This window comes from Gopherus flavomarginatus, chromosome 8 (assembly GCF_025201925.1).
Source record: "Gopherus flavomarginatus isolate rGopFla2 chromosome 8, rGopFla2.mat.asm, whole genome shotgun sequence".
NCBI classification, from domain to species: domain Eukaryota; kingdom Metazoa; phylum Chordata; order Testudines; family Testudinidae; genus Gopherus; species Gopherus flavomarginatus.
This window is the reverse complement of record NC_066624.1, coordinates 41,193,701-41,265,789: the sequence shown is the minus strand read 5'-3', so window position 1 is coordinate 41,265,789 and position 72,089 is coordinate 41,193,701. Positions and strand designations below refer to the sequence as shown.

Genomic DNA, 72,089 nt, shown 5'->3' with positions numbered 1-72,089 from the left:
CTGTGAAGAGAACAGAGAACGGCAGACAGAGAGCACATGTACTGAGATAAGAAACAACATCCCACTTCCCACTCCCCTAACAGAACCGGTGTACCATTCATAGGCCATGCCCTTCCAAACATAATCTCGAAGGGACTAAGCCCTAATCTACTCTTTGGGAGAGCACGGACATGGAGTAAAACAAGGGGCAGAGCATCAAGCCACCGAAGAGAGGCCTCCTGGCAGACCTTTGAGAGATGTTGCTTGAGTGTCTGATTGGTGCGTTCCACTATTCCACTGGCCTGAGGTCGTCATGGAGTGTGGAGCTTCCAGGTGAGCTGTAGGACATCCGAGATATTCTAAACGATCTTTGATGTGAAGTGTGGTCCATTGTCAGATTCCATCCACTGGGGAAGTCCGAATCGAGGAATGATCTCCTTGACAAACTTCAAAGCCACTGTTCTGACAGTATTATTTCAGCATGGGAAGGCTTCGGGCCATCTGCTGAATCGGTCCACTAAGACAAGGAGGTATCTGTACCCTTGAGTTCGAGGGAACTCAGTAAAATCTATTTGCCAGACCAGTCCTGGGCCCGGGGTGGGTTCCAGAGTAGCAGGTGGCACTGAAAGTCCTGGTCTGGGATTGTTCTTTTGGCAGATTAAGCATTCGGCCTGTACCTGGGAGATCAGAGGTCTGAGTCCAGAGGTCAGGAAATATTTATTCACAAGCTGGGTTAGAGACACTGCCAGCGTGAGTGGTTTGATGTAGTCTCTGTAGCACTGGCCACATTAGGCTCTTTGGTAGGAGGATTTTTCCTTCTGTGGAGTGAAGCCATCCCTCCTTTTCCTGGAGTCCAAGTGTGTTGGCCAGGTTTCTTTTTTCATGAGAGTACTGAGGGACTGGGAGCTCCCCTACCGATGGGATGAGGGCATGCATCTGGGCATCCTCAGTTTCCAGTGGTTCCAGGGTAGCAGCTCCCTATCCGCTCTGGCGTTGCCCCTGTTTACATCATGCTCTTCTTTTTGATGAGCCTTGCAGTGTATCACTGCTACCACTGAGGGGAGCTGTACTGCTTCTAGAAGCCGGAGAATCTGGGGTCCATGCTCGACTGGAGAGCCCTGGGCTGTCAGCATTCCCCTCTGCTCCCACAGACCTGCATGAGCGTGTAGCACTCCAGAGGCATATCTGGAATCAGTGACAATGTTAACTCTTTTCCCTTTTGGCAGTTCAAGCGCACGGGTTAAGGCTACTAGTTCAGCCAGCTGGGCTGATGTCCCGGCAGGCAAACTCTCTGCTTCCACTGTCTCGTGGAGAGTTACAACAGCATAGCCCGCCCTCCTCTGTCCGTTTGTAACAGTACTGCTGCCATCGGTGTACCACTCATAGGGCTGGTCCACACTAGGGGGGGGAAATCGATCTTAGATACGCAACTTCAGTTATGTTGCGAATATCTAAGATCGAATTACTCACCCGTCCAGACGGCGCGGGATCGATGTCCGCGGCTCTCCGTGTCGATTCCGGAACTCCGTTGTGGTTGATGGAGTTCCGGAATCGATATAAGTGCGCTCGGGGATCGATATATCGCGTCTAGATTAGACGCGATATATCGATCCCTGAGCAATCGATTTTAACCCGCCGATACGGCGGGTAGTCTGGACGTACCCATAATCTGCATTTGGGAGTGGTTGATCTTTTAAGTGCAGGCGGCTGGAGTACTGGGCTTCTATGACATCTAAACAGTCATGTTCCTGCTCCTCTGTTTCTGGCAGCAGGGTGGCTGGGTTAAGGGAGGGGCAAGCCTGCAGGGTGACTTCGAGGTTTTTCAAAAGTTTAGCCTGATACCGAGCCACTCGAGCCTGTGTGAGCCAGAGACCACCTTTGGCATCCAGCAGGGCTTGAATCATGTGGGGGGTATAGACCTGCACAGTCCCTCCCAAAGTTAGCTTTTCAGCTTCCTCAAGTACTAGGGCAGTTGCAGCGACTGCTCGTAGACACGCCGGCCACCCCTTGGCAACCTGATCCAGTTGTTTGAAAAAGTAAGCCACGGGACGTTTCCAGGTGCCTAACAACTGAGTAAGCACTCCCAGAGCCACTCCTTTCCTTTCATGCACATACAGCTGAAACGATGTAGAGAGATCCGGCAGACCCAGGGCTGGGGCTTCCATCAGTTTTCTCTTTAGAATTTTAAATGCCCTGTCAGCTTCTGGGGACCAGTGAAAGGGGTCGTGATCTGCTCCGTTAACACACTCGTACAATGGTTTTGCCCACAGTCCGAATTCAGGGATCCATATCCTGCAGAAGCCTGCCATTCCCAGAAACGGCCTGAGCTGTTTACATTGTTTGGGACAGGCACTTGACAGATAGCTTCCTTCCTTTCATTTGAAAGCTGACCCTCCCCTTGCCTTAGGTGAAATCCTAAGTACTGCACTTCTGTGAGAGAAATTTGAGCCTTGCTTTTTGCTACCGGATATCCCCGGAGTCCAACAAAGTTCAAAAGGCTCACAGTTGCTTTAAGGCACAGGGTGAGACCCACAGCAGCAATTAACAGGTCATCTACATATTGCAGGAGGAGAATTTCATCCACATTGTTCCACTCCTCCAAGTCTCTTGACTTGCCTGGGTAGTGGCCCTTGCAATTAAGCCTTCAGCTATGCAAGCCCCAGAGTGGAGCCAGTGGAAGGGCCAGGTGTACCCCTTGGTATGGGCATCAGGGGTCCCAGGAAAGGCTACCCATCAAACCCCCGTTAATGTTCAGCTCCTGCCAGGGAAAGGTCCGGTGCGAATCAAGCAGTATCCAATCAAGAGGGAAGCTAGAGAGGGTCTGCAGGGAACTATAGACCACTTTCTACAGTGTGGTGTGCTTCGAGAATGTCAGTCAGCTTGGAACACCCCCATCCTGCCTGTGCAGAAGCCCGATGGCACGTACCGGCTAGCGCAGGACCTAAGGGCAGTTAATGAACAAGTTAAGACTCTGCACCCCCTGGTCCCAAACCCCTATACACTGTTGGCCTCTGTAGGGGGACAGTACACCCATTTAAACATGGAGGGACTTTTGCTCATCTGAGGCCTAAACAGGGAGATTCCATCTCCTTATTGCCTTTTACCTTTTTAAGTTACTTAGGGTTATGCTTTGTGACACCAACAGGAGTAGGGGCAAGGCAGCCTGGCTCTCTGCCCAATACACTCCCTGCTCACCAAAAGGGGGCAACCACACCAGGGCAGCAGCAGAAGCTCCATTAAGTCTCTCCTGCCCTCCTCTGTGCTCGTGGCTGTGCGCTCGGCCGGGCCCTTGGCACAGGCTGTCCTAGGAGCCAGGCTGCAGCCCCACTATGGCGCTGGGCGAGCTGACCTGGGACTGGGCTCCCCCCAGCTCCAGGCGGGGGGACTCCCAGCAGCAGGTGGCACAAAGGCTGGGACTGACGGCGTTGGGGGCAGCGAGGGGGTCAATGGGAGCGGCTGGTGGCGGGGGGGTCCTGCCGGTGCTGGGAGCAGAGTGTTGCAGCCCCCAGGACCCCCCCGCAAGAGGGAGTGACCCGCGGGCACTGTGCGAGCCAGATGTCGCTTCACTACCTGCTGCCCCACCCTGCGGTTTCGAAGTAGGGCTGCCCTGCATGGGGGACTGGGCTGATGCTACGAATAGCCCGTTTGAGAGGCAGGGTGTGGCCTGGAAATATTAGTTCGCGGCTGCCTCGCTCTGTTTGAAAGGCTTAAAAGCGGATCGCAGGGTGCGATTTATTATCCTCCAACTTCTGCTGCTGTTTGGGGTGTTCTGAGCATCCCAGCCCTTGGGCGTCCGGGGAGAAATCAGCACAGCGATTGGAATAGTCAGGCCAATCATGCTCAACCTCCACAGCTTTCCGAAGTTGAAAGCTTAAGCAAGAGATTGCAGGCATCACCCAGAACCCTCTCCCCCCATTCTTTCACTTACTAGCAAACATGCCCTGGGCCTGACCCACAGGGGAGCCGCAGAATTTGGGACAGGTCGGGGTGCAGCTGGTTAGCCCCACCCCCAACATTCCTCCGCAAATGTCGAGCTGTTGTCTGCCAACTTCTCAAGAGGCATCTGTTGGATGGGTAGAATCCTACATCCATTAAGGAACTGTTACTAGAGGTATGTCCAGACTACCACGCTGTATCGGCGGGTTAAAATCGATTGCTCGGGGATTGATATATCGCGTCTAATCTAGATGTGATATATCGATCCCCGAGCATGCTTATATCGATTCCGGAACTCCATCAACCCCAAACTAACCTGAGATTAAGAGTCCAGTTAGGCTAGCTGGGAAGAACCAATCTTCCCCAGCAGTAAAAGTTCTGCAGCTGGCACGTCATTAATAAATTTGCTGCTTATGCAGGAGCCAGCATAGACTTCCTCTCCCTCTCTCTGAGTGTGTTGGGTCTGCAGAGCAAACAAGTTAAAATAGTTTACATCTGTCATTGAAGTCAGCAGATCTGCATCTGAAGGGGGAAGTAGATCTTTTGAGTGTGAAGGCATTATTTTTACATCATAGCTTTTCTGTGGAAAATAATACCACCTGCAACTGGAGGTGCACAAATGTATTTGTTATGTTGTATTTATATTTGAATGATATAAACACATTTTAACATTAACGGTTTCTTTTAAAAGATATACAGTCATGCTAAAGTCTTACTGGTGGTGAGCTGATGCTGTTTAAATCAAATGACTCATGGCAACTTTCAGTCCTTTGAAACTCAATTGGGTGGAGTGGAAGTAATGTATGTCAAATGGGAAAAGATACACGTGCCAGGACTACACAGATCTAGTGGATAAGATATTGGACTGGAGTGCAGGTGTGTTGCGTTCTATTCCGGGATCTGCTTCTGACCTTCCGTGTGAACTTTGGCAAGTCACTTCACTGCTCTGTGCCTCGGTTTCCCCAGCTATAAAATGTGGATAACAATACTAATCAAATTCTCCCATAGCATGAGGATGAAAAATTCTTTAAGAGGTAAGTATTATTATTATTAGGGCTGTAAATCACAGTTAACTCACGCAATTAATGCAAAAAAATTAATCACAATTGCAATGTTAAACAATAGAATACCAATTAAAATATTAAATATTTTGAATGTTTTTCTATATTTTCATATATATTGTATTGTGTTGTAATTGAAATCAAAGTGTATATTATTTATTACAAACATTTGCGCTGTAAAAATAATAAAAGAAAGTATTTTTCAGTTCACCTCATACAAGTACTGTAGTACAATCTCTTTGCCATGAAAATGCAACTTACAAATGTTGGGGGGTTGGTTGGTTTTGTTTTGTTTTGTTACATAACTGCACTCAAAAACAAAACTTCAGAGCCTACAAGTCCATTTGGTCCCACATCTTGTTCAGCCAATCTCTAAAACAAACAAGTTTGTTTACATTTACAGGAGATAATGCTGCCCTCTTCTTATTTACAATGTCACCTGAAAGTGAGAACAGGTATTTGAATGGCACTTTTGTAGCCCGCATTGCAAGGTATTTACGTGCCAGATATGCTAAACATTCGTATGCCCCTTCATACTTCAGCCACCATTCCAGTAGACATGCTTCCATGCTGATGAATCTCGTTAAAAAAATAATGCGTTAATTGAATTTGTGACTGAACTCCTTGGGGGAGAATTGTATGTCCCCTGCTCTGATTTACCTATATTCTGCCATATATTGCATGTTATAGCAGTCTTGGATGATGACCCAGCACATGTTGTTTGTATTAAGAATATTTTTACTGCAGATTTCACAAAACACAAAGAAGGTACCAATGTGAGATTTCTAAAGATAGCTACAGCACCCGACCCAAGTTTTCCAAAAATCTGAGAGGAACGGGGTGCAGAGCATACTTTCAGAAGTCTTAAAAGAGCAACACTCCAATGCGGAAACTACAGAACCCAAACCACCAAAAAAGAAAATCAAGCTTCTGCTGGTGGCAGACTCTGATGATTTAAATGAACATGTGTCGGTCTGCACTGCTTTGGATTGTTATTGAGCAGAACCTGTCATCAGCATGGACACGTCCCTGGAATGGTGGTTGAAGCATGACTGGACATATGAATCTTTAGCACATCTGGAACGTAAATAACTTGTGATGCCTACTACAACAGTGCCATGTGAATGCTTATTCTCACTTTCAGGTCAGACATTATCTTCTGCAAATGTAAACAAACTTGTTTGTCTGAGCAATTGGCTGAACAAAAAGTAGGACTGAGTCAACTTGCAGGCTATAAAATTTTACATTGTTTTATTTTTGAATGCAGGTTTTTTGTACTTAATTCTACATTTGTAAGATGAACTTTCATGCACTACAGTACTTGTATTGGGTGAATTGAAAAATACTATTTTGTTTTTTACAGTGCACATTTGTAATCAAATATAAATGTAAAGTGATCACTGTACACGTATTCTGTGTTGTAATTGAAATCAATATATCAATAAAAATGTAGAAAACATCCAAAATATTTAAATAAATGGTCTTCTATTATTGTTTATCTGTGTTTCAGTAGCATCTATGCTTAGTGAGGCACAGCTGATTTTACATCCTTGTTCTGGTGTATCTGGGAGGATAGGTGACAGAGTTTGATGTTCTGCCAGAGAGGAGCGTAGGGTAACATCTTGGGAATGTGAGCAAATCTTGCCGAGAGAGACTGTGCCAGAGCCACACCAGTTGTCAAAGCAATCTTTGATTATATCACATGGGAATAAAGCTGGAAATAACAAGGAGGTCATCTCGCTGTCCCTCTGCCAGTGTAAGAGTGGTCCTACAGCGCACTCATTATTACATGGTCCAGCCTTATTTTAAGTGTGCCAAGCAGTGGGACTTCTGACTTTTCTCTTCATTGGGCTGTGGAACAGATAACTATCAGCTGAAAACCTTTCCTGCTGGTTAAGTCTCTATTATCCATTTTTAGTTTAATCCTGTTGCTTCTAGTTAATTCCTTGCAGCACCCCATGGAGAATGCCAGAGTGCTGGGTATTATTTTTTATAAATATCAGCTATCACTCAGTTTACCTGTTTGATATTATCCTGCCTGAATGCATAGAGTTAAATCAAATGAGGCTGTTAAGGAGAAACTGGAAGGGAATGAAATTATGGTAAAAATCCACTCAAATGCCTGAGTGTCTTGTGTGGGAGGAGAATGAGCAGGCAGTGAAATGAGTGAATGGCACTGAACACTCTGGAAAACTCTGTCCGAACTCTGTGTGATTACTCAAAGGTAGGGCAGGAAATGGGCAGGAAATAGCAGAAACTCAACAAGAACATTCCTTAGCTAATCTGTGGGGAAAGTCCAGTGAGAACTAATGCAGATTGTAACATACTGGCCCCTTAAGACGGAGAGGGGAAGTCCCTAGGGCCATGCCACCCCATTCCAGGGGTTGTACCGACAAGTCAGATCCATCAGAAAAAGAAAACAAACATCTAGAGCAGGGGACGGCAACCTTTCAGAAGTGCTGTGCCGAGCCTTCATTTACACACTCTAATTTAAGCCTTCGCATGCCAGTAATACATTTTAACGTTTTTTAGAAGGTCTCTCTATAAGTCTATATAACCAACCTACTGTTATATGTAAAGTAAACAAGGTTTTCAAAATTTTTCAGAAGCTTTATTTAAAATTAAATTAAAATGCAGATCTTATCAGTTTAGTGTGATCTTTGTTCTTGCTTTTCCTTGCTGAGTTTTCCAATGTCTGTCACGTATTTGGATAGCTTAAGCTGTACACAGGCTTCTGAGTGATCAGTTGTTAACTAGTTCCGAGAGGGATAGAGGACAGATTTCATGTGTGAAAATACCTGTTCACACAGGTATGTGGATCCAAATGCTGAAAGCATTGCAAACGCAAGTTTCTCCAAACAGTTAAATTTCACTGACAGAGATGTCCAGCAGGTCAGAACAGAGGCCCCATGATCTCTCTCGGTAGCTTTCAGTGCACTCCACAGATCCACAAACTCTGATGCCCACAATTCTGAGCTTTTTAAATGAATGAGCTGCATTTCAAAATCTTCAACCCATCCACTGAAATACATACAAATCCAAGTTGCTTTTGTTGAACTTTTCAGGTTTAATTAGAAAAGAAAGCATTGGATCAAATCGCTGGAAATCTTGAAATCTGTCAGAAAATTCTGATTCCAGTTCTTGCATGTACTTTCCAATCTCATCAACACTGACATTGCAACGTGTTGATAGCTCTTTTATGTGTTGGAAGTAGTGGGAAGTAGAAGATTGAATATCCCTGGAAAAAACTGCTTGTTTCACAACAAATGCTTTTTAGGCTTCATAAAGATCCAGAACTGTTTGTCCTGCACCCTGGAGACAGAGGTTGAGTTCGTTTAGGTGAGCGGTGATGTCAGTTAGAAACATGAGTTTACACAGCCATTTGTCATCATCCAGTTCGGGGTAGTTTTGTTCTTTTTCCGACAAAAAGGCCTTGATTGCCTCAAAACAGGTTACAAAGCACACCAAAACCTTGTCACAACTTAGCCACCGAATGTTGCTGTAAAGTGGGATGTCGTTATAAGCACTGTCCATCTCTTCTAGCAGTGCTTGAAATTGTCTGTGAGTCAAAACAAATTGAGCAACAAGGAAATTCACAGTTCACACCACTGTATTCATCACATTATTAAGTTCTGAATTAGCTTAGCTTTAGCACACAGGTTTTCTTGATGGATGATACAGTGAAATTTGACTGTCGTACGGCCAATTTAATCTTCAAGCAACTTTTCAAATCCCTTCTGTTTTCCGACCATGGCAGGAGCACCATCTGTTGTCACACAAAATATTTTTCTGATGTCAACTCCTCATTCTTCAAAATGGTTTACAAAACTTTCCATTATATCTTCCCCCTTTGTTGTGCCATGCTGGAGTTTTAGGCAACAAAGTTCCTCTTGGATTTCATCGGAAGCACAATATCTTGCAACAATTGCCAAACGTGGAATGTCATTTATATCCACGCTCTCATCAACTGCAACACTAAACACTTCTGTGTCTTTCAATGCAGTCGTCTGCTTTTCCTTAATGTTTTTTGCCATTTCACTTATGCGTCTCTCAACTGTTCTGGCAGAGATGGGCAGTTCTTTTATTCTAGATATGTTTGTATCTTTATTTGGCAAATCATTGAACAAAATCTCCAAACTGCTGAGAAAAACTTCTTTTATATATTCCCCATCTGTAAGTGGCTTTCCATTTTTTGCAATGCACTGTGCAATCTTGTAACTTCCTTCTGTAGCTTGATTTTTACTTACACTTAAGCTTTTAAAAACACTGCTTTACTTCTCATAGGCTGCTGCTGCCTTTTTGATCGATTCAGTCTTGTCTGCTTCGTCAAGAAAAGTTTTCTCATGCTTCATTTCAAAATGTCGCCGAACACTTGATGTGCGACAAACACCACTTTCATAACAGAAAGCACAAATAGCACGGTCCTTCTCTTCAATATACCCAAATATGTCTGTCCAAGCAGGCTGAAATGATTGGACATCTAGCTTCGCTTTCTTAGGAGCTGCCATATTGTCAAATGTTCCCTTCAACTCTCAGTGGGAAAAAAAAGGCGATAGAAGGCAGGCACAAGGTCAAATGCAGAGTGGTCTGAGATCAGCAATTTTAAAATGGGGGTGCTAAGCTGCACCCCCTCTTTCCTGGTGTGCAACCTTCACGGTCCCAGGCTGGGGACAGTGGGCCACAGCAGGGAGGCTGCAGAGCGCTGATCCAAGGCCAGGAGCAGAGCCCAGAGGGTCTGCTGGGTCTCCAGACCAGAAAGCAGGCTGAGCAAGGCTGGAGATCCAGACCTCGGCTGCAGGAGGTCAGCAGCTGGAACCCAAGATTGGCAGCTGAGGTGAGTGGAGCTGGCGGCTTGTAGGCCTGACCAGGGCTGGAGGTCTGGACCCTGTCTGCAGGGGGGCCTCCAACCAGAAGCAAGGTGAGTAGAGCTGCACAGTGGGGACCCCTGCTGGCGAAGGACCAGCAGAGTAACCCCAGAGCAGCAACTGAGTGGCTCAGCCCGCTGCCACTCTGGGGTTTCTGCCCCCAGCTCCTGCCAGCCTGGGGTTCCTTCCCCCAGGCCAGCAGCGGGTGCTGAGTGGGACCAGCGGCGGGACCCCGGCTGGCAAGGGGCCAGCAGTGGGAACCCCAGAGCAGCGGTAGGCTGAGCGGCTCAGCCCACCCCGCATGCCATCAAAAATCGGCTCAGATGCCACCTTTGGCACATGTGCTGTAGGTTACCGATCCCTGATCTAGAGCAAGAAAGTAATTTGGGACTAGTAATTTGTGGTTTGTGAAGAAATCCAGGCTGACGACTATCTAGGACCAGGAACTGGAGCCTTGAAGAGTGGGTGGGTGAAAGTTCCCCTATTTGTTCAGCCACAAGGAACCCTTGGAAAGTGGGGTCACAGGGCTGTAAGAGTGTATAGTCCTCCACAGCAGCAGGATGTAAGCACCCTCCTCCTTCAAAATAGGGAGAGATGATGGTGGGAACTGGGGCTGCTGACAGATTCTCTCAGACCCAAGGCAATTCTGTTTATATTTTGGACACTGATGGCCAGATCTCGGGTCAGGCTGGAACACCCGCATGAACTGGCTTGTGGGAGAGGTTGTTTTTTTTTAACTTTAAATCAGGCTGTAATTTATTTGCTTTGAACTTTGACTGTCGTGCCTCAGAATATCTCAGCAGGCATGTCTGGGAGAAAGGAAAACATAGGAATAGTTTGACTTCTCTATTGGCAGAGGGAGGGGCAGGATGTAGCTTGACTTCTCTATTGGGGGTTGCACCGCTCCCAATACCTGCCCCCTTGGGTTTTCAGGGTGCGATGGTCTCTGGGGGCAGAGCCAGCACGGGCTCCGAGGCTTCTGGGAATGGAAATTGGCATGGCCATGGCAGATGTTGACACTGACCCACAGGCTGCGTGGCATGAGTCAGGGTGGACATGACGCCTTGCCATTCCTTTGTACCCTACTAGGGGTCACACCCCACAAGTTGAAAACCTCTAGTATACAGTTTTTGGGGGGATGCCCCTACATGCCCCCCCCATCTCTGCCCATGAAGAAAAACTCTTGGTTTCTTTTTTTTCTTTGAAAGAACTCCCTAGGCACAGCCCTCTGCGAATGCTAGTCTGCCACACTGATCCTCTGAGCATTAACACCCATCTTATTCCACTTTGTATGGTCAAACTTCCTTAGGGAATGGCAGGGGCTGGCACAGGGTGAGAGGCATTGGTGCTGATAGAGGGTTTGGTCCTCACAGATAATGCCCCAGACCTCCACTGATGTGTAAGCAGATGAGTCCCATGGATTTCAGAAGAGTCCTGCATCCAGCCATATCAATGTACTGCCTAAATCAAGTCCTCCCTCTCCACTGCAATCACAGAACTGGAAGGGACTTTGAGAGGTCATCTAGTCCAGCTCCTGCACTCATGGCAGGACATTAACTAAAACATCCCTGACAGGTGTCTGTCCAGTCTGCTCTTAAAAACCTCTGATGATGGAGATTTCACAACCTCCCTAGGCAATTTATTCCAGTGCTTAACTACCCTGACAGAAAGATTTTCCTAATGTCCGGCCTAAACAGCCCTTGCTGCAATTTAAGCCCATTGCTTTTTGTCCTATCCTCAGAGGTTAATGAGGACAGTTTTTCTCCCTCCTCCTTGTAACAACTTTTTATGTATTTGAAAACTGTCATCATGTCTGCCCCCCGACCCCAAAGTCTTCTCTTCTCCAGACTAAACAAACCCAATTTTTTCAATCTTCCCGCTTAGGTCATGTTTTCTAGAACTTTCATCGTTTTTGTTGTTCTCCTCTGGACTTTTTCCAGTCTGTTCACATCTTTCCTGAAATGTGGCAGCTGGAACTGGACACACTACTCCAGCGGAGGCCTGAGTAGAGCAGAAGAATTACTTCTCGTGTCTTGCTTACTACACTCCTGCTGTTGTGGGAAATTATGAAGGGGTGTCAGACAATTATTTAATGAGTGTAGATATTGAGATTCAAAGAGTTAAAGCTTTATAACCATTAAAACACAAATTGTCCATATCACATGAAAATATGCAAAGTAAACATCCTTCAGTTAGATACTACTATGTTCTTAAGCAGCATTTTTCTTACTTTGCCTACCTGTAAATTTCAATGATTTGTGATAGAAATATTTTGGGTCAGTTTGTGGGTGTACAGTGAAATTACCATTTCAGAGGGCAAAATCTGATCTCTTCCATTGTTGTATGCATTATTGTTGTGGCTGTGGTGGTCCCAGGGTATCAGAGAGACAAGGTGGATGAGGTCATTATATTTATATTGGACCAACTTCTGTTGGTGAGAAAGATATTGCCTCACCCACCTTGTGTCGCTTACAGTGAAACTGACATTTACCAATAACAATATAATCCTTCCAAGTCTAGTCACAGTTTCACAATGTTTTCCATGCCAGGACTTCCCCTACTCAGGTTCCAGCTAACTGGGAGGAGGTTCTTAGCTCCCATTTAGCAACATGGGCCTGCACAGAGCCTGTGCACCACGTGCATTCTTCACGAGCTCTATTTTGAAGATTTAAGTAGCCTTTCTGCACAGAGGTGACCTTCACCTTCTTTGAATATTGTCTTGAATATTGAATTTGTTTTGGTTGTGTTCATGTGCTCCCTCCCCTCTCCTTTTTTTTTCCTTTTGCTTAAATATTCCAATGTACTGTCAGGAATGTTCATGTGAACAGTTTTAAACCCATATTAAAAGAATACTTCTGGGAAAGTGTAGAAAGGAGGCATGCTGTCCTTCAGAGACGGATCAGGAGGGACCACAACCCACCCCCTGGGTTGTAGAGCCAGGAAAGCCCTACCTGCCCTGCTGGAAGCTAAGGCATGGGACAGGAAGCGGAAGTATAAAAGGTAAGCTCTGCAGCTCAGTTGGGCTGAAGCTGCCGAGGGAGACAGATGCTTCTCCCCTGCTGCCAGATCAGGATGCTGAGGAGGACCCCTGCTGTCCTGAGGACTTGCCTGAGCTTCCAGAGCACCGTGCCACTACAGACACCGAAGAGCTTCTGGGACTACCATTGGCAGTGTATCCCGGGGAGAAGGAGGGCAGCCCCTGTATGCAGGTACACCCTAGGGGGAGGGTAGGAAGTAGTCCAGGAACAGATGACTGTAGTCTGGCTATGGTGCTGCCTACTGATAGGTCAGGATGTTGCAGCTGGACTTCCCGCTGACCCCAGTAGTGGAACACTGCCACTGTTAGGGCCCTGGGCTGGGACTAGGTGGAGTTAGGTGGGCCCAGCTCCCCCTACCGCTTGCTGGGGTGGCAGCCTCCCCACTAGAGGCCAGGAGGTCTGTGCTAGTCTACCATCCACCAGAGCTATAGCATGCTAGATGCTTTATTGCTCTGACCTATCTGAGGCCTGTTTGCTGCCCTGCCATGACTGAGGACCTGGGCTCAGAGATCCTTTGCTGCTCTCCTCTGACTGCAGGCCAGAGCCCCTGATGGTTGATGCCCCACCTTGCCTAAGGGCCAGGGTGTGATGGTGCCATCCATCAGGTTTTATGGAAATATGCTTATGTAAGTATATATATATAACATAACTATAGTGTGGTTTATGCTACATATGCCATGTAACATATCTCTGTAAAGGTTATGATCTACTGAATCTATTAATCCTATTTGTATGCATGTATCATTTTTGTATTTGAAGTTATAAATATTGGCTGCATACTTGTTTGATTCTAAGTAGGCTGTAGTGAAGCAGTTGGTCAGGTTCCTGAGAAAAGACTATTCTCAGTAAGTGCCCAGTCAAGAAACACTGAAGCCAACAATGAACTTTGAGACACCAATTCATATCTAGGCTTTCCTAGGAATGTGGCTTGGCTGGCAAGGAACTCAGTGACTTGTGACTTGCCCAGGTGACTCCAAAACTCCATTTTGTAGCTGGACTTTGCATAGGAGAGAGGAGGGGGTCTCCACCCACAAAATAAAGTCTATTTAAGCTCAGGGGAGACCCCTCCATTTTGTCTTTAGCTGGCTAAAGAGAGAGCCTCTCCAATCCCAAAGATTCTCGAATGAAACTGGAACAAAGGACAGTGACTGCAAGGGGTGTGAGTGATTGCTGGACCCAGATTAAAAGGAAATTAGTCTGTAAAAGGAAGCATTCTGGAACTGGTGAGGATCTTATCTGTATTCAGTTTCTTACTGTATTAGACATAGACTGGCGTGTTTTATTTTATTTTGCTTGGTAATTCACTTTGTCCTGTCTGTTACTAATTGGAACCACTTAAATCCTACTTTCTGTATTTAATAAAATCACTTTTTACTTATTAATTAACTCAGAGTAAGTGTTAATACCTGAGTGGGCAAACAGCTGTGCATATCTCTCTATCAGTGTTACAGAGGGTGAACAATTTATGAGTTAGCCCTGTATAAGCTTTATACAGGGTAAAATGGATTTATTTGGGTTTAGACCCCATTGGGAGTTGGGCATCTCAGTGTTAAAGACAAGAACACTTCTCTTAGCTGCTTTCAGGTAAGCCTACAGCTGTTAGGGGATGGGAATCAGACCTGGGTCTGGGTTTGCAGCAGGCTAGCAAGTGTAGCTCAAACCAGGCAGGGCACTGAAGTCCTAAGCTGACTACGCAGGAAGGCAGGGGCAGAGGTAGTCTTGGCACATCAGGTGGCAGCTCCCAAGGGGGGTTCTGGTGATCTAACCTGTCACACAGGGTTCAGAGATTAGGCTGCGAGTTTGTCATGGAGGTCACAGAAGTCATGGATTTGGTGACTTTCTGGGATCTCTGTGACTTCTGCAGTAACCGGTGCAGCTGGCCCTCCATCAGCTCCTAGTTTACTGTCCTTATTCCTCCGTAGAGAAGTAAAGCGTGCATTGTAAATGGCTTGTATCGTTTTTGTAAAGTCCAGCCACGTGGAAGTTTGTGTGGAAGGTTGGTTTTGTATGAGAGTCTCCAGTTTTGAGAGCTCATTCTTGATCTTCTCCTATTTGCTATACAAGATACTGATCAGGTTGTTCCTCAGTTTCTTTGAGAGTGTGTGGCACAGTCTCTCACCATAGTCAATGTAGTATGTCGATTGCAATTGATTTTTTACCTTCAGTCCATTTGGTATTATGTCCATCTGTTTGTACTTGGAGAGGAAGATGATGTCTGTCTGTATCTGTGAGTTTTTTCATGAAGTTGATGGATTTTCCCTAACACCCCTCCTCTACTTGTGCTACATTGATGACATCTTCATCATATGGACCCACAGAAAGGAGGCCCTTGAAGAATTTCACCTGGATTTCAATAATTACCACCCCACCATCAACCTCAGCCTGGAGCAGTCCACACAAGAGATCCACTTCCTGGACACTATAGTGCAAATAAGTGATGGTCACATACACACTACCCTATATCAGAAACCTACTGACCACTATACTTACCTACATTCTTCCAGCTTCCATCCAGGACACATCACACAATCTGTTGTCTACAGCCAAGCCCTCAGATACAACTGCATTTGTTCCAATCCCTCAGACAGAGACGAACACATACAAGGTGTTTATCAAGAACTCTTATAACTACAATACCCACCTGGGGAAGTGAGGAAACAGACTGACAGAGCGAGATGGGTACCCAGAAGTCACCTACTAGAGGGCAGACCCAACAAGGAAAATAATAGAACACCACTGGCCATCACGTACAGCCCCCAGCTAAAACCTCTCCAGTGCATCATCAACGATCTACAACCTATCCTGGAAAATGATCCCTCACTCTCACAGACCTTGGGAGACAGGCCAGTCCTCGCTGACAGACAGCCGCTCAACCTGAAGCAAATACTCACCAGCAAATACACACCACACCACAGAAACACTAACCCAGGAACCAATCCCTGTAACAAACTGTTGCCTACTCTGTCCCCATATCTACTTTAGCAACACCATCATAGGACCCAACCACATCAGCCACGTCATCAAGGGCTCATTCACCTGCACGTCTACTAATGTGATATGTGCCAGCAATGCCCCTCTGCCATGTACATTGGCCAAACCTGACAGTCTCTACGTAAAAGAATAAATGGACACAAATCAGACATCAGGAATGGTAACATACAAAAGCCAGTAGGAGAACACTGCAATCTCCCTGGACATTCAATAACAGATTTAAAAGTAGCCATCCTTCAACAAAAAAACTTCAAAAACAGATTTCAAAGAAAAACTGCAGAGCTACAAATCACTTGCAAATTTAACACCATTAATTTGGGCTTGAATAGGGACTGGGAGTGGCTGGCTCACTACAAAAGCAATTTTCCCTCTCTTAGTATTGACACCTCCTCCTTAGTTATTGAGAGTGGACCACATCCACCCTGACTGAATTGGCCTTGTCAACAGTGGTTCTCCTCTTGTAAGGTAACTCCCTTCTGTTCATGTGCCAGTATGTGACTGTAATTTTCCTCCATGGATCTGAAGAAGTGAGGTGTTTTACCCATGAAAGCTTATGCCCAAATATATCTGTTAGCCTTTAAGGTGCCACCGGACTCCTCATTGTTTTAGTGGATCAAGTGTCCTTAGATTTTCAGAAGCCTTTGACAAGGTCCCTCATGAAAAGTTCTTAAGCAAAGTAAGTTGTCATGGGATAAGAGGGAAGGTCTTCTCATGGATTAAGCTGGGAATTGGCCACAGGGGATGGATCACTTGATGGTTACCTGTTCTGTTCATTCCCTCTGGAGTATTTGGCCACTGGCAGAAGACAGGACACTGGGCTAGATGAACCTTTGGTCTGATGCAGTATGGCTATTTTTATGTAGAGACTGAATCCTATGTGATTCCCACAGCAGATATCCTGACCAGAAACTGCTCTCCAGGCTGCGGGGGTGTGCTCTCAGGTTTTAAAATCTAAGTGCAATCCTTCCGGTTGGTTGTAATGAGTGGGAGAGAGCTTAGTCCTGCTGAGTCTGTGTTTGTTAATTTGCATGTCTGACGAAATTTGTATGAACTCATTCAAGGCAATTAGGAGCGTTAATAATGCATACTGCACAGTGTGCATGGAAAGGTTCTCTGTCCACTTGCTCAGACAATTACACAATACACTAGGGCAGTTGTTTGCTTGTAGTTACGAATGTATGGGGCCGTAGCTATGTTGGCAGAGAGTCCCAGCAGCAAAGCGGACAGCATCCTCATCAAATTCAATTGTTACACTTCTGCATGTATCAGTGCAGCAGGACTGGATCGAATTTTTCAGTGGTCAGATAGAAACAGCTAACCATACAGCACGTGGCTGCATTTGACTATGTTGAGCAAATAAATCTAACTTCACTGTTTCTGTTAATCTGCTCAATTGCTATGATTTTCAGAGCAAAAGAACCGCAAGGACACTAATCTTTGGCCTTGTGACAGGTGCACTGGCTCTGGGAAAGAAGGTGTGTGTGTGAAGTAGTTAACGCAATGTAACCGTGCAGCAAGAGTAGGCAACCTATGGCATGTGACTCAAAGGCAGCACGTGAGCTGATTTTCAGTGGCATTCACACTGCCCAGGTCCTGGCCACAGGTCCGGGGGGGCTCTGCATTTTAATTTAATTTTAAATGAAGCTTCTTAAACATTTTAAAACCTTATTTACCTTACACATAACAATAGTTTAGTTATATATTATAGACTTATAGAAAGAGACCTAAAAACATTAACATGTATTACTGGCATGCAAAACCTTAAATCAGAGTGAATAAATGAAGACTCGGCACACCACTGCTGAAAGGTTGCTGACCCCTGCCGTACAGGGTTCTCTCCCTACTTTCCTGGGCAGGAATTTCAATGCTTCTTTTCCCAGCTGCCAGGGAAGTCAATCGGATTCTTTCCATTGACTCGAGGGAGCTGAACTCAGTCAGATCAGTCACTTCTCCTTGTCTGTTATCATTTGACACTTTCAAGGTGCTAACCACTACAGAAGGTCTACACACAGCCTGGGTGCAAAGAGTAACGCACAGCAGTTCCATTAATGTCAGCTATTTAGGCAGTGACTTGGTAGGTGAGTGCTGAGGGACTGGGGTCCTAGTACGAGGAACAGTGGCATCCCAAAATGACAGGGATTAAAAAAATTCTACAACAAATACTGTCCAGCTATTCAAACTGTGCTCCCTCAGTTGACCCGCATGAAAGTTGCTTATTAATCCTGTTGGACTCATGTGAAGCAGCTCGTGTTCGAACCTACTCCCAATGAAACCTGCAAAAAGCAGAATCAGCATCCCCCTTTGTCTTTTTACCCTCAAGAAATTCCTGCTGCTATGTTGCCTCTCTGAATATAGTGTGACTTGAGAGAATCTTTCCATGGAGGCATAAACTAGTGCCTTTTGGTTGTTTTAATCCTGGGCTCCGAAATTTTGCCCAGCTGACAAATGTGTGAATTTCGAGCAAGGAATTCAGACTGGGAAATGCACCTTTATTTCTCCTCAAAGGGAGTAGCTGTTGTGGGTTAAATATGAACGCCATTCCTGCTAGAAATCCGGAACAACCAGAAGCAGTTATACAAAACAGGGGGGAGAGCCAGGGTGATTCTATAGTTTACACAAACACTGAGGGGGTAAAGTACAGCAATGTAGGTCTAAAGATTAAAACCCTGGCTGTGGATGTAATTGACTAACTTCTAATAAAATGGAGGTACAATTTCCTAATCATCTCCAAAATCTGGCAGATTAATAATCTCTTGGAGGTATTTTGTTAATGACCCATTTAAAAAAAGAATATTTGAGGACAATGACATAAAATATATTTTTGTCACATGTTGTGATTTTTGTAAATAATGTAAATAATAAATGACTTGGATTATTACAATTTCTAAATCTCCCCTTGTAAATCTGACCCTGTTTTGAGTCTGACCAATAGATGTATACCGCTTTTCAATGTTAAATTGTTCTTTGAAACAGAATTAATTGATCTGTTTAATTTGTATGTCGATAAGAGATTATTTTCAAAACTGAAACAATGCAATTATTGAACTGTAGGTTAATATTATTCTCCCTGTGTGTGTTGGGGGATGAGGCTGCATTACTGTATTTCTAATACAAAGTTTTTTTCATGAAATAGAAATGTATAGTGATTCATCGTGTGGACTGGCAAATGTCTGTACTGTACTGCATAGTCTTATGTTTGCATAAGTCCCCAAATCTGACACAGTTAGATCTGGTTTATTCTTGATCATCACGTAACGCTACCATAATAGATCAATTCAGTAGCTAATGTTAAGAGGGGCTGCTGTTCTGATGAGTATTTGTTACCATTGGAATTTGCTGCTCACATCTGGTTTCCTCAATTAGTTTACCAGATCTGGCTGAATGGTGTCTTTTCAGTGAAGGACCGGACCTAGGAAACGTTTGACAAATGCCAGTTGTGAAAGTTTTTGCCACATGTTTAGTTTCTTTGTGCGGACAGAGGAAGCAGACAGATTTCTATTTAATGTTTAAAAATTTGTGCCATGGTAAAACAAGCCCAACCACAGCATATAGAACCCTGTTCCTCTGCTCCTGTTTCCAGCACCTAGTGGATTTCTGTCAGTTCCCTGCCTTTAATACCTATACTACCAGCCACCTGAAGTCTGGGCCCTTTTTGCAGATAAGGAACAGAGACAGAGAGGATAAGTGACCTGCCGCAGGTCGTGCAAAGTCTGTGGCAGAGAGAGGACTAGAACTCAGCTCAGTGCCCAGCCCCTGGGCCATCCTTTCTCTCCGATAACCCTATTGCCGGGCCTGGGTATACACTAGATCTATTTAATAATGGACTTTCCCTTATGAGAGAATAAGATTAACCTCTGCCCCTGTTGGAGACTTTCCTTGTTCCTTTTTAGGAATTAATACAGTTCTTAGGGCCTCACGTACAGCAAACGCTTTTAATCTGCAAGGCTGGCTTCCGACTTTTGTAAATTTCTTTGTCATTTGGCATATTTTGTTGTGGTTTTCCTATGTAACTTGCTTGTGCTTAGAGACACTGTATTTGACACTGGCCACGGCCTCCAGAGAAAAGAAGTAAATGATCGTTGTTAAGTGTCTGAGAGAGACTTACTTGTATGCTGACTTTAGGCACACAAGTACTCCCTTCTATTTAACTGGGATAATTTGTATTTTTAAAGTTAAGCACTTAACCTAAATCTGAGCTGGTTCTCAGGTTGTGTGTGTCCACCAGGAGCGGCGCCAGGGTTTCTGACGCCCTAGGCGGACAGCCATTTGACCGCCTCCCGCGGGTCCGGTGGACCTACCGCAGTCATGCCGGCGGACGGTCTGCTGCTGGAAAGGCTCCGGTGGAGCTACCGCAGTCATGCCGGCGGGCAGTGCGCTGGTGTAAAGGCTCCAGTGGACCTGCCGCCGGCATGACTGCAGTAGGTCCACCGGACCCGCGTGCCGCCCCCCGGCAAAATAGCGCCCCCCAAAAATTCTGGCGCCCTAGGCCATTGCCTAGGTCGCCTAAATGGTAGTGCCGGCCCTGGTGTCCACACAGGCATTTACAACTGTTACAATAAATCGATTTAAAATACGATTTGGAGAGAAGAGATGGAGGTAGGGCCTTGGGGAGGGGGGTGGAATTGGGGAAGGGTGGAGCAAAGGTGGGGACCCACGCTCCTCATACACATACCCCCAGACCTCTGCTGTGAGCTGCTCAAGCCAGGGGGCTGGGAGCACCCCCACAACCCCAGTCCACACCCCCAGCCCCCTGTGCTGACTCCTGCACCTCCCTCACACACACCCAGTCGACTCCTGCATCCCCTCACACACACCTGCACCCACCACACATCTCCAGCCCCACCCTGAGCACCAAATGGGAGCTCCTGCACACACACACCCCACATCCCAACCTGCACCCCTCACACCAAATGGGAGCTGCCCCAGGTAAGCGCTCCACACCCCAACCCCCTGCCCCAACCCTGAGCCACCTCCTGCATCCTAACTCATGGCCAGACCCTGTACCCCAATCTGTTCCTGAACCCTAACTTCCTCACAGACCTTGCACCTCCAGCTGTGACTCCTGTACCCCCTCACACCTCCCTAGGCCCCTCCCCTCCCCCTCTTCCCTGACTCCTGCACCCCCTTACACACTCCCAGCCCTGACTCCTGCACCTCCCCACACCCTAGCCATCTACCCTCCCTGACTCCTGAACCCCCCACACCTCCAGCCCCCTGACCACCCTGACTCCTGCACCCTTCGCACCAAAAGGGAGCTGCTCCAGCTAGCACTCCGCACCCTAACCCCCTGCCCCAGCTCTGAGCCCTCTCCCGCAGCCTAACTTCCTCCCAGACCTTGCACCCCAAGCCCTGAGCCCCCTCCCACATCCTAAGTCGTGGCAAGACTCCGCACCCCCATTTTTTAAAATAAAGCACTCTTATACAAAGCACTTTACAATAGTTGGCTAACAGTAGAATCAATATTTGGAACAATCATTAAGTGGTCTGTTGAGACCCTCCGCAATTTTCAAGTGGTCTCTGGAAAAATAAGTTGGACTACAAATAGAATCAAGGTACCTCACTTTATTTTCATGTACTTCCTATTACTTACAGGAAGAGGATGAAGAAATAAAGAATGAAAAATGGGGGTGGGGGGAGATAAGAGAGAATGTTCTTTTTCTTGGCTGACTCCTAAGGAGGGGCCCAAAAATGAAGCTGAGCACACGGCCCCACTAATTCTAAATCCACCACTGACCCACAGCCTTGTATTTGAGAAGGAACGTGGCGGTTCCAGTCCCAGGAGTTTGGAGTAATTAAATGCACAGATTATGCCATCTGTGTGCGGGGATGGCCTATCCATACAGGCAAACTAGGCTGTCACCTAGAGTGCCAAATTAAATGGGGCACCAAATTCAAGGGAAAAAATCAAATGAAAAATATAAAACAAATACAAAGAAAATAACAAAAATGTCATTATTTCAATTCCCGTGTGTGTATGGAGGGAATATAAATTATAATTCATTTCTCTACATTTCTGATATGTCGACTCGTATTTACTGCAAAAATAAATAATATGTTAGCGATTTTTTTTCCAATTTGGGACATAGGGTCAAGATTTTGATAAGAAATAACTCAGCCACAATGAAACACATCCATCAGTGGCAAGAGCTGCAATGCTAGTGACACCTAACTTGAATATACATCAAGCTCCCATAGGCGGATATTCATGTAGAATGGAGATATCGCGAGTTGATACACGTCAAATGGTCATTTTAATACATATCGCAGGTAGATGGCGAAGAATCAAGTGAATACTGTAGAAAATTGAGTTTCTTGGTGCCAACGAATAACATCTTTCAGCATTATAAATCCAAAATGTGAGTATCTTTATGTGCTATTAAACCTTAGCGTTATTATTGGGCTGTACAATTATGAACTTTTCTTTGTTATAACTGGTTCACATGTAATAAATAAGGTCCACAAAGGAAAAGTAACAGTGTTAATGCTTAATTGATAGACTACAAAAGTGATGACATCACACTCCAAGAGGGTAACTGTGAGGAAGGGGATTATTTTCCAAACAACTGGTATAATGTCGAAAAAGGTCATTTTGTTTCCATGTAAACACTGTAACTAACTGTTTTAATAAGTGAGTATATGTTACTGATTGTTGAACCTTTAAGTAGTGAAAAGATGTGTTGGGATGGCTGCAATGTGTTTTAAATTGTCAACCATGTGATGAGTGTGTCAGCCATCCTTAACGCTATAATGCTTGCAGTCGGAAGCACAGTTAGTACATAATGATATTCAAATGCCCCATGACAGAAAGAGGAAAAAGAAAACCCTCAGGAGTTGAGTATTGTAAACGGAAGGCTGAGAAGGAAAAGAACAAAGCAAAACAGCAGCAGAGAAATATCTTCTCTTTAATCCAAATAAAGATGAAAGCAGTTCATAGCATCCAGATGAAGGAATTTTACTTGGAGAGGAGGTTAGCTCACATCTGCATGGAAGCAGTCTGGAACATCAAGATGAAGATATATTACTTCGAGGTGAGGGTAGCCCACATCCACAAAACAAGCAGTTTGGAAACTCGATGATGGAAACTTACTTCTAGATGAAGGCAGCTCACAGCATCAGAATGATATGGAAGTGGAGAAAATGTATTCACCTTCAGAGACACATGCAGAAATTGAAGTAAATGAAGTAAAAGGAAGAAAGGATGAAGAAGTTTCAAACAAGTTACAGCTTCATGGCACAGATGTGATGAAATATGTGGCAAAATCTTGTGGAACATGGACCCAAACAAGTTTATTAATTTCCCTTCCCTTAGGATGGAAATAGAAGGAAATTCTCTGCTCTGCATTGCAAGAGGAAACTCATTAATGGGAAAGAAATTCATCAAAATTGGTTACAATATTAAGTGTCAAAGGACTCTGTGTTTTGCTTTTGCTGCAAGTTGTTTAGAAATTAAGCAACTGATACATCACTTACTGAAAATGGTTCAAAGGACTGGAAAAACATCTCTTCAATTCTCTCTTCATGTGAAAGCAGTACAGAACATTTGGAATGTTTTCAGGATGGGAAAGAACTTGAATTACAATAAAAAAAGGAAAAACTACTGATGAAGAAAATTTAAGTATGATCAAGGAAAAAGAAGAATATTGGCAACAAATATTAGAGCTTTAGTGAGAGTTCTCGCTGGGCAAAATTTAGCATTCCGCCGCCATGGTAGAAATGAAAAATTATAGACACCAGGTAATGGAAACTTTTAAAAATTCGTTGAATATCTAGCTTTGTTCGATCCAGTCATGAAGGAGCAGCTACCTAAAATAACTGATCACGAAACACAGGTTCATTTCTCTGGAAAAAACATGCAGAATGAACTGTTTAAATCCTAGCAAGTGCCATTAAAAAGAAAATTGTAGAAGCTGCCCATTCTGCAAAATACTTTTCAATAGCACTGCAGGTGCCTGGGGCCGAGCCCCGTCCTGTGTTTTCCAGGCAGATATTTAAAACTCCAGTCCCCCAAAGCAGGTAGCAACAGGGCTGGTGCTCTCGTCCGCCTGGCGCTGGGGAGAATGACTCAGGCGGAGGCACTTTCCGGTCTGCAGGGAGAGGAGCGGAGTCAGGCTGGGGCAGGCAGCTCCGGACTGCAGCAGTCGGCAGAGCTCGGAGCGGTGCAGCGCCGCAATGCGCCCTGCGGGCTGGCTGCTGGTGGCGCTGTTCTCAGGTGAGGGGGCTGCGAAGTTGGGGAAGCCGGAGGGCTCCGTAGTGACTCGGTCACCTGCGGTCCCGGCGGGGAGCTCAGGCGGCCCAGGAGAGAGGAGTCTGGGCTGCCTTTAAGAGCTGCGCACTGCGGCAGGTCTCTTCTCCTTTCCTTAGTACCAAGTTTGGAAAATCAGCTATTGGACTAGTTCAAGATTGATCTGCCTTTGTCTGTGTTTAAAGCAGTTATCTGTGGCGCTGGGTGCGCCCCACGCCAGGAGCTCCGTCTGCCCTGACTACAGGCCTGTCTGAAAATTCAATTTAGCCTCCAGCAATTGGAGAGGCTCTTTGCTAAATATATCATGATTCAGCATTAGAAGTTGCAACATACCTTTGTGAGGGGGGGTGCAGGAGTCAGGGAGGGCAGGTGGCTGAGGATGTGTGAGGGGGTGCAGGAGTCAGGGTGGGCTGGGGATGTGGGGGGATGCAGGAGTCAGGGCTGGGAGTGTGTGAGGAGGGTGCAGGAGTCAGGGCAGAGGGCTGGGGGCGTGGGCTGGGGTCATGGGGGTGCTCCCTGCCCCAGCCCCCTACCCTGAGCAGCTCATAGCAGGCGGTTGGGGGGGGATTGTGTAGAGGGAGTGCGGGGGCCCCACCTTTGCTCCACCCTGCCTCAATTCCCCCCACCCCTTCCACAAGTCCCCACCCCTGTCTCTTCCCTGCTTCATTCCGGGAGTGCGTTGTAGCCCCACTCCTCCCCCTCCCTTCCAGAGCGACCTGAGCACTGGCAAACAGCTGTTTGGTAGTGGTGGGGAAGTGCTAGGAGTGAGGGGAAGGGGTGGGAATACGGCAAACGAAGGGGAGGGGGAAGGGTGGCTGCTGGTCCAGGACTGGAGCCCCAGGTGCTGGCAGGACCATGCTTCTGCCTCTGCAGCTGCCTGGCCTGGGGCCCTGGGCACCCTGTGTTTTACTGTAAATCCACCTCTGCCAAAGACTCTGGATGATGATTAATTTTCTTTTACTGCACCACACACGTTGACTGTGCTTAGCAACAAACTAGCATAATGATTACATGCAAAATATGATACAAAAATTATCTTGTGAGGTGGGTGGGGGCAAAATCTGGGTTATAATGGAAGGCAGGTTACAACTTTAATTGTGGGATGGCTTCTACTTCACCATAGTAACTGAATCTAACCTTAAATGTTGCTGTTTTGTTCTTGCAGTGGGGATTGTTTCTGCATGTCAATCCACTGGTCTTGCACCAACAGAAGGCAGGGTGGTTGGTGCCGTGGGCTGCACTGTGGTGCTCCCTGGACCAGATCACATTGACACCACTGGGTTTGTACGGTGGGAGTATAAACAAAATGAAAATGACACTGAAGTGACTGTCGTACTTTATTATGTGGCATCACGAGAACTGGACATCTTACCAGAGTATAAGGATCGTGTTGTATTTAGCATGTCCAACTGGTCCCTGGGACTGAAATTGCAACTGGCAGATCGAGGCCTGTACAGATTAAGGAGACAAGAGGAGGAGAAAAATGGCAAATGGATCCAGCTGGAGGTTATAGGTAAGTGCTATGTTCATTAACCTTTCTTCCACTCTTGTGCTAATTTCATGTGAGCTTTTCCCTATCTAGGATTGCATAGCTGACATTCTGCATAGAGGCAATAGGCATATATTGTACACACTGCATTCTTACACCATCTATATCACTTCAGATGGTGAGAAGAATCTGCATTATATATCAGGCCTGGTCTATTTCTCCAACCTTTACTTCCCCAAAAAGGACTTCAGCACAGTATTCCTGGGAGTGGGGCAGGGGGAATTGTTGCATGTATGACATAGAGGAGAACTAATTTCTGTGGTAGTTTTGTTGTTTAACTTTGATGATGACTTGTCCAGATGTATCAAACACTGGTTACATTTAGCTTTGGAACAGGACAGGTTCTGTTTTGTTTTGTTTTTTAGCGTCACCCCAATTGCTCTGTGTGAAATTTTGACTCACTAAATCTTACTTCTAGATCTCAGGTTTGCCCATATTTACCATTGTCTCGATTATTTTGAGGAGTGACTTACCAAAATATAGTAATGGATTTTACTGGCACTTGAGCAATAAAACAATACACACAGCTTCTCTCCTCAAAATACAAAGGCAATTTTCAGGTAGGTAATTCTGCCTAGATTGAAATAGCCAATGATAATGGGACTCCCTGTGGGGTAAAGGAAGCACTTGAATAAGTATTTGCATCATATGGGCCTTAGTTCTTTAGATCTAAACTTCCTCTCTTGATTTATATTTGAGTGCTGAGTGGGGGAGAGTGGTCTCCTTCCTCTGAATCATCAAAAATGGCCATAGCTGGAGATAGGACATTGGACAGGGTGAGCCAGTGTTTTGAGATGGCACTGAATGTTCTCTCTCTCTCAGGTGCTTGGCTGGCTGGTTCTTGCTCAATGCCCAGGGTCTGATGGATAGCCAGATGTGGGGTAAAGAAGGAATTTCCCTCCAGGGCAGATTGACAGTGATCCTGGAGAGAGAGGGGGGAGGGTGTTTCACCTTCCTCTGCAGTATGTGGATCACTTTCCACTTTGCAGGATTATCTGGGTATAGCTCATTTCATCATTTTTCTGCCATTGTAGGGGCCTCAGGGACTAGTGGGCTTCTGTCCCTCTTTTTTTGCCTGCCTGTGGGCTGGAATACTTTTGGTCTCATTTGGTTGTTGGGTTTAGTGTGCGGATAATAGGTGGTGCTGGTGGCCTGCAATAGACAGGAAGACAGACTAGATGAACTGGTGGTCCTGACTTGCCTTAAACTCTGACACATAATTTATTCCTCGAAGCCCATTTATACTGAGTGTTTTCTTACATTATCAATGGCACCAGCAATGGCAGGATTCCTGGACTGTTACACACACACACAGTCTAAAACAGCCAAAACAACATAGAGGAAATAAACATTATGTTTCATTCATTTCTGTGTCAAAAATGGGTTTTAAAAGGATATCTCCATTTATTTTATTTTTATCTCCTAGAACTGGAAGGGTCCCTGAAGGGTCATCAAGTCCAGCCCCCTGCCTTCAATAGCAGGACCAAGTACTTATTTTGCCCCAGATCTCTAAGTGGCCCCCTCAGGGATTGAGCTCACAACCCTGGGTTTAGCAGGCCAATGCTCAAACCACTGAGCTATTCCTCCCCCCTCCTGATAATACTTTATTAAAAATTCTTTCATCTTTAAAATTTGTCCCAACTGTATTTATTCTCCATTTCTTTTTGCAGTCATCTCAACTAGGATACTGAACATCTATTAAGCCAGTTTGGCTTTCTTATTTTCTAGTGCTGCTAGTGTTTGGGCTTCATATACTGCAGAGTGTGGTGTATTGAAATCCATGTCAAAATTGTGATCTATCGCTTTAAATTCTCTGGGGTTTTTCTGGCTGTACTTGTAGATGAGGGCTCTGTAAGGAAAAATCTGATCAGAGTCAGTCTGCAGCCAGATAATTTAGAAAGAGGTACGGTGAATTGTGCTTCTGTTTTTTAAGGGAGTAGCCTGCTTTATGTGTCTGTTAGCATTCTGAATTCTAAGAAATAACTTTAGTTTTAAGTGCAGCCTTCCAGCAAGAATATTAGATAAAACAAACTTCTTTACCTATATGCTGTGAACATAATGCATGGGAAAGTTACTTGTTTGAAATAGTTTCACTGGAATTTTAAAAACAATTATTCTAGTTTTAGGTTTTATACTTGTTTTAACAAAATGTAAAATGTGGGTCAAATTTAAATTGACAGGCCAAAGAACTGCATAAAACATTTGACAGTAGCCAGATTTAGCAAATACTTATGAGAAAAATACTTTATCTCCATGAATATACCTTTGGGTGTAGTAATCATTTGTACCCTCATAAATAAAAAATAAATAAATCTAATTTATTTTTAAATGTTGTTGTTAATTCCTTACTTTCTTCCCATTTTATAGTCTTAAATTGCTAAAATGGATGTTTTTTGTTTGTTTAATTAATTTCATAGCTGGAATCACTTAATTCCCATTGACTTCCTGAACTGGGGCCTAAATACATAAAGAGAGAACAAGCCTTTTCACTTATATTCTTCAGCTGTTCATTTAGCTTTTCAGAGTCTCAAGAGCCATCTTCTGGCATTCTCGTGGTTGCGGGCGGGAAGAATTTTCTCACAGATGAAATTGAAGTTCTGATTTCTGCAGCAAATGACTCTAGCTGCTTGGGAAGACATTAAGGTTGATGTGTTCAGAACTGTAATATAATATACCATACTACAAAACAGGAGCATTAAGGATGCTATGGGAGCCATAATTGCAAATGACTTGATTTACATTGTTTAAATCTCAATCATAATATTGCCTTAGTAGGGATTTATTTACTTAGGGCTTGGCTACACTCGCACTTCAAAGCGCTGCCACAGGAGTGCTCCCACGGCAGCGCTTTGAAGTGCGAGTATGGTCGCAGCAGCAGCGCTGGGAGAGAGCTCTCCCAGCACTGCAGGTACTCCACCTCCCTCTGGGGATTAGTTTGCAGCGCTGGGAGCCGTGCTCCCAGCGCTGGGGCACTGTTTACACTGGTGCTTTGCAGCGCTGTAACTTGCTACGCTCAGGGGTTTTTTTTCCACACCCCTGAGCAAGAAAGTTGCAGTGCTGTAAAGTGCCAGTGTAGCCAAAGCCTTAGCATACACTGCTAATAAAGATCAACATTGCATAACTTTGTGCCATCCAGTGCTATTGAAATGTATTCCTTTAAGACTGAAGATAGTGTCTATTAATAGTTAAGTGATATCTTTAAATCATTGTTGGGGAAATGCTGTTGCATTTTTTTAGTGTTTAGGAATAATGGTAGCAAAATGTTTCCTCTCTTCCAGAGCCCTTATCCAAGCCGAAACTCTTTAGGAACTCTTCCTTGGCGGGCTCCACCATTGAAATGGTCTGTAATGTGACAGTAGGTAGGGTGGATTCCTATCAGTGGAGAAAGGACCATAAGCCTCTCTCTAAGTATGGTCACTACCAGCTCTCTCGGAATAACAGTGTACTTCTCATACTGAACGCAACACAGGCTGATAGTGGCAGTTACTCATGCAAAGTTACCAACGAAGTTAGTGAGAATGAAACCTCTCTGGAATTGATCATCAATGGTAAGTGGGAATTTCTCTTTCCAGTATTTTACAATTTTTATTGTTTAATTATAGGAATTAACTTTGTGCTGTTTCAGAGTTTATGAAATTGTGTGTGCACACACAATGATCAGCGTTTATTCAATGGGCTGCATTTTCAAAAATACACCCATGAGTTCATCTCAGGTGCACATCTATTCAATTTGGTATTTGAATGGGTCATTTCAGAGTTCTGATGCTCTTAAGTGTCTTCAGCAAATGTAGGAGTGATTGCACTCCTGAACAAGGGTCCACTTGTGCCATCAGATTTAAGCTTAAAGATGGATGGTGTAATATGGCCCCAAGTGCCAACAAAACATAATTACCCAATTGAGAGCCCAGAAATAAGTGCGTTAAATAAATGGTCCCAGCCCAGGCTAGGAGTATAAATCATCTCCAGGTAGCTTGGCACCAGTATTGGTCCTCTGTACTTAACTGATGCATTTTCATATGAAAATATTTTGATATGGTTTAAAATAGAAATTAGACCAAACCCACTGAACTATGGGAAGACTTTGGAGTTGGGGGCTCTTTAATTTAAAATCTCAGTAAAACTGTGTCTTCCTTCCTATAGAAGGAAGTAAATAGGATGTTTAAAATTGCCACCCATCCTATAGGCACTATGCAGTGCCACGTTACCTCGTGACAGTAATAGGCTCTGGCTTGCAAATAGAGATGTACCAGTTTTAGAGAGAGAGAATACAGCAGTAGTATCACTGTTTATTTTATAAGTGATTTATTCAGGGGTGACAGTAGAAATAGGGGCTTACTGGTATGGGGCTGGGTTGGGGCTGGCTTTGGCCCCTGGAAGGGGTGGGGCCTTGGGTGGAATGGGCAGGGATGGGGTGGGTCAGAGCCAGCCCTGGACCACCCTGTAGTGGTAAGTGCCCTCCCCTGCCAGGGTAGCAGTGGCAGCTGGGGGCTCTGGCAGCAGTTTAAAGGGCTCAGGGCTCAGCTGCCGCTACTGCCCTGGGCCCTTAAAACCGCTGCCAGAGCCCCCAGCTGATGCTGCTACCCCAGGGCTCTGGCAGTAGGGCTTCGGTGGCTATTTAAAGAGCTGGGAACGTACAGGCAACGGGAGCCCTGCCGCTACTCAAGGGCTTTGGGGGCTATTTAAAGGGTCCAGGACTCCCCTGCTTTTACTGCCCTGACCCTTTAAATAGCCCCCAGAGCCCTGGGATAGTGGCGGCGGGGCTCCAGCAGCTATTTAAAAGGCCCAGGGCAGTAGAGGCAGCGTGAGCCCCGGCCCTTTAAATAAACCCCCGGAGTCCCCCGCTACCCTAGGGATCCAGCAATGGGGTTCTGGCTGCAATTTAAAAGGCCTGGGGCTCCAGCCTGGGGAATCCGGGCTGTCCCAGTATGGCACACTGGCTTACTTTCATCTCTGGATTTATTTTTACTAAATAAACTACCATAAGCCCCTCCTCAGTGATCATTCTGCTAGTGCATTGTACCAGAAGTGAAAGGCACAAAAAGTGGGAGAATGCAAGTACCAGTGTATATAGGTGAGAGCTGAGTGATGCCAGATGAGGAAGCACTGGGGGAGTGGAGTGAGCACAGAAGGACAATTGCTGCCCTGTCTGCTTGTACTGAAACTAAGTCAGTCTGACTTATCAAAGCTGCAAGAGTCATGGAAAAATTTGGACATCTGGCCTTTCTAGACCTGGATGACAACAGGGTTGGGGTCAGTAAGGTTTACTGATGTGAGAGAGACAACTTGCAACAGTTTTTTTTTTTTTTTTTTAAATCTCACCAAACAGCACTTAATATTCAAACTTGAAAGGGCAGCTTGCAAAGTTCTTTTAAAGGAAAGGCTATTTCTCTCTTGAGACGTTTTCCACAAGTGAGGGTCAGAGAGTGGCTGATCTGAAAGTGTAATTTCTTCACACAGATTCTTCAGCTGTGGTTTCAAACAGAGTCATTTTGGGAGTTGCTGTCATAACTGCTGTCATTCTAGTAATAGGTGAGTAAAAGGATTGTAACACCCTTGCTATTGAGCCATTGATCACAGAACTGTATTTGGTTCATGGTTGATCTATGCTATGGGTTATATCAAAAGATGGGGGAGGTATGACCTAAAATAACACTGAGAGTTTGTCTTCTAGAAACTGACCACAGCTGCACATATCAGTTTACCTGATTGTTTTACATAATTGTACCCAATGGGATTTAAAGCCAAAATCCTTGGGGAATTTTGCTGCTGACTTCAGCTGGATCAGGATTTGGTTCTTACAGTGAAAATGAGCCTTCATGAAGAACAAAATTATGCCTGGCCCTCTTGTGGGTGTGCAGAAGGAAAGTTGCAAGGAGTCTCCTCCCTCCAAAATGAATGACTGGCACAAGGAGCAAACTTAATTCCAGTCCCCCAGCTAATAGGAGTAAGGGACTGCTCTCTGCAGGCATCCTCAGGAGTTCAAACTGCTCCAAAAGGGGTGGGTAGGAAGCAGGAACAAACCTCTCCCATGCACTGGCTTGTGTACCTGGCTCAACATCCCAGCCCAATCTCTCCTTCAGCTGTTCCTGGAACAATGTAGCGCTGCACCGTACGACTGGAGAATTGCTAACGTAGTTCCTATCTTTAAGAAAGGGAGAGAGTGATCTGAGTAACTATAGGCCTGTTAGTTTGACATCTGTAGTATGTAAGGTCTTGGAAAAACTTTTGAAGGAGAAAGTAGTTAAGGACATTGAGGTCAATGATAATTGGGACAAAGTACAACATGGTTTTACTAAAGGTAGATCGTGCCAAACCAACCTGATCTCCTTCTTTGAGAAGGTGACAGACTATTTAGACAAAGGAAATGCGGTAGACCTAATTTACCTCGATTTCAGTAAGGCATTTGACATGGTTCCACATGGGGAATTATTAGTCAAATTGGAAAAGATGGGGATCAATATGAGAATTGAAAGGTGGATAAGGAACTGGTTAAAAGGGAGACTACAACGGGTCATACTGAAGGGTGAACTGTCAGGCTGGAAGGAGGTTACTAGTGGAGTTCCTCAAGGATCGGTTCTGGGACCAATCTTATTTAACCTTTTTATTACCGACCTTGGCACAAAAAGCGGAAATGTGCTAATAAAGTTCGTGGATGAGAAAGCTGGGGGGTATTGCTAACACGGAGAAGGACCGGGATATCATACAGGAAGATCTGGACGACCTTGTAAACTGGAGTAATAGTGATAGGATGAAATTTAATAGTGAAAAGTGCAAGGTCATGCACTTAGGGATTAAGAACTTTAGATATAGATTGGGGACGCATCAGTTGGAAGCAACAGAGGAGGAGAAGGACCTTGGGGTATTGGTAGATCGCAGGGTGACTATGAGCCGCCAGTGTGATATGACCGTTAAAAAAGCTAATGCGGTTTTAGGAGGCATCAGGCAAGGTATTTCCAGAAAAGATATAACGGTACTAACACCTCCTTATAAGGCGCTGGTGAGACGCCACCTGGAATACTGTGTGCAGTTCTGGTCTCCCATGTTTAAGAAGGATGAATTCAAACTGGAACAGGTTCAGAGATGGGATGATCTACTAGGATGATCCGAGGAATGGAAAACCTGTCATATGGAATTATTTAAGCTTAGTATCAATGTAGATACAAGAACGAAGGGGTATAAACTGGACACTAGGAAGTTTAGACTCGAAATTAGACGAAGGTTTCTAACCATTAGAGGAATGAAGTTCTGGAACAGTCTTCCAAGGGGAGTAGTGGGGGCAAAAGACATATCTGGCTTTAAGATTAAGCTTGATAAGTTTATGGAAGGGATGGTATGATGGGAGAGCCTAATTTTGGCAATTGATCTTTGATTATCTCCAGATAAGTATGCCCATTGGTTGGTGATAGGATGTTGGATGGGATGGGATCTGAATTACTGCAGAGAATTCTTTTCTGAGTGCTGGCTGGTGAGTCTTGCCCACATGCTCAGGGTTTAGCTGATCACTATATTTGGAGTCAGGAGGGAATTTTCCTCCAGGGCAGATTGGCAGAGGCCCTGGAGGTTTTTTGCCTTCCCCTGCAGTGTGGGTCACTTGCTGGTGGATTCTCTGCAGCTTGAGGTCTTCAAACCACAATTTGAAGACTTCAATGACTCGGGCATGGGTTGGGGGATTGTTATAGGAGTGGATGGGTGGGGTTCTGTGGCCTGCTTTGTGCAGGGGGTCGGACTAGATGATCACATTGGTCCCTTCTGACTCTAGAATCTATGAATTTATGCACTTCGCCCAAGAGGGGCCAGTGGCTCTAAAGCTGTATTTAGCACAAACAAGAGGATCCACTTTATGTTCAGTTTAGTTAGTAGTCATGCTTAGAAATTACCTTGGTCATCTGGGTTGTTTGTAAAGCTGTCTCCAAAGACAAAATGTATGAACAGAAATGTACATCTCCCTTTAGAACACGGGTAAACACTTAGGGTGGGTATGTCTACAGAGCAACTAGACACCCGTGGCTGGCCCACACCAGCCATCTTGGGCTTGCGGGGCTTAAGCTGCTGTTGCTCTTTCATTGCTGTATAGAGTTCCAGGCTCGGGCAGGAGCCCTGGCTCTGGGACCCAGCAAGGGTGGAGGGATTAAAGAGCTTGGGCTCCAGCCTGAGCTTGAATGTCTACACACAGCAATTTTTAGCCCCTTATCCTGAGTCTTGCTAGCCCAAGGCAGCTCTGGCTGAGCTGGGGAGCTTTTATCCCTGTGTAGATGTAGCCTTAGGGTCCTAAGTCCCATTTTCAAAAGTGAATTATGTGTATAAGTCATTTAGGTGCTTCTGCAGATGCAACACTTGTGCTAATGCACTACCTCACCTTTTCCTTTTACCTAGCTGCCTGCTGGGGGGGAAAGGATGTTGTACTCAATGTATTGAAAGAAATTTTCCTCAAGGCCATATTGCCCCATCAGTTTAATTCTTCATTTATTTCAATGGAGAGTTCCACTCAAAATTAGTGACCTGATTGCAACTGAAGAAGAGCCTGCTGCTGCTTTTTCTAGAGTAGAGCAGAGTATAGGAGAAGAGAGCCTGGAGCACTGAGCCTGGGGCAAGACCAGAGGCTGTGAACCAAAGTCAGGTCATCTACTAAAATAGATATTTATAAGTTCACTGTAGTGCTAGCGTTGGTAAAAACCTAGGCACTCTTAAGTAGCAGCAGATACTGCGGGTGTGTGGGAACATTCTCCAAAAGATTATCTCGGGGACATCCTGACTTAACACCAGAGTAAGAGGAAGTTTTGTCGGAGACAACTTGAATGTAATACAAGGGAAGGTAACAAGTAGATATCATAAAATATGTGAGGCAGTACACAAGTTGTTTGTCTCAGTTAGAAATGTCGGGGTACCTCCCCTTACCCCTCTGTATGGCCAAGGAGACAGCAGAAATTCCTGCTGCTGACTGAGCCTTTCCTTGCTATGGGACACTCAGTGTTAGTGTACCTGTAACCATGGAGCTAGGGCACTAGCACTGTGCCTTGAGGGCAATACACCTGGCTGAGTGCCGTTGTCACTGAACTATGCCAGTGGTCATGCTTTATAAATCACATGGAGGTCTGCTGAAATGCAGGCTGCATTCTATGCTTGTGTTTAGAGCCTTGGTGTGCCAGAGATAGAGAGAGAATAGAATATCAGGGTTGGAAGGGATCTCAGGAGGCCATCTAGTCCAACATCCTGCTCAAAGCAGGCCCAATCCCCAGACAGTGGTAACACTGAGCATCAGTAACAGCTCAAAGCAGCTTCTGGACAGTGTTATCAGGGCAATGACATTCCAGCCTTCAGCACTTAGCATCCTTTTATACTTGAGGTCAGAGAAGTCAAACGAATATTCACTGTTAAGACAAATAACAACACTTTGTATGTATAGCTGTTACATATTTTACATGGGAAAAAGAATCCGTGCCAATTACTGTTCTAGTAGGCACTATCTTTACAAATGCTAATGCTTCTCCTGCCATTGCTCATTTTTCGGTAACAACTCCACTCTTCTTTCCCCTTCCAACTGTCCTTACAAATCAAATATTGTTTAAAGGGTCACTGTCAACTAGAAACCTAGTGAATTTCAAAAGACGCATTGAAAGTTCCTGCCCTAGGTCCCCCTGCCAATTTTTGTGGTTTTACAAACATATTTCGCTAATGTCAAATAACTAAAATAAACAAGCAAAAATAAGAGAAACGGTGAAAAAAATAATCTTTCAGATATAATTTTGTTATTGCTTAGAAGTAGGTAAAAAATGTTAGGCCCAAGTATGTCCCTTAAGTGTTTTGCTTTATACAGGATGGGGCTTCAATAAAATTTCTGATCAGTCAATTAAATATCAGGTGGGTTCAATGAGCTGAATGTTCATGAATAAGTATCAGAAAATATATGGCAGCTGGATCATGAAAAGCCAGCACCAAAACCAAGGATTAGGATTTTGGGGGGCACCTGGCAAAAGTATTCCAACTAATCAGTGGCTGGAATCAGCTTATCAGTGATGGAATTCAATCAGCTAGTCACTTGTAATAAACTAAATCTGCCTTCTGCTGTGACATTTCCATCACAGGGTTGGGGTCAAATTACTGACCTCCACAAGTATCCTGTGACTCATAGAAATTGTGGAATTATTTCCTCCCTAGAGTTCTGGTAACTCTCTCTAAATTTGCAGTTCTGGGGTGACCTCATTGGAATCTCCTCAATAGACTTATAACCTAAGAACGGCCATACTGGGTCAGAGCCATGGTCCATTTAGCTCAGTATCCTGCTTCTAATGGTGGCTGATGCCTGGTGCTTCTGAAGGAAGTAACAGAACATGGCAGTTTATCAAGTAATCAATCCCCTGGCTGCCATCAAGTCTCAGCTTCTTGTAGTCAGAGGTTTAGGGACACTCAGAGCATGGGGTTGTGTCTCTGATCATTTTGGCTAATAGTCATCGATGGGCCTATCTTCCATGAACGTATCTAATTCTTTTTTGAACCCAGTTATACTTTTGGCCTGCACAACATCCCATGGCAACAAGTGCCTCAGGTTGACTGTGCATTGTGTGAAGCAGCACTGTATTCCTTTATGTTTGTATTAAACCTGCTACCTATTAATTTCATTGGGTGACCCCTGGTTCTTGTGTTTTTGAGAAGGAGTAAATAACACTTCCTTATTCACTTTCTCCACACCAGTCATGATTTTATAGACCTCTATCGTATCCCCCCTTAGTAGTCTCTTTTCTAAGCTGAACAGTCTGTCTTTTTAATCTCTCCTCATATGGGAGCTACTCCATACCCCTAATCATTTTCTTGCCCTCTTCTGTATTTTTCAATTCTAATATCTCTCTTTTGAGATGGGCAAACAGAGCTGTGTGCAATATTCAAGATGTGGACATATATAGCATTATTATGTTGTTTTGTGTCTTATTTATTCCTTTTCTAATGCATTACCTGTATTTGCCTTTTATTGATTCTGTATTATAATGCACCCATTGCCTCTGGCTGTGGCCCCCTCAGGGAACCATCTGTGACTAATAGTCAATGTCAAATGTTAGGACTGTTTGGGCCAAGGATCAGCAACCAGCAGAGCCAAAGGAATTGAGTAACTGCTGACTTACTGATCATTGATTGACTATGATGATACTAATAGAGATTTCCTTTCCTTCTCCATTAGCAGATGGGAACTTGTACAGTGAATAAAAACTCTGCCACGACTTCATCTGGATGAACAATCTCAACTTGCAAAAGACATAATGGAACAGAAGGGAATTATGTGGTTTTCTTCTGCCCAGTAACAACCACTTCATAAGGCTTAAGACAGTCATCAGACCTCGTACAAATCAGTGTTCTATGTCAGAAAATGCATCTGAAATCATCCATCTTGTGGGGTTTGGTTCTTTGACACGGAGTTGTCGATTCCCATCCATGAACTATACTAGCCCTCAGAACTATTTTGGAAAATGCCTGCCCAGGAAAGGGGAGAGAGTGAGCTGCAATTGCACAACCGCATCTGAAAATTATAACTTAGCATTTCAAGTTATGTAGAAACATATTGAATCTAAATTTAAACAAACAAACAAGCAACAAAATGCACAAAACAATAGACCTATAAGGTAGAGTGTTTAAAGGACAGGTTGTTTCCTATAGAGTAGGGATGTCAAACTCATATTGGGGAGGAGGACTAAAGTCTATTTTTAGTTGTGGTCTATGAAGCAGGGTATAAATACAGATCTCTATGCAGTACTTCTCTGGATCCATAGTAGGAACTTCCCTGATGTTAATAGTTAGTCTGCCTAAAGGACAAAGATAAATATGGCTTTTAGTAAACGCCAGTGCCTTATTGTTGAATTCACTCTGTAGAAAAATGCTAACTTTTCAGACCATGGCTATTTTGCCTGTTTCTCCTCCTTTCCCTGTCTTTATGGCTGGTTTACATGGGGAAAAATTGACCAGAATAACATGAGGGGGAAAGGAGACCAGGAGAACTGGCTGTATTTTAAAGAATCCTTATTAATGTTACAGGAATAAACCACCCTGATGTGTAGAAAGAATAGTCAATATGGTAGGCAGCCAGCTTGGCTTAACAGTGAAATCCTTGCTGATCTTAAATACGAAAAAGAAGCTTACAAGAAGTGGAAGATTGGACAAATGACCAGGGAGAAGTATAAAAATATTGCTCAGGCATGCAGGAATGAAATCAGGAAGGCCAAATCACACTTGGAGTTGCAGCTAGCAAGAGATGTTAAGAGTAACAAGAAGGGTTTCTTCAGGTATGTCAGCAACACTAGTAGGGTGATGAGGCCCTGGAATGGGTTACCTAGGCGGCTGGGGGAGAGGAGAGAGGAGCTGTTATTTCCAGGAAGCAACAGAGCATTGGACGATGTTGCCTACAGAAAGGAAAGAGTCAACTTCTCCAGTCCCCTGGATTGGAGCACCCATTTGTTTATTCCATTACCCCAAAGCTGCATCCACACTAGGAAAAAAGGTCTCGTTTTACCATGTGTTTCTAAAATGTGATAATACACCTTTTTCCCCTTGAAAGACAAGGCCCAGGACACCTGTTTCACTAAGTTATCTGACAGGTTTCAGACAGGGCCGGCTCCTGCTTTTTTGCTGCCCCAAGCAGCGAAGTGGAAAAAAGATAAAGTCACGATCGGTGCCACTTCTGTGGCAGCTCAGTCGCGCTGCTTCATTCTTCTGTGGCAGGAAGAGAGGAGAGAGGGACTGAGGGACCTGCTGCTGAATTGCTGCCAAATACCTGGACGTGCTGCCCCTTACCATTGGCCGCCGCAAGCACCTGCTTCCTTCGCTGGTGCCTGGAGCCAGCCCTGGTTTCAGAGTGGTAGCTGTGTTAGTCTGTATCAGCAAAAAGAATGAGGTGTACTTGTGACACCTTAGAGACTAACACATTTATTTGGGTATAAGCTTTTGTGGGCTAAAACTCACTTCATCGGATTACAGCTGCATTTGCTCCAGTCCCTCCGACAGAGACAAACACCTACAAGATCCCTATCAAGCGTTCTTAAAAATACAATACCTACCTGCTGAAGTGAAGAAACAGATTGACAGAGCCAGAAGTCACCTACTCCAGGACAGGCCCAACAAAGAAAGTAACAGAATTCCATTAGCCATCACCTTCAGCCCCTAACTAAAACCTCTCCAGCGCATTGTCAAGGATCTGCAACCTATCCTGAAGGATGATCCCTCACTCTCCCAGAACTTGGGAGACAGGCCAGTCCTCACTTACAGACAGTCCCCCAACCTGAAGCAAATACTCACCAGCAACCACAGCAAAAACACTAACCCAGGAACCTATCCTTGCAACAAGGCCCATTGCCAACTCTGTCCACATATCTATTCAAGGGACACCATCATGGGACCTAATCGCATCAGCCACACTACCAGAGGCTCTTTCACCTGCACATCTACCAATGTGATATATGCCATCATGTGCCAGCAATGTCCCTCTGCCATGTACATTGGTTTTTTAATGTTATAATTCTTGACATCTGATTTGTGTCCATTTATTCTTTTGTGTAGAGACTGTCCAGTTTCACCAGTCGGAGAACACTTCAACCTCCCTGGTCACTCAATTACAGACTTTAAAGTCGCACTATTTCAACAAAAAAAACTTCAAAAACAGACTCCAATGAGAAACTGCAGAATTGGAATTAATTTGCAAACTGGGCACCATTAAATTAGGTTTGAATAAACACTGAGAGTGGATGGGTCATTACACAAAGTAAAAACTATTTCCCCCTGCTAATTTTTTCCCCTACTGTTACTCACACCTTCTTGTCAACTGTTGGAAATGGGCCAGCCTGATGATCACTACAAAAGTTTTTTTTCCCTCCTGCTGATAATAGCCCACCTTAATTTGTTACTCTTGTTGCAGTTGGTATGGCAGCACTCATTTTTTCATGTTCTCTGTGTGTATACATATCTTCCTACTGTACTTTCCACTCCATGCATCCGATGAAGTGGGTTTTAGCCCATGAAAGCTTATGCTCAAATAAATTTGTTAGTTTTTAAGGTGCCACAAGTACTTCTCATTCTTTAAGTTATCTGTACTCTTCATTCTCTACGCCAGTTACACTATGCTAGTTTTTGATGTTTTCCTGGCTGCATCCCAGGCCCATCATCCTCAGGTAAAGTAAGCCAGGATCCCATTCCAGCAAAGCACTTCAGCATGCATTTAACTTAAGTGCTTGAGTCCTCCCAGGACTCCAGTGGGATTACTGGCATACTTAGATTTGAGCACATGCTTATGTGTTTTACTGATTGAGATGCTACTGCCCACTTATACAATGCATAAAGCTATGAGGAGCAAGGTGTGTTTCTCTTTCCTATGAATCTCTTGGGTTTGACAGGAGATCCAGCTGGCTAACTCTGGGACTTCTGAGCTGGTTTATGGATTAAAATAAAAGAAGCTTTGCACTGGATTGGGTTCTACTTTTTGTGCCCTGTGAAATCACCATGGAAATCATCACAGGACAGTGTCAACTTGGTTTCTTTGCTGAAGACTCCTGGATGTGCTGTTGTGAGAAGTGTTTATTCCTTGTGTCATGAAGAAGCTGTAAATGGGTGAAGCTGGGCTATATCAGCAGGTAGATGTGGCATTTTGATAACTCCAGCCAAACTGGGGAAATTAAGTATATATATCTATATGCCTTCATAGCTCCTGAGTCCCTGTAGGGATAGTTAAAATATTTTTTGCTCTTAATTGATTGTTACTATGGAGAAAACTGAATTAGAACACAGGAGTATGAAGAGAGGTGGTAAATGAAATGGTCATCAGGCTGGAAAAATTGTAAAAAAGTTTTTACCCACACTCTCCTTTTCTTCCATATATGGGGTTGACTTGTTAAAAAATAAAAGGAAACATATCTGATCCCAGACAGTCCCATTCTTTCCCAACTTGACTTTCACTGACAGATGTGGGTTTTATGGTTTGTTTTATTGTTTGTTATACAAGGAGATAGTTATTGCACATTTGTTATCTTGCTGTCCAACTATAAGCAAAGACAAAGCACTTATAGTTTTGACTGGGAGATAGCTAGGCAGACTCAGCACTATATATACCTACCCACCCACCCTTCCTGGCTGAACTTGCCTAATTTCCTTGTGGCAACACTATAGTGCCTTATCTCCACTATGTTTTTGTAGCAGAATAGCTAACATCAATTCACTATCTCAAAGTAAAGCAAAAACAAAGCCACTGTGTCAAGTGTCAGCGAAAGAAAAAAGACTCTTCAGTAAAGACTCAGGTGCACATGAGTTAGCCTGGCTCAAATGAGAGAAGTTAACTTGAGAGTGGCCACACTATGAAATAACACTTGAGCTGCAGCTGAACAAGTGGGCTAATTTGAGCTGCTTATGGCCAACAAACTCAGATAATAATACCTAACTCATATATGGCTCTTCTGAGCTGTAGATCTCAAAGCACCTTCACAATCTTTTGATATATTTATCCTCCCTGAGAGGCAGGGAAGTTCTATTATTATCCTAATTTTACAAATGGGAAACGGAGATGCTAAGAGACTTGCCCAAGGTCATACAGGAAGTCTGTGGCAGAGCAGGGAATTGAACCCCAGGTTTCCCAAATCCTAATCCAGTAAGCACTTCCCACCTCAAATTAAGGGTTACTGTGCCTGGCAACACTGGAATTAATTGTGCAGTGAACACAAACCCCTAAATTACTGCCTTAAATGGAAGTGCTGGATGACTGCTGAAGGATGAATGGGCAACTCCCAATCACTGGGGATCTCAATATTATTCCCCCACCCCGGGGACAATTTGATTAACCCTTTTCCTGCAAGAATTTCCAACATCCTATGGTCCTCAAATTGCCCCATAAAATGCTTTCACTTTCACCCCTTTAAAATGACATGGGACAACATTGGCCTCCAATGCAAGCTATAGGCCCAGAATCTAGGTCCTTCCCCCACCCCCCACCATTTTAAATTTTGCCTACCTTCCATACATATTTCTTGCCTTTATGAACACACAATTCCTGGAGACATATTACCTTAAACTTCTAGCTGCCATAATACTGTGATCTAATTTCAGTTGTTGAGTTTAGTGTGCAGGTGCTGAGTGTTGTGGGTGGCCTGTGAGATGGGGGAGGTCAAACAAGATGATATTTGTTGGATACTTCTGTTCTTAAACTTAATGACACAAACTAATCCCTTTGGGTTATTTTAATCTTCAACTCCAGCATGACCTAGGCAGGGGCGGCTCTAGTTTTTTTGCCACCCCTAGCACAGCAGTCAGGCTGCCTATGGCTGCATGCTTGTGGGAGGTCCACCAGTACCCGCTGCCAAATTGCCGCTGAATCCGCGGGACCAGGGACCTCCTGCAGGCATGTTGCCAAAGGCTGCCTGACTGCTGCCCTCGCAGAGACCTGCAGGCCGCCCCTCCGCAGCTTGCTGCCCCAGGCACATGCTTGGAGTGCTGGTGCCTGGATCCATCTCTGCTTTCCACCTGAGGATGGGTATCAACAAACGCTGAGGCACGCTCATGAATAATTCCTTAGAAAAAGTTTCTCAAACATGGTGTGAAATTCCAAGGAATTCTGGAGTTTTAATCTGCCAGATTCAGGTGCTGTTCAAAAAACCTGTTGCCCCAAATCAATGTGAGTCAGTTACACCCACAGGCGGAGTTCTGTGTTGCTCCCTTCTCCCTGATGAGTTTCTGATCAGAAACAAACTCCAAGCCAGCGGTGGCTCCAGGCACTAGTGCTCCAAGTGCATGACTGGGGCGTGAAGCCACGGGGGGTGCCCTGTCAGTCCCTGACAAGGCGACAGTCAGGCAGCCTTGGCGGCTTGCCTGTGGGAGGTCCTCGGTCCCGTGGTTTTGGTGATAATTTGGTGGCGGATATGCCGAAGCCTTGGGACGGGGGAACTCCCACACGCAAGCTACCAAATCCACAGGGCCAGGGACCTCCCGCAGGTAAGCTGCCGAAGGCAGCCTGCCTGCTGTGCTTGGGGCAGCAACAAAGCTAGAGCCACCCCAGGTTGAAGGAGGGTCTGATTTAGCGCCTGCGAGTCTCTTTGCTGGCCGGGACAGCGCTCCGGCCATGCGCACTCTGGGGGGCTCCAGCCTACGGGCGCTGCTCTCAGGTGAGCGAGGGAGAATGGCGCAGGGGCCAAGGCGCGGCGCTGGAGGAAGGGTGGGAGGGGACTGACAGGGAAGTTCGGAGACTGCAGACTAAGATGGGGGTTGGGATGTTTTGCAGAATCTGTGGCCTGGCCCCTTGTGGCACAGAGTTCACTGTCCTGGAAAGCCCGATCCTGGCAGATCATATCACTCGAGTCAATTCTTTTGCCAGGTCTGCCATACGCCCCCCACACCCCAGCGCTGGCTGCCATTGGTCAGTGAGGGGAGCAGGATCTGTCCCTGAAGGGCAGGGAGGGGGATGCACGGGCTTGGAGCATTTGGGGCTGTAGCGTGCCGTTGACATGAACTGCAGTGCCTTCTTCACTAGAAGCCCCATCCCCGGGCAGACATGCCACTGAAATCAAGATGCACCTTAGAAGTTGTCATAACTACAAAGGGAAAAAGGGTAACAACCCTCCTGGACAAAGGCACCAAAATTCTTTTACCTGTAAAGGGTTAAGAAGCTCAGGTAACCTGGCTGACACCTGACCCTAAGCACCAATAAGGGGACAAGATACTTTCAAATCTTTGGGGGGTGGGGTAGGCTTTTGTTTGTGCTTGTAAGGGTGTGGACTTACCTCTGTGGCATCTCCTGCTGGTCTCTTCTGGGAATTAGCTCTCCAGCCTCTGGAGCACCTTCTGGCCAGCGTCCTGCTGCCTCTTGGCCCCCCATGTTCCTCCCAGGACCCAGTACCCCTTTATCTTAAGGTCTCCCCTCCCCAGAGAACCCCCATCCACTATCCCCACCTCACCTCAGTATCAGGCTAGTCATCATCTAGCCCTCACGCCCTGGGGCAGACTGCAGTATTAGCCTACTCATCACCAGCAAGGTTGGGTATGGACCCGCTCCCTTTGCCTACCGCTGGGCTGCCCTCTGCAACCTCTAGTACCTATTTACCTTTTGCTAGGCCACAGCCTGGGGCTTTCCAGTGTGAAAGTAAAATAAATTATATATTAAGAATAGAAAGGATTAAAGAAATGTTGTCTGTATCTTTAAGCAAAAATGTTGGAATGTTGCAACCAGGTGTCAGGAATACAGACATTAACATAGAACAATTGCACCGTTTAAGGGCAATTGGTGAAGCATTAGCCTTAGATCGATAACAGTTAGTAAGGAAATAGGATATGCATGCTGTGCCTCAGGTGAATTTTCCTGTTTTGCTTTCTTTGTTCCTTTGTCTAATTCCCGCTCTTTTATCTGTATAAATAAGACTGTTTGGGTCTTGCATGGCCACTCACATATTCTGAATGTTATTGGCGGAGCGCTGCGCTAATAAACAGAGTGGTCTGACAAATCGTGAGTCTTGATTCTAACTTTGACACCAGACTGGAGCTCCCCAGCCTTTCCCCATCCCTGCTTCACTCAGGTACCCTGTCTCTAACTCCCTACAGCCAGGCCAATCTCCCTCTACAGCCAGAGAAAGACTGACTGGGCTTCTGGCTCATAGCCTCATATAGGGGCCAGCTCGGCCTGACTGGGACATGGCCACAGCTGAGCCTACTTTCCCCAATCAAACCAGGCTTCTTGCCCCAGCCACAGCCCTCTCCTAGGCTGTGTTAAGCCCTTCAGGGCAGGAGAGGGGTAAGCACCCTGCTACAGTACTCTTTGGCCAGGTTGCAGCCCCTACACCGGCTCCTCATTAACATCCTCTTACGTTTCTGGTTGCACTTTTCCCCTCATCTCCTTCTCTACGCACTCCCTATTCGTGGCCCCACGAAGTCCCGGGACCTCCTGGTCAACCTCCTCCTTGCCCTGGCTAAAAAGGCCATCTACACGACCAGGGAGAGGAGGTTGGCCAATGGAGACCCCGGTGACTGTGGGGCTTGTTTCCGATCCATGGTCCGTTCACGCATCTGGGCGGAGTTCCTCTGGGCGGCGTCCACTGGCTCCCTTGACGCCTTCGAGGAGCAGTGGGCACTGTCCAGGTTCTGCTCGGTGTCCCTGTCAGGTTCCCTTCTTATGACCCTTTGACCTCACTCCTGTCCCTGTTCTTCTATTAGTTGTCCCCCGAACTCAGTGGGTTCTGTGGTCCTGTGGGTCCTCCCCTTAGGCTGGGGGGGGATCCTTTAGCAGTGGGCGGGCTTTGCCCGCCCACTTCCCAGACACCCAATAGATACAGTACTCTTTGTTTTGGGGGTGTTTGTTCTTGGGACTAAGAGGGACCAGACATCAATTCATGTTCTCCAACTCTTTCTGAACAAGTCTCTCGTATTTCAAACCTGTAAGTAACAGCCAGGCAAGACATATTAGTTTATCTTTGTTTTCTCAACTTGTGAATGTTCTCTTTGCTAGAGGGAGGTTTATCCCTGTTTTGTTGTCAACTTTGAAACTAAGGCTAGAGGGGGTTCCTCTGGGCTCTTTGATTACCCTGTAAAGTTATTTTCCATCCTGATTCTACAGAGATGATTTTTACATGTTCTTTTTAATAAAATGCTTCTTTTAAAAACCTGACTGATTTTTTCCACTGTCCAAAAACCCAGGGGTTTGGGTCTTTGATCACTTTGTAGCCAATTGCTTAGGATATTATTCTCAAGCTTCCCCAGGAAAGGAGGTGTAAGGGCTTGGGAGGCTATTTTGGGGGAAGAGGAACTCCAAGTGGTCCTTTCCCTGTTTCTTGATAAATCATTTAGTGGTGGCAGCGTACCAAGTTTTAGCCTAAGCTGGTAGAAATAAGCTTAGGGGGCTTTCATGTGGGTCCCCACATCTGTCAGAGTTCCTTCTCCCCTCTAATATCTAGTGTACTGAAGTGTAGCAGTTAAGGGCTGTTGTGTGTCTGTAACTGACTTGTGCTATGAGGTCTGAACCTGCCCACCGCAGGGAAGTTGCCGACATTGGGGAATGTGGCTCACCCTCAGTGGTGAAGCTTAGAACTTGTTCTGCAAAGCTGCCTTTTCTTCCAGGGGGCTTGTGAGTTTGGATAGTCTTCAAAAGGTCCTGTCGTGTGGTGTAGCCCAGTCATTTCCTGAGTCAGATGTCCTCCCATTACTGCTAAAAGACAAAGCCAAGAAACCTTCATACCAAACAGCCCACACCATCAAAACCTTTGTATATACCACAGGCTGGCACAGAAAAGCTGTTTCAGGGAAATTTAAAAAAAAAATGCTGTTGCCGTTATTTCTCATACCCTTCTGTCTGCAGTGCCAGTTTTTCTCCTAGTGCCACAAGCTAAACTGTACACACTTCGGGAGCAGAAGGAAACAAAAAGTTGATATATTTTATAAACCTCCCCAAATAATCTGAGATTTGTTTACCACACTTCATAATTACACTGTGATAAGGGTTTTTTTTCTTTCTGTTGGTGGTGCTGGTTGTTTTTCAAAGGGCAGATATTTTGTGATCAACCAGAGTTAGAAATTAAAGGTCCAATCCTTATTAAACCTTAGTCCCATGAGTGGTCCAAAAGAAACACCACTGAGGACAATGGGATGGTTTGCATGTGTAAGAACTGCTCCCGTGCAAAAGGTCTGCATCCTAGGCCCTTAAGCAATTGGCAGCTCCCAAATGAGGTAAAGCATCTATTTTTCTCCCTTCACTGGATTTTCAGTGGGACTTTCAGAGACTAGCTGCCCTTTCTGTCTTTGAAAATCTCTCCTAAATCTGTCGCTAGTCTAGGACTAAAAACTGCCTGTCCTACATCTTTTATCAGAGTAGCTGTGGTGGGGTTAAACCGCTTGCTTTGTGGAAAGATGGAAATGTTGTTGTGTGGCTGGTGATGCATGTTTCTTTTTATTTTCAAATATGGTCGTGGCTTGAAATTTGCTCTGAGGGTTGGACTTGTGCAACTTATTAAATGGATATTACTGCCAAATATATCTAGGCATCTATCTACACCCAAACATAAGTATCACACATATGGTAGTGATACCAGTGTGGAAAAACTGGATTCTCACAATAAATGTCACTCCTCTTGCACTCTGTGCACTGGGACCGCTTCTAGTATCAAAACTTTTGAGCAGCTACAGTTGGCATTTAAACAATCAGTTGAAATTTCTTTCTATCCTCTTGCAGTGAGGAATTCCTTCCATCCTGGATTATATTCAATAGTCAATCCTTGACCAATGAGAGGCAAACATCTTAATTAGGCTTAAGAGAGCTTGACAAATGTATTAGCGCAATTGTATGATGGGGTTGCTTGTGAGGCAGGGGGTAGGGCACAGCAGCCTGGGGGCTCACTTTTGGTTTATGATTTATGTGCCTAAAAGCTCATGCTTCAGGGTTTTAGCCACACCTTCAGGGGTCAGGAAGGGATCTCCCCCCCCCCGCCCCCCGGTTTTTTTTTTTTTTTCAAATTTCTTTCCCCTGAAAGCATCCGAGATGAGCACAGCTGGAGATGAGACATCGGATGGGGAGGTCCAGGGCTCTGAGTGGGCACTGAATATTCTCTCGGATGCTTGGCTGACTTGTTCTCACTTGTGTGCTCCGGGTCTAACTGGTCAATGTATCCGGGATTGGGAAGGATATTTCCCCCAGGGCAGATTGGCAATGACTTTAGGGCATGTTGTGGGACCTCTGCAGCATGTGGGTCACTTTCTTGGATTATCTGGATATATCTTACTTAAACATTTCCCTGCCATTGCACGGACTTGGCCACTGGTGCACCTCGATCCCACCTATGCTCTGCCTGTGGCACATTGTAGTCTAGTCTCCTGTGGGCTCTAATGCTTTGGTCTCACTTTGGTTGTTGGGTTTAGTATGCAGGCACTGGGTGGTGTTGGTGGCCTGTGATTTACAGGAGGTCAGACTAGATGATTCAGTGAGTAGTTTAAAGACAGATGTCTCACTCCCCATCAGGATTAAAAATGAGACCATGATTTGATTAGAAAGACCTTCCTAAAGATACTAAGCATTTGTGTCTACTCTGGGAGACTCTGAGTTATTTTACCTTAAAATACAGTCCAGCTATGAGTGGAAAAACTATTTTTAACCAATCTGACCTGTAAATTTTATAGTAGAGACACAGGTCATATATTGGACTTTGCCACCTATACAATCTTGCCTAGGATAAATAAAGAAATGATGTCTTGACTCAGGAAAGCACATGCTTACTTTTCAGCATGTGCTTACGCTGAACAAGATGACTTCCTGAATTAGTGCCTGTATTTAGGAAAAGTTTGATTTCAGATATTTGTAGAGCTTTCTTATACAGCTGAATTCCTCCCCACAGAGTCATGGTAAGGGAGCATGGTTTTACAGATGGAGGGCCATGAGGGGGTGTAGTGTGTAACGAATACATTAATCTATTATAAGAGCTGGATATGAGAGACTACTGCCTGATAAGTCAGGGATGGGCAACCTTTGGCACACGGCCCACCGGGGAAAGCCCCTGGCGGGCCGGGCCAGTTTGGCCGAACCTGCAGATGTGGCAGGTAAACAATCGCAGCTCCCACTGGCCGTGGTTTGCTGTCCCAGGCTAACGGGGGCTGCGAGAAGCAGCATAGGCTGAGGTATGTGCTGGTCCATCCTTCCTGCAGCCCCATCGGCCTGGGATGGTGAATTGCAGCCAGTGGGAACTGCAGTTGGCCGAACCTGTAGATGCGGCAGATAAACAAACCGGCCCAGCCTGCCAGGGGCTTTACCTGACAGGCCACGTGCCAAAAATGGCCGATCCCTGTGATAGGTAATATGTAAAAAGGCAATGGGGGAGCAGTAGCGTAGCTAGTGGGGTGCAGGGGAAGCAGCTGCTTCCCCTCAGCACATTTTCAAAAAAGCCATGCCTTAGGCGGGGTTTCCATGGCACCAGGGGTGGGGCCCATGCTCTGCTCTGAAGCTTGGCATGCCCGGCTTCCCCCAGCTTGCTGTATACCCCGCCCCCGCCAATCAGCCGTGTCTCCCAGCAGTAGGGAGACAGCTGATCCCATGGCAGGGAGGGGAGGGGAAGAACTGAGCTCCAGCAAGCTGGGCTCCTGCAGGCAGGCTTTGCTGGCTTCCTCTAGTGTGCTGCATAAACCCTGCCCCTTCCCTGCCTTGGAAAGAACTGAGCTCCAGCAAGCTGGGCTCCTGGGGAGGAGGAGAGGCTGGGGCCTTGGGAAAGAAGGGGGTTGGTCAGGACATGCCCCTATAGGGGGCAGGGGCGGGCACCTCCCCACCAGTCAACTGTTTATGGGTCCCATGGAGGCCCACGAGCCATCAGTTGTTTGGCAGGGGCGGGGAGTAGCTAGTGAGGGGAGTGTGAGTGCTCACTGTTTAGCTGTTTTTTGGCCACCAGCCAATCTGCGAGGGGAACTGCTCCTGGAGCAAGGGGCTGAGCAGCTGAGAGACCCCGCCTCCTTCTCCTACCTGCTTCTTGTGGCACTGTGGCAGGTGTGCTTTCTCTGACTCTGCAGCAGCATCGCCTAATCTCTCGCCCAACTAAAGGCAGCCAGTAGCAGCAGCTGGTAAGTGTATTTCAAAGGGGGTCTTTCTTGTAGTGAGGGTGGCTGGGGGAGATTGGAAACTCTCCAGGTGGCTGTGAGAGCCAACACCTGGCTGCTGGTGGGATGGCCACCTGCATGGTGGGGGGCAGGGAGCTCAGCCAGAGGCATCTCCAAAAGCACCCCCTGCACCTGGGCTGCTGGATCAGGACAGGCATTGGTTGGGTGGGAGGTGCATCTCCTGTGGAGTGTGGTGTCCCTGCTTGCCCTCCCTGCCCAGGCAGATGCCTGCCTCTCAGAGACAGTGGTCATGTAGTGTGCTTGGTTCCCCCTCCCTGGCATCTGGGTGACTGCCTGATTAGGGAGTGAGGGGTGGAAGGGAAGGGGCAGCGGGGAAGGGATAGGGGTTGGGGGTAGGAGTCAGAGAGGAGAACTATCAGGGGAGATCTCCATAACAGAACAATTTCTGCCTTGGGGGTGTGAATGGAATTGTCTCCCAAGGGAAGGCTGGAGCGAACTATCTGCTGTTGTAGTATGTGTTTAGTTTAGTCCATGTGCTCTGGCAAACACAAGTCGAGGCACCATGTTGGGGGGCAGGGAAAGGTAGCCTGATTTTCCCTTTCCTATCAGGGGAAACCTGAATTGTTTCCTAAGGGAAGGGCTTGTGATCATGTTAGGAGGAGGGGGAGGCATTGCTGAGTCCCAGGGTTGAGTAATTATCTGGTGATGGTGGTCATTAAGTTACTAATTGTCATTCACTTGCTGCACACAATGGGTGGTGATGGTTGTTTAACATCCACCCAGCCATTTGGTCAATGCCTTGTTTCTTGGGCATTGCCTTCTGTAACTTCTCTAACTTCATCCCACTCTCCTGTGAGTACAAATTCTGGTTCTATGGACCTGGTGCCTGGATCCCATATTGCCTTGCACTGGGTTTGGGAATTAGTGCCCTGACATGCAACTCCTCGTATTGTACTAACAGCAGGATCTACACTGGCACAACTATCTACAGGTGCCCTTGTGTTTAGCTGAAACTTTGGACTTAGTTTAGTGGGGATGGACTCAGACTGAGAACTAAACTGACACTATTATCCTGCTGTGCAGATCCCAGCGTGCTTGTACCGTGAATTTTCTGCATGCACATGTGGCTGTATTTATCTCATTGTGCTGCTAGTGCTACTTCCTTGGTGTAATGCTGACGTTATGCTAAAATGAATCATGAAAATAGTGTCCTGGTGTGATGGTGGTCTCACTCTGTGCTGTTAATGTGAATCTTGCATTATTGTATGCTGGGTTGGTGTAGCCCTGTTGACTATGAACGGTTTCCTCCTCTTCTGGTTTTAAATTCATGTGCTGAATCCCTTGGTTTCTTGGGGGATGCTATAGACATCTGTCAATGGACTTTTGGTCCCAGTTTACAACTAAATTATTGAACTTTGCATAAAATTTTCCAAAAATACATTTTACACTACTTGACTTTTTATAAGGACCTGATTTACGTGTATAATGTTACATACATCCCTGGCCCCACCCCAGAGCCTGCAACCCCAGCTGGAGCCCTCACCCATCTCCTACACTCCAACCCTCTGCCCCAGCCTGGTGAAAGTGAGTGAGGATAGGGGAGAGTGAGGGATGGGGGGTGTAGTGAGAAGGGGAGAGGCCTCGAGGAAGGGGCAAGGCAGATGTTTTCAGTTTTGTGCGATTAACTTAAGCCTATGAATCACTTATAATCTTTGTAAGGAATGCATTGGGTCTGTTTCTATCTATTTGCCCAGAGATACTTAAAGATTTGTGGTGAGAATTTCTTACTTAACTAAGGTCAAACTGTAATGACAGTTGAGTGCATTCCGTCCCCTCCAGAAGCCACTAGATATCTTTCCTGGCTTGGCCGAGAGTGTTACGAAAATGGTCTAATATTTTACATCTCACATTTTTAAGTAAAATCTACTGCTTAATCTGAAACACTTTTTAAAACATCTCTTTGCACAATACAGAAATAGAATATGGATGCTGCTCCCAGTTGGAATATATATGATTGCCTGTGTTGTCACTGGTAACCAGGTTTTTAACTAATTAAAACTGGGGGTTAGGTTTTCTTACATCATTTCATTTAACTCTAACATGTGCAATCATCCATTTTCTTGCAATCTTTCACTCTCTCCAGGTGTCTTCATTTTTAAATCCAGCTCATGAGTATGTTGTGTTTTAAATTCAGATTTTTGTTAGAAGCATCTTTTGGGGAAAGGAGCTTGCAACAGAACTTCCTTGAATGTCTTGTGTGATGTCCTAGTCAATTTCTGGAATAATTAATGAAGCACTGTATGGTGAGCAGCACTAGATGTTTTACAGAAAGATGCAAGAAACCATGCAGTAATCAATTATGGGCCAATCCGTTCCTAAGGAAGTCTCTGAACTCTCTGTGATGTTATTGACATAAAGTGTGACCATGTAGATCAAACACTGTTATATATTTGCAGCAAATATTGTACAAAGGTTGTTGGGTGAGGTGTCTATAAAGAGGTTATGATTTGCTGGTTATGATTATGCAATCTGTGTGTATCATTTTTATAGCTGAAGTTATAAATATTGGCTGTGTACTTGTATCTCAATGTGTTTGGATTCTAAGTAGCCTCAGTGAAACATTTGATCGGCTTCTTGAGAAAGGAATTTGAAGATTAAGTGCACAATCAAGAAACATTTAACTGATGATGGACTTTGGGAGACGCCAATCCGCATCTGAGCTTTCCTGGGATCGTTCAAACTAACATGTAAAAAATGGTGTCTGACTGCAAACTGAGTCTTGCATAGACATGTGACTCCAGACTCCGTCTTGTTGCTGTGATTTTTCCCTAAGAAGAACAAAGGGGTGTCCTTTGGGCAGAGAATATAAAAGGCCTGGAAACCCCTCCTCTTATCTTCAATCCTGCTTCTTGTTATACTAATAAAATAAAAACTAGCAGGATGTTATTAAAGGGGATAAGACAAAATGCCACATTTATTGTGAATCTGGAAAGAGCTCTAGTAAGCAGTCAGTTATAGTATAACATAACATTTCATTCAATTTCACATTCATTCACACTTATTTATACACATACAGGTTCTGAAGGTGGTGGTTATAGTTTATAGATTCATAGACTCTAGGACTGGAAGGGACCTCGAGAGGTCATCGAGTCCAGTCCCCTGCCCTCACGCCAGGACCAAATATTGTCTAGACCATCCCTGATAGACATTTATCTAACCTACTCTTAAATATCTCCAGAGATGGAGATTCCACTACCTCCCTAGGCAATTTATTCCAGTGTTTAACTACCCTGACAGTTAGGAACTTTTTCCTGATATCCAACCTAAATCTCCCTTGCTGCAGTTTAAGCCCATTGCTTCTTGTTCCATCATTAGAGGCTAAGGTGAACAAGTTTTCTCCCTCCTCCTGATGACACCCTTTTAGATACCTTAAAACTGCTATCATGTCCCCTCTCAGTCTTCTCTTTTCCAAACTAAATAAACCCAATTCTTTCAGCCTTCCTTCATAGGTCATGTTCTCAAGACCTTTAATCATTCTTGTTGCTCTTCTCTGGACCCTCTCCAATTTCTCCACATCTTTCTTGAAATGCGGTGCCCAGAACTGGACACAATACTCCAGTTGAGGCCTAACCAGTGCAGAGTAAAGCGGAAGAATGACGACTTGTGTCTTGTTTACAACACACCTGTTAATGCATCCCAGAATCACGTTTGCTTTTTTTGCAACAGTATCACACTGTTGACTCATATTTAGCTTGTGGTCTACTATGACCCCTAGATCTCTTTCTGCCATACTCTTTCCTAGACAGTCTCTTCCCATTCTGTATGTGTGAAACTGATTGTTCCTACCTAAGTGGAGCACTTTGCATTTGTCTTTATTGAACTTCATCCTGTTTACCTCAGACCATTTCTCCAATTTGTCCAGATCATTTTGAATTTTGACCCTGTCCCCCAAAGCAGTTGCAATTCCTCCCAGTTTGGTATAGTCTGCAAACTTAATAAGCGTACTTTCTATGCCAACATCTAAATCGTTGATGAAGATATTGAACAGAGCCGGTCCCAAAACAGACCCCTGCGGAACCCCACTTGTTATACCTTCCCAGCAGGATTGGGAGCCATTAATACCTACTCTCTGAGTACGGTTATCCAGCCAGTTATGCATCCACCTTATAGTAGCCCCATCTAAATTGTATTTGCCTAGTTTATCAATAAGGATATCGTGCTAGACCGTATCAAATGCATTACTAAAGTCTAGGTATACCACATCCACCGCTTCTCCCTTATCCACAAGACTCGTTATCCTATCAAAGAAAGCTATCAGATTGGTTTGACACGATTTGTTCTTTACAAATCCATACTGGCTATTCTCTATCACCTTACCACCTTCCAAGTGTTTGCAGATTATTTCTTTAATTACTTGCTCCATTATCTTCCCTGGCACAGAAGTTAAACTAACTGGTCTGTAGTTTCCTGGGTTGTTTTTATTTCTCTTTTTATAGATGGGCACTATATTTGCCCTTTTCCAGTTTTCTGGAACTTCTCCCGTCTCCCATGACTTTCCAAAGACAATAGCTAGAGGCTCAGATACCTCCTCTATTAACTCCTTGAGTATTCTAGGATACATTTCATCAGGCCCTGGTGACTTGCAGGCATCTAACTTTTCTAAGTGATTTTTAACTTGCTCTTTTTTTATTTTATCTTCTAAACCTACCCCCTTCCCATAAGCATTCACTGTTAGACATTCCTTCAGACTTCTCAGTGAAGACCGAAACAAAGAAGTCTTTAAGCATCTCTAGGATTTCAAAGTTTTCTGTTACTGTTTCTCCCTCCTCACTGAGCAGTGGGCCTACCCTGTCCGTGGTCTTCCTCTTGCTTCTAATGTATTGATAAAAAGTCTTCTTGTTTCCCTTTATTCCCATAGTTAGTTTGAGCTCATTTTATGCCTTTGCCTTTCTAATCTTGCCCCTGCATTCCTGTGTTGTCTGCTTATACTCATCCTTTGTAATCTGACCTAGTTTCCATTTTTTATATGACTCCTTTTTATTTTGTAGGTCATGTAAGATCTCGTGGTTAAGCCAAGGTGGTCTTTTGCCACATTTTCTATCTTTCCTACCCATCGGAATAGCTTGCTTTTGGGCCCTTAATAGCGTCCCTTTGAAAAACTGCCAACTCTCCTCAGTTGTTTTTCCCCTCAGTCTTGATTCCCATGGGACCTTACCTATCAGCTCTCTGAGCTTACCAAAATCCACCTTCCTGAAATCCATTGTCTCTATTTTGCTGTACTCCCTTCTACCCTTCCTTAGAATTGCAAACTCTATGATTTCATGATCACTTTCACCCAAGCTTCCTTCTACTTTCAAATTCTCAACAAGTTCCTCCCTATTTGTTAAAATCAAGTCTAGAACAGCTTCTCCCCAGTAGCTTTTTCAACCTTCTGAAATAAAAAGTTGTCTGCAATGCAGTCCAGGAACTTATTGGATAGTCTGTGCCTCACGGTGTTATTTTCCCAACATATATCTGGATAGTTGAAGTCCCCCATCACCACAAAATCTTGGGCTTTGGATGATTTTGTTAGTTGTTTAAAAAAAGCCTCATCCACCTCTTCCACCTGGTTAGGTGGCCTGTAGTAGACTCCTAGCACGACATCACCTTTGTTTTTTTACCCCTTTTATCCTAACCCAGAGACTCTCAACACTTCCGTCTCCTATGTCCATCTCCACCTCAGTCCAAGTGTGTACATTTTTAATATATAAGGCAACACCTCTTCCCTTTTTCTCCTGTTACCAGCCTTAGAGTTGCTCGTGCCAAGCCACTGGCCAGGTGGCCTGGACATGAGGGTGGAGCTGAATCTTGTCAGATGCGCATCTGATGCTCCTGGAGAGTGGTTGCAGAACCACACTCAAAGTTCTCAGTCTTTAGGGTCTGTTTTTATAGGAATTCATCTAAATCCATAGGATTTGGTTTGTCATGCTGTTTTCAATTTGAAGTGACAATTAATCACTGTTCTCATGTTTAAAATGACAGTCCATCATGCAGATGGCACAGCAGTGACAGCTTGTTGTTATCTTGTTCTTTGGCCCCTCCGTCCTTGGGGCAGTTGGGGGTGCCCTATGGGGACATCAGGTTATCTCCATCCTGCGCATTCTTTGGCCGAATGTTCCTGGATAGTTATTTATTAGGCTGGCTCTTCAACCTTTTATTACTCAGTCAAACATACATTTAGAATCACACTCTATTTCACTTAACATAACCATTCTTAAATCATTGGGGCATGACAGATTCCATTAAATCTATCCCAAGAAGGTCTCTGAATTCTCAGTTGTTGGATTAACATACACTCTTAAGAATTAAGTCTTGAGTGTCAAGGAAGGTTTGAAGAATGAGCCATTTCAACATTTGTGTGTTCAATCCTCACTATTATAATTCTGGATGTATCTGTTCTGCATATAAATATCCAAACCTAAATTAATCCTGCTAAGCTGAGTCCTGGCCTTAATGATATCCCATAGCAGTGAGTTCCCCTCACTTCAGCTGGTATCTAGCTGAGCATGGATGAGGGTCAAACTGAGAGAAGAAAGCAGTGATGGAGGGTTGGGAGAAGCAGCTGGGGGAGGTGGAAGAGGTAGTATCAGCCCTTCTGGGGGAATACGTCTATCTAGAATTTACTATTTAGGGATGATTTGCAGACCCCTAACTACTGTTTGATCATGTGACAGTGGTAACCCAGTCAATGTCAGGTTTTTTGTTTTTTTGGGGTTTTTATAAACCAGGTACATCACAGGGTAGGAGGCTGTGACCTTGCCTTTTGGATGCAGACCTTGCTACTCTTATCCAGGCTTTTGTCATCTCAGGATTAGACTACTGCAGCACACTCCGCAGGCGGCTACACTTTAAAACCAGTTGGAGACTGAGGCTATGTCTACACTAGAGACTTAACAGCAGCACAGCTGTACCGCTGCAGCTGCACCACTGTAAGATCGCCCATGTAGCCACTCTCTGCCATCGACATAATTAACTATTCCCAACCAGTGGCATTAGCTATGTCAGCAGGAGAGTGGCACTGACTGCCTCTTGGTCTCTGGGTGGAGTTTAGAGTGCTGGTTATGACCTACAAAGGCCTAACTGGCTTGGTGCTGGCCTGCTTGAGGGATTGCTTCTTTTTCCGTGCCGTGCCATGCTGCCGGAGCTGCAGTCAGTAGGGGCATTCAGGCTAGGTCCTCCTCATTATAAAAGAGGCGGGGCAGTTGTCAGGACATTCTCTGTGAAGGCTCTAGAACCTGCTCCTCTTGGTCCAAAATAGCCCACCTCTGGTAACTTCCTAGGCATGCTGCAAAAGACATCTCTCTGATAAGGGCTCTGGAAACAATGTGGAGAGGTGGTGTTGTATCAGCCAAGCAAGGTACTAACAACTTCAACAGGACTTTATTTTTATCGTGGAAAACTCTGTACCAAGCTGCTGCACCCTGTGTAACTCTACATCAGTCTCCTCAGCTCCTCCCCTCTCCTTCCGGTTTCCTGTCCTTTCAGACTCCCAATAGCCAGTGCTCCCAGCTCTAGTAATTACAAGCACATCTAAACACTATAGGTGGCCAGCTGGCCAAGTTTCCCTGGAACTGATTTTAATGCTGCTGAGACTCAATAGTATTTATTGTGTAATTAATTATGTAAGGGTGCCTAGAGCTTTGGATTGGTAGATTTAAATCTAAATAAAGAAAATATTTTATCACTTCTTCCTTCCAGTATTTGCTTCTGATATTATTGTCCCGTGAACCAATACAATTAATGATTTCCTGTTAATGTTTATTTAAACTTGTACTTAACCTAACCTATACACTTTTTAAAAAAAGAGTTTTCATTGTCAGTACAGTGTTAGCTATTAACCTAATTTATTGTGCCTTTTTTAAAGGTTGCAAAAGTGCCTGTAAAATTGTTCAAAAATATTTTAACTTAATTTTGCAACTAAGATTTTTTTTTCCCTTTTAAGAACCTCTCCTAATTTAGTGGCAGACTGGGCTCAAAATTAAAATACAGCATAAGAACGGCCATACTGGGTCAGACCAAAGGTCCATTTAGCCCAGTATCCTGTCTACCAGCAGTGGCCAGTGCCAGATGCCCCAGAGGGAATGAACCTAGCAGGTAATGATCAAGTGATCTCTTTCCTGCCATCCTTCTCCACCCTCTGACAAAGAGAAGCTAGGGACACCATTTCTTACTCATCCTGGCTAATAGCCATTAATGGACTTAACCTCCCATGAATTTATCCAGTTTTCTTTTGCACCCTGTTATAATCCTAGCCTTCACAACCTCCTCGGGTAAGGAGTTCCACAGATTGACTGTGTTCTATGTGAAGAAGAACTTCCTTTTATTTGTTTTAAACCTGCTGCCCATTAATTTCAATTAGTGGCCCCTAGTTCTTGTATTATGGGAACAAGTAAATAACTTTTCCTTATCTACTTTCTCCACACTACTCATGATTTTATATACCTCTATCATATCTCCCCTTAGTCTCCTCTATTCCAAGCTGAAAAGTCCTAACCTCTTTAATCTTTCCTCATATGGGACCCATTCCAAACCCCTAATCATTTTAGTTGCCCTTCTCTGAACCTTTTCTAGTGCCAGTATATCTTTTTTGAGAGTAGGAGACCACATCTGTACGCAGTATTCAAGATGTGGGCGTACCATTGATTTATATAAGGGCAATAAGATATACTCCATCTTATTCTCTATCCTCTTTTTAATGATTCCTAACATCCTGTTTGCTTTTTTGACCACCTCTGCACACTGTGTGGACATCTTCAGAGAACTATCCACGATGACTCCAAGATCTCTTTCCTGATTTGTTGTAGCTAAATTTAGCCCCCATCATTTTGTGTGTGTGTGTGTGTACTTTTTACCCCTTTCTACAGGTCATTTATGAATAAGCTGATTAGGATTGGTCCTAGGACTGACCCTTGGGGAACACCACTAGTTACCCCTCTCCATTCTGAGAATTTACCATTAATTCCTACCCTTTGTTCCCTGTCTTTTAACCAGTTCTCAATCCATGAAAGGACCTTCCCTCTTATCCCATGACAACTTAATTGGTGAGGGACCTTGTCAAAGGCTTTCTGGAAATCCAAGTACACTATGTCCACTGGATCCTCCTTGTCCACGTTTGTTGACCCCTTCAAAGAACTCCAATAGATTAGTAAGACACGATTTCCCTTTACAGAAACCATGTTGACTTTTGCCCAATAATTTATGTTCTTCTAGGTGTCTGACAATTTTATTCTTTACTATTGTTTCAACTAGTTTGCCTGGTACTCACGTTAGACTTACCGGTCTGTAATTGCCAGGATCACCTCTAGAGCCCTTTTAAAATATTGGCGTTACATTAGCTATTTTCCAGCCTTTGCATACAGACATCGATTTTAAAGGACAGGTTACAAACCCTAGTTAATAGTTCCACAACTTCACCTTCGAGTTCTTTCAGAACTCTTGGGTGAATGCCATTTGGTTCCAGTGACTTGTTACTGTTAAGTTTATCAATTAATTCCAAAACTTCCTCTAGTGACACTTCAATCTGTGACAGTTCCTCAGATTTGTCACCGACAAAAGCCGGCTCAGGTTTGGGAATCTCCTTGACATCCTCAGTGGTGAAGACTGAAGCAAAGAATTCGTTGAGTTCCTCCGCAATGACTTTATCATCTTTGAGTGCTCCTTTTGCATCTCGATTATCCAGGGGCCCCACTGGTTGTTTAGCAGGCTTCCTGCTTCTGATTTACTTAAAAAACATTTTGTTACTACCTTTTGAAGTTTTCGGCTAGCCATTCTTCAAACTCCTTTTTGGCTTTTCTTATTACATTTTTACTCGTAATTTGGCAGTGTTTATGCTCCTTTCTATTTACCTCACTAGGATTTGACTTACACTTTTTAAAAGATGCCTTTTTATTTCTCACTGCTTCTTTTACATTGTTGTTAAGCCACAGTGGCTCTTTTTTAGTTTTTACTGTTTCTCTTAATTTGGGGTATACATTTAAGTTAAGCCTCTATTATGGTGTCTTTAAAAAGCATCCATGGAGCTTGCACGGATTTCACTTTAGTCACTGTGCCTTTTAGTTTCTGTTTAACTAATCCTCTCATTTTACATAGTTCTCCTTTTTGAAATTAAATGCCACAGTGCTGAGCTGTTGAGATGTTCTTCCCACCACAGGGATGTTAAATGTTGTTATATTATGGTCACTATTTCCAAGCAGTCCTGTTATAGTTACCTCTTGCACCAGATCCTGCACTCCACTCAGGACTAAATTTGAGAGTTGCCTCCCCACTTGTGGGTTCCAGTACCAGCTGCTCCAAGAAGCAGTCATTTAAAGTATCGAGAAATTTCACATTGGGCATGGAAAAATGATTATTTTGGTCTTCAAGTTAACTTCGGTGGAGCTGCATGTGCTTAGCACCTCCTAAAAACAAGGCTACTTATTTTGTGACCTGACTCAGTCATTTTCTAGTGTGAAAATTTTAGCTAGAGATTAGATGACCTGCCAGGGACCATGTAAAAAGTGTGAGACAAAGCTGGGAACAAAGCCTTGGGCTCTAGCTAAGCAAATGTAAATTGCAATCTTTCCATAAATGCATTTTGTGTCGGTTCCGCCCCCCTCCCCAAAAAAAGCTTTAATGTGTGAGAGGAATGTTGTGATTCTATAGTTTATGTTAGGGTTACCCCTGGTCTAACAATTCACACTAGAGGAAGATGCAAGAAACATCCTGGCGGACAACTGGCACCGGCCCACCTCCTTCCCAAAGTGAGACAATAAGCCATTGTTTACTTCACTGATTCCTCAGACGAGCCGAGTGGTAGCGCGGCTTGGCTCTCAGGCGGAGCAGGCCAGGCTTGGCTCGGCTCCGGGCTGGAGGAAGTTCGTGGGGGCTGCAGCTGGGAGGTGCGAGCTGTGGATCAGTTGATCGCGCTGTGCGGTGGCAGGGGAGCTGAGTCAGGCAGCATGGAGCGTTTTGGAGCTCAGGTGACACCCCCACACCCTGCTCTGCTCCTAGCCGTGCCTGGCTCGCTGGGTGTGCCGGGCTCCGGGGCGGGGCTGGCTGCGATTCTCCCCTGGTCAGCGCGGAGCTGGGCAGGGCTGATCGCTGGCGCTCTCAAACCGCTGCTGGGCTGAGCCATCGCAGGCGCGGGGGTCACAGCGTCTGCGGTGACCTCGGCGGTGAGAAGTAGCTGTGAAGCAAAACCTGCTTGAGGCCGTGACAGTCTCATAGTTAGGAAGGAAATGAGTCATTTCAGATCGGAGGAGGGGAACAACTTTAACTGTTTTCCAGGGGCTACTTAGGCACTTGAAAACTAGTTTTTTTGGCAGATAATTTAGCAATCAGCTGGCAGGAACACCACATCTAATTCCCACACAAAAGAAAGAAAACTAAATGAATATTAGACCCACTCAGCTCTAATTCTAACATGTTTTGCTATCTTGTGGCAAGTCACGTAAGGGACACTGGCTAGGTTTAAAATGTTAATGTGTATTCTTACTTTGTTACTAACTGCAGCAAGAGAGACCCTATCAGAACTCCTGAGTTCCAGCTCAGCTCTGGGAGGGGAGTTGGGGTCTAGTGCAGTGGTGGGCAAACCACGGGCCACATGAGACCGTCCTGCCCCGCTCTTGAGCTCCTGGCTGGGGAGGCTAGCCCCCGGCCCCTCCCCTGCTGTCCCCTCATCCCAGCAGTCTCAGCTCACCATGCTGCCAGTGCTCTGGGTGGCTGCGAGCTCCTGCCAGGCAGCTGGCTGGCTCCAGGCAGGCAGCGCAGCTGCCAGACATGCTGCTCTGAGTGACATGGTAAGGGGGTGAGGAGCTGGGTGGGGGAGGGGTTGGATAAGGGGTAGGAGGTCCTGGGGGCCAGTCAAGGGACAGGGAGCAGGGGGGGTTGGATAGGTGTGGGAGTCCCAGGGGGCCTGTCAGGAGGAGGGGGTGTGATAGGGGTCGGGGCGGACAGGGAGCGGGGGGGTTGAATGCAGGTGGAGTTCCAGGGGGACAGTTAGGGGTGGGGAGTCCTGGGAGGGGGCAGTTAGGGGACAAGGAGCAGGGGTGGTTGGATGGATCAGGAATTCTGAGGGGGGCAGTCAGGCAGTGGGAAGTGGGAGGGGGCGGAGGCCAGGCTGTTTGGGGAGGTGCAGCCTTCCCTACCCAGCCCTCCATGCAGTTTTGAAACGCCGATGTGGCCCTCAGGCCAAAAAGTTTGCCCACCATGTCTGGTCTAGTGGGGTTACAGCAGGGGGCAAATACATCTGGGTTCTATGTAAGAACATCAGAATGGCCACACTGGGTAAAATAAATCATCCATCTACTCTAGTATCCTGTCTTCCAATCGTGGCCAATACCAGTCGCTTCAAAGGGAATGAACAGAATAGGCAATCATCAAGTGATCCATCCCATATCGCCCTTCCCAGCTTCTGGCAAACAGGTTAGGGACACGCAGAACATGGTGTTGCATCACTGTCCCTCCCTGCCTAATATAGCCATTGATGGATATATTTTCCATGAATTTATCTAGTTCTTATTGGAACCCTTTTATAGTTTTGGCCTTCACAACATCCTCTGGCAAAGTGTTCCACAGGCTGACTGTAAAGAAATACTTTCTTTTGTTTGTTTTAAATCTGCTGCCTATTAATTTCATTGGATGACCCCTCATTCTTGTGTTATGTGAAGGAATAAATAACACTTCCTTATTTAATTTCTCCACACAATTCATGCTTTTATGGGCCTCTATCATATACCCCCTTAGTCATCTCTTGTCCAAGTTGAAATGTCCCAGTTTTTTTAATCTCAGCTCATACAGAAGGTGTTCCATACCCCTAATCATTTCTGTTGCCCTTCTCTGTACATTTTCCAATTCCAATATATCTTTTTTTGAGCTGGGATGATCAATTCTGCATGCAGTATTCAATATGCAAGCATGCCATGGATTTATATACAGGCAATTTGATATTTTTCTGTCAAATTATCTATCTCTTTCCTAATGATTCCAATATTCTGTTAGCTTTTTTGACTGCCACTTCATATTGAGCAGATGTTTTCAGAGAATTATCCACAATGACTCAAAAATCTTTCTTGATAGGTAATAGATAATTTAGACCCCATCATTTTGTATGTAGTTGGGGTTATGTTTTACTATGTGCATTATTTTGCATTTATCAACCTTGAATTTTACCTGCTGTTGTGTTGCCCAGTCACCCAGTTTTGTGAGATTCCTTTGTAACTCTTTGCAATCAGCTTTGGACTTAACTATCTTGAGTAATTTTGTATCACCTCCAAATTTTGCCACCTCACTGTTTACCTCATTTTCCAGATAATTTATGAATATGTTGAACAGCACTGGTCCCAGTACAGACCCCTGGGGGACACCACTATTTACCTCTCTTCATTCTCACCATTTATTCCTACCCTTTGTTTCCTGTCTTTTAACTGGAGTGCCTGTTAACGCTTTCAGGATCATCTAAGAAGCTGGGAGCAGCACAGAACTCCTCACATATCACACTGGAAATAAGCAGGTTTCAGAATGGAAGGCATCTTTGCATCCTGCAGGTTGGGTGTGTGCCAATTACACAGCAAATAAATCATGTGGTGTACTCTAAAAATAAGTTCTGCTAGCGGCTACTCATCACCTGTGCAGGCATGTCTTGAAGCTATTGGGCATCTGTCAGAATTATTTGTCTTTTATTAAAAACTGCTGACACTTAAGCATGTAATATGCCACAATAAAGATATTCATGTTAAATCTATGGTGAATTCATCCTCCATTAATTTCAACAGAGTTTATACTAGAGATAAACTTGGCACATTCTAAAGTGCCTAAGCCAATGGTCTCCAACACGGTGACCGCAGGCGCTGTGGTGCCCGCCGAGGCATTTATGTGCACCCGCCTGGTGCTCAGCAAGGGAAAGAAGCCACGGCCCCGTGATTGCTGGGGACAGAGAACTCCAGGGCTGCGGGCGCCGGTGCTCTCTGTCCCCAGCAGGCACAGATCTGCGGCTTCTTCTGGCCCCGCGCCTGCCAGGGACAGAGAACTCCAGGGCTGCAGGCGCCGGTGCTCTCTGTCCCCGGCAGGCGCGGGGCCGCGGCTTCTCTCTGGCTTCAAGAAGAGAAGCTGCGGCCCCGCACCTGCCGGGCACAGAGCACTCCGGGGCTGCAGAGAAGCCACGACCCCGCTCCTGCCGGGCACAGAGAACTCCAGGGCTGCAGGCGCCAGTGTTCTCTGTCCCTGGCAGGCGCAGGGCCCACCTCGTGCCCAGCAGGGGAGAGATACCAGAGGCCCCCGCCTGCTGGGGACAGAGTACTCCGGGGTTGCAGGCTGTGCAGCTTCTCTCAGGCTTCTCTCTGCACTGCCCAGAACTGCTGCCAACCTCCCCCTCCCCCACAAAAAAACGCTCTGCCTCTGCAGAATGGACCAAATGCTGCCCCGTAGCATGTGCTGACACAGACACCTGCTTGCTTCACTGGTGCCTGGAGCTGGCCCTGTATGTGAGTATTCTTCTTGCACTGATACTGGTGTTTTCTTGTGCTTTGCAATTTATTATTTTTTTAACATTTTGCTCCAAAATGAGTGGTTCAAATAAGAGACAACGTACATATTATTTCAACCCAGAGTGGGAAGAATATTAAATATGATGTACAAATACAAAATAAGCCTTGAAAAATTGTTGGCGCCCATCACACTCTTCTGAAAATGTGAACGTGCTACTGGCCACAAAAAAGTTGGGGACCACTGGTCTAAGCCATCTACACGTTCGTTCATATATAATAATTACAACATCCTCTGGCAGTCTTCTCATTTTCTGATTTTTTTTTCCCCCCAAAATACTTCTCTGTGGAACTTTAGGGCCAGATCCTGCATATGTAGCTGGCATTTCGTGCATGCATAAAGTTAAGCATGTAAAGAAGTGCTTGCAGGATTTAGTAAAACTGCAACCCTTGCACCTGCACTTCATATTTAAGAATGGCTGCAAACATTTAAGCACTTTGATTTATGTGAATAAAATTAAGTATATATTTATGTATGCAAGTGTTTGCAGGATTTGGCCCAAAGGTTAAAAAGTGAAGTGCTTTGAAAGTAGGAAATGAGTGTTGCAACTCTTTTTAAAAAAAGTGGATGGTACAAAACTTCAGGCATATTTATTTGCTGCAAAGTTTTTTTGTGAATATTTCTGGGCAGAGTTTTGCCCCAAAAATCTGTCTATTTGATTGCATCAGTGAGCCACATGATTAGGTTTCTAAGTGGGTGTTAGTCATGTGACCGTAAGGGTCAAAGAAATGCACTTGTGCACACAGTTAAAATGGTAGGCTCAGTGTGGTCTCTGCAATCAGGCTGAGGCCTGGCTAAAATTCCAGATTTTAAAGAGAAAAATAAACTGTTGTGCAAGCATTAAAACAAATAAGAAATTACACTTTGCATAATATGGTATTTTAAATGTGCAAACAGCTTGTCATTGTGTTATGGAGAAATGTCATCTCTCTGTGGTTAAGGTTGGCATTAGATTCCTGTTATAGGAAAAGTTTTTATATGCCCTAGAACCATAGGTTATCTTGGTGTGGAGGGTTGAGTGATGAGAGGAGCTGGACTTCTGGGTGTGTGAGAGGCTGGTTGCAGCTCTAGTTTCCAAAACCCTTTATAGACCAACATTTAATATTGAAATCTCTAACAGGTCACAAAGATTTTCTTGGGGGTTGGGGTGGAGATAGGGAAGAAGATGCTTTCTACTCGCAATGTCCCAAATGAGGCTGGTTTTGCAATATTTTTTTTTTTCACAGATCCCTTAAATTTGGTTGTGGGAGTCGTGGTGGTGGTGGTGGTTGTTGTTGTTGTACTAGGTAAGTAATATGTTTTTTCTTTCTGTGCGGCTTCCTCTTTGCCATTGTGCCACTGGCAGTTCACATGGCAGATCAGTTCCAGGAGGCTTGCCAAATAGAGATGGGATAAGTGACCAAGAAATAAATGCAGTTTGTCTTTACACGGCCAAATCTCACACACACAAACATGGCAGTCACAGCTGCACATGTCAGTTTCTGATTGTTGCATATTGGCATATGATGAGGCTTAAGGCAAAACCCTGGCACCAGCTGACTCCACTTAAGGCCAGATCTTTGCAGCAAAAGCAATGATGATCTTTGAGGGCTAGATAGCGCCTAATCCCTGTCATGGGGATGTGTGGGCAGGGCCCAGTTTCCTCCCTTCACCGACACTTGCACTCCCTGTATAATGAACAGGTATAACTGCAGCCCCTGTGACTGGGGAAGTTGCAGCAGCTACGTAGAAGAGCTGGGTGGAGGCTCTCTTGGAAAAAACCCTCGACTCTCTGATCCCCATCTGCTTATCATCTGAAGGAGGGCTGTTGTGTGCCAGCGTTGGCTGGCTCAGTCTCTCCCTCTCTCATTGTGGATGCTGGACCCACAGAGAGGCCTTTGTGAGTCAGAGCTGAGGGCGGGCAGCATCGCACAGTAGGTCCCCTGTGTGCCCAGATCAGGGAGAGAGAATCCGTTAATCTTTATTCGTGGGCCTCCACTGGGAGTTTTGCCAAGGAATTGTCAGGGGTGAGTACTGCAGAATGTGGCCAATGGGATTTAATTGAAGTGGAAGCTACATTAGTACCATGCATTTTGCCCATGCATGTTCCCAGCTGTTATGTGTTCCATGCCCAAAACCAGAGACCACGAGGGGACTCCCTAGAGCCACCCACGCTGTGCTGTCTCGTGCAAGAGCAGCCATGTGGAAGTGGAACTCCTTTCTCAAATGGAAGGCCTGACAGCAGATTGTGGTATTTAAGCTTCTTGGCACGCGGGGAGAGAGAGCGGTGCCGGGCCAGTTTCTGGGCCGGTGACGGCTGGTGCCGAGCTGTCTTCGCGGTGCCGGCGCTCTCCGGTGCCGATGAGGCACTTCTCCCTGGTGCGGACTGTCTGGCAGCCGGTGCTGAAGGTGGAGGAGTGAGGGCTGCCTCCATTAGGAGCTGCTTAAGGCAAAAGTCCCGCTCCTTTTTCATCCGCGGCTTGAACGATTTGCAGATCGGCATTTGTCTGCAAGGTGGGATTCCCCCAAGCACTTGAGGCAGGAGTCATGGGGGGTCTCCCGTGGGCATCGGTCGGCGGCAGGCCGAGCACGGTTTGAAACCCAGTCAGCCAGGCATGGGCCTGGGCACCGGGAGAGGGAAAGGGCTAATCCCCGACCCTCTGAACTATATACACTAACTACTTTTACAAAAATCTATGAACTAGAACTACAGAGAATAAACTATATACACAATAAGTATTAGAACGAGCGAAAAGCTAGGTAGGTGGAGATCAGCTAAGCTGCGCTCCACTGTTCCAACGACCGACACGGGCGGTAAGGAGGAACTGAGGAGCGGACGGGTCGGCAGGGGTATATATTCGGTGCCATAGCGGCACCATGCCAGGGGGCGCCCAGCTGACCCACCGAGTGTTGCTAGGGTAAAAATCTTCCAGCGGACGTGCACGCGGTGCGCACACACCTAATTGGAATGGATATGAGCAAGCACTGGAAGAAGAAACAATAATATCATAAGAATGACAATGAAATCACGAGAGTTAGCAACTCTGGGACTGTCAGGGAGACTCCTAGCATTGAAAGTGCAGGTCTGTCATAAACAGATAGCTAAGGGTTAATGTCTCTTTCACCTGAAGCACCTGACCAGAGGACCAATCAGGAAACCGGATTTTTTCAACTTTGGGTGGAGGGAATTTTGTGTCTCAGGTCTTTGTTTTCTGGCTGCCTGCTTTCTCTGAGCTTTGGAGAAGTAGTTTCTGTTTTCTAATCTTCTGTTTCTAAGTGTAAGGACAAAGAGATCAGATAGTAAGTTATATGGTTTCTTTTCTTTGGTATTTGCATGAATATAAGTGCTGGAGTGCTTTGATTTGTATTCTTTTTGAATAAGGCTGTTTGTTCAATATTCTTTTAAGCAATTGACCCTGTATTTCGTCACCTTAATACAGAGAGACCATTTGTATGTATTTTTCTTTCTTTTTATATAAAGCTGTCTTTTAAGACCTGTTGGAGTTTTTCTTTACTTCAGGGAAATTGAGTCTGTACTCACCAGGGAATTGGTGGGAGGAAGAAATCAGGGGAGATCTGTGTGTGTTGGATTTGTTAGCCTGATTTTGCATTCCCTCTGGGTGAAGAGGAAAGTGCTTTTTGTTTCCAGGACTGGAAACGGAGAGGGGGAGTCACTCTGTTTGGATTCACAGAGCTTGTGTCTGTGTATCTCTCCAGGAGCACCTGGAGGGGAGAAGGGAAAAAGGATTATTTCCCTTTGTTGTGAGACTCAAGGGATTTGGGTCTTGGGGTCCCCAGGGAAGGTTTTTCAGGGGGACCAGAGTGCCCCAAAACACTCTAATTTTTTGGGTGGTGGCAGCAAGTACCAGGTCCAAGCTGGTAACTAAGCTTGGAGGTTTTCATGCTAACCCCCATATTTTGGACGCTAAGGTCAAAATCTGGGACTAAGGTTATGACAAGGTCACAGAAAATGTTAACCACTGGTTTAAGCCACAGAGTCCTGCTGCCACTTGTTTGCCCTCCCTGTGGTGCTGGGCTCAGAGTCGCTGCATGGCTCTGTGGCATGGGGAGTGTCCACGTGCACATTCTCAGCTGCTGGCTCGTCACACATCAGGGCTGTAGTATTTCTACTGAGTTTTGAGCCTTAAAAAGGCTTGCACATCCAGTCAGGAGATGGCTGCTGCTAAGTGATGGGAACGTTTCACCAGTGACCTTGACATGTTCATGTGAGAAAACAAGACACACAACAAATCAATCAAATCCCCTTTTTGCAAGTGTAAGCAAGTGACTGCTTTTAACTCCTTTACTTATATGGTTTCTCCACGTTCCACACAGACCACTGCAAATTGCAATAGGAGGAGGAGCCTGGGGTTTTCTGGGTTACAGCACAGTCATTTAGTCTATGCTGACCTGAAGTATCAAGAGTCAACTTTCAGAAAAATTACTACTACTTCTTGTTTTTGTTTTGTTTTCAGTTGCTGCTTTATATCAAAGAAACATCTCAAGTGTCCAACACAGTGTTTCTGTGGAGACTCTAGTAAGCTGTATTTAAATATCCTCAAATAATCCCTTTGCTTGCTTTGAGGGCTTGCGTTTTTTGGTAACTCCATTTTGTGTGTGTTTTTCTCCCTTATTATTAAACCAGATGTTCTTCCAATGAAAACTGTCTATTTGAAATCTACTGCATTCCAAAAGATGAGCTCTGTCATCTGCCATTTTTTTAACAATCACATTTTCGTGTGTGTGTGTGTGTGTGTGTGTGTGTGTGTGTGTAATTTTTTTTCCCTCACCTGTTGCTTTGTGACATACCGACACCAATGACCAGAATTGCAAATTGCTGACTATACAGGAAAAGGGTGAAACTGGTTAGATGCAAAGTTCTGTCAGTTACACAAAGAAAACACATTGGAAACAGAGAAATGCTTTTGCTATGACTTTTTAATCATTACTTTAACAATAGTGTGTTTAGGAAAAAAACAAAACACCACCCACAACTTCCAGCAGAGTGTGATCTCTACCTCTTTCTCTTTTTAAGTTTTAAGTCTTTTTCATTTTTTTTTCTTAATGGGGATGGAGGATTGAAAAGGAAAGCTGCTGCACAGCATAACTTTTGGCCTGATTGAGAGACATTTATAAGACTGAGAAAATATTTGGGTTAGTTGATATTGGGATGCCTGCACCGAAACAAGGGGTCATTGTTACAGGAGACTTCCAAGCCTGCCAAAGTATGCCAACAAATTAGTGGCTTGATTTAGGTTCCTAACACCATTTTGGGTTTTTTCTGAGTGGGGAAATTGACCAGAATAACTATTATAGAATAAACTATTCTGAAATAACTCCCTGTGTGGACGCTCTTATTCAGGAGTTGCTGCATTTAAATTAATCCACTTTTGGATTAAGCTAAACCAGAAAAAGATACTCTGACTTTAGAATAAGTGCATCCACATGAGGAGTTATTGCAGGATAGCTCTAGTACTCTAAACTCAAACTGTACCTTATTCTGGAATAGCTTCTTGGTATAGACAAGCACTTTGTCACGTACTGTGTGGCTCAGAGGAGTTTGCTGCTCCTGGATAAATACATCCACTGTTTGATCGTGGTTGAGAAATTTTCATAATGTGGGGAAAATGATTGAAATGTTGCTACAAAATCTGCTGGTGGCATGGGAGATGGAGGGAAAGGGCCCAGTTCTCTACTGCCTGGAACTTTCTGCCAGCATTTATACCTGTGCAAAGTGGATGTCAAATGAGTGGTGGTATTGGATGCACACAAGCCGCAGACATTGGGAGAATGGGGATGGAGGGCATGGAAAGAAGTGGGATTGAGGGGGAACACAGCTGCTTGGCATGCAGGAGGAGGAGGGAATGAGGGACATAGAACCCCTGGCAGAGGGGAAATTGCGGGGAGTGACAGAGAATTCCTGAAATGGAGGGGGATGGGAGGGTGGCATGCAGGAAAATGGAGGTTGGCCTATATAAGTTGAGAAGTGTAAGCCTCTAGTATTATCTCCACTTTGCACGGGTGCAATTGGTTGCACAAGGTGTGAGTGTAATGCTGACAGACCCCGGTTGTCGGTGGGCCTGATCGAACATGGGACCTCTGAAGCTCAGTCCATCAGTCTCCACTGCATGAGGTAAAAGCCGTGTGGCTCTCAGCCAAAGCTGTAGCAGACTCATCAGTCGCTAGCTGGGCGGGGTGCCCCTAGAGGGGGACAGAGCACCACTCCAAGCAGGCGTGGTTCCACGAGGTGAGGGAGAATTGGCCTCTCTGGACTTAGTGACAGGTCTGTGCTAGCTGTGAAGTGAGGCTGAGGGGTGATGGGCATTGCTGAGCTGAGGCCTGGTCTCTCCAGTGCCCAAGGTAACAAGTCCAACACAGCCAGTTCTGTGCAGCTGTCGGCAGCAGAAGTTAAAGACACACAGACTGAGACAAGCTGGATTATTTAGCTTAGAAAACGACAAAGAAACAAAACCTATGAAGGGGCTGCAGGGCTTCTGGTAAAGTCATGGGCTGGGGTGACAATGAGCTGAAATACTCTAGAAATGTTTATAGTAGAAATTGACCACACAGTTTATTTTTCAATTGGTTTATTTTAAAGATCTTAGACACTGTTTGTCTGGCGGTCGCTCAAGTGGACCAGGGGGAAACGTGGACTGTAAGGAGCAAACGTCACCTCTTCTGGGACCCCAAAAACCACTGTGGCACTCTTGGACCGGCATCCTCTTGATTCTGAAAGGCATCCTAACCAGGCTTCAGCTGCGTCCTGAACAACACCTTGGTTCCTGCTGTCACGCTCTCTCGTGTCCTTATTTCTTCACTTTCCTGTCGTTCTCCTTTTTGCCATCTGTTTAAGAAGAGCTTGGCTTAGCTGGCCAAGACATTTTTTGTTGTTGCAACACAGCTGTGATCCCATGACCAGCAGCAGCTAAAAGCAGTGCCCTCTACAGCACAGTGCTGGTACACGTTTCCCAAGTCTCAGGGTGCCTACTGAGTGCAGTGCTTGTTTCTCCAGCAGCAAGCTTGTGGGTAAAGGTATGTCTGTACAGTTAGATCGAGTAATTGCTAGCCAGGTTAGCTGAGCCCAGGTGCAAGCCTCCCCACAGCAAAGCCATACTCATGTGATTGTGTCCTCCCTGTTTCTGCACTTGTCGGTGCATGTCTGGGGGCATAGCCCATGGTTCTTTGTGCTGAGATGCTACAGAACACTTTCCTGACCAACTGTGTCAATAGCAGGAGAACCTGTCTGTCCTTTAGGGGGAGTTGTGGAAAGACACTGAAGGGCTGTCAGCACTCAAGTGATTTTAGCTGGGTCCTCACTGCAAAATGTGTGGGTTCCAGCCTGAATGGGAAGCATTTATGGACAGAAGACTGTTCTCTCGGGATGGACTTCACCTGAGTAAGGCGGGAAATAGACTTCTAGGATGGAGGCTTGCCCAACGGATTAAGAGAGCTTTAAACTAGGAATTTGGGGGAGATGGTTGGGAGATGTCCAGGTAATCTCCACGCTGGAATTTAACCTTGAGAGGGAAGAAAACAAAGTAAGAGAGGATACAGCCGTGGACTGAAGAATTGACATAAGGAGGAAGGGTAGTGTAGATACCAGTCTAATAGGTGATGCTGGTGGTAGAATGTCTGTGCCTAACCGGGTAAAGAATGTCAGTGAAGCCAAACGGCAAAAATTAACATGTCTGTACACTAATGAGAGGAGCCTAGGCAACAAAATGGAGGAACTAGAACTACTGGTGCAAGAAGTGAAACCGGATATTATAGGGATAACAGAAACATGGTGGAATAGTAGTCATGACTGGAGTACAGGTATTGAAGTCTATGTGCTGTTTAGGAAAGACAGAAATAAAGGCAAAGGTGGTGGAGTAGCATTGTATGTCAATGATAAGGTTAACTGTAAAGAAATAAGAAGTGATGGAATGGATAAGACAGAGTCTGTCTGGGCAAAAATCACACTGGGAAAGAAAGCTACTAGAGCCTCCCCTGAGATAGTGCTCGGGGTGTGCTACAGACCACCGGGATCTGATTTGGATATGGATAGAGACCTCTTTAATGTTTTTAATGAAGTAAACACTAATGGGAATTGTTTGATCATGGGAGACTTCAACTTCCCAGATATAGACTGGAGGACAAGCACTAGTAAGAATAATAGGGCTCAGATTTTTCTGGATGTGATAGCTGATGGATTTCTTCATCAAGTAGTTGAAGAACCAACAAGAGGGGATGCCATTTTAGATTTGGTTTTGGTGAGTAGTGAGGATCTCATAGAAGAAATGGTTGTAGGGGACAACCTTGGTTCGAGCGATCATGAGCTAATTCAGTTCAAACTAGATGGAAGGATAAACAAAAATAGATCTG

The 72,089-nt window shown here is 45.2% G+C and overlaps 1 protein-coding gene across 1 annotated transcript; it reads left to right on the top strand.

The window, feature by feature from the left end:
• Positions 1–22,557: 22,557 nt before the first annotated feature.
• On the top strand, positions 22,558–37,935 carry LOC127056490 (hepatocyte cell adhesion molecule-like). The gene is made up of 5 exons (XM_050964393.1): positions 22,558–24,079; positions 25,278–25,625; positions 28,940–29,209; positions 31,119–31,190; positions 36,832–37,935. Exons 1-5 carry the CDS (start codon positions 24,040–24,042, stop codon positions 36,855–36,857), a joined length of 756 nt encoding a protein of 251 aa, XP_050820350.1. The 5' UTR covers positions 22,558–24,039; the 3' UTR covers positions 36,858–37,935.
• Positions 37,936–72,089: the final 34,154 nt, after the last annotated feature.

Bases quoted from the DNA above. Each gene is read 5' to 3' on its own strand.
- LOC127056490 (XM_050964393.1), top strand. From the start codon at position 24,040: ATGCGCCCTGCGGGCTGGCTGCTGGTGGCGCTGTTCTCAG. The intron at 29,210-31,118 runs GTAAGTGGGAAT...TTCTTCACACAG, and splicing joins TCTGGAATTGATCATCAATG to ATTCTTCAGCTGTGGTTTCA. The intron at 31,191-36,831 runs GTGAGTAAAAGG...CTTCTCCATTAG, and splicing joins TGCTGTCATTCTAGTAATAG to CAGATGGGAACTTGTACAGT.